Here is a 60,948-nt window from a genome sequence, read left to right on the forward strand (position 1 = left end):
CGTTCTCTGACACTACATGCCCCAAGAATGAAATGCTCCTCAGCCAGAACTCACACTTGGAGAACTTGGCATACAAGCCATGTTCCCTCAAGGTCTGCAGAACCAACCTCAGATGATGGGCATGCTCCTCTGCATTCCTGGAATACACCAAGATATCATCTATGAAGACAATAACAAAGTGATCCAGGTACTGACTAAACACTCTGTTCATGAGATCCATGAATGCTGCAGGGGCGTTGGTTAACCCGAACGACATTACAAGGAACTCAAAATGCCCATATCTGGTCTTGAAAGCTGTCTTCGGCACATCCTCTTCCCTTATCCTTAGCTGATGGTACCCCGATCTCAGATCTATTTTGGAGAAACAACCTGCTCCGGCTAGCTGGTCGAATAGATCGTCGATCCTAGGCAACGGGTACTTATTCTTGGTAGTGACTTTGTTCAACTGCCTGTAGTCGATACAAAGCCTAAGGGATCCATCCTTCTTTCTGACAAACAAGACTGGTGCACCCCAAGGTGAGGTGCTCGGTCGGATGAAGCCCCTTTCTACCAGCTCTTGCAACTGTTCTTTCAATTCTTTCAACTCAGCTGGAGCCATCCTGTAGGGAGGGATAGAGATCGGTCGGGTTCCAGGCATCAATTCTATCTCGAACTCTATCTCCCTAGCAGGTGGTAAACCTGGCAGCTCGTCTAGGAAGATGTCTAGAAACTCTCTAACCACTGGCACCGAGGCGGGCTCTCTAACCTGACTGCTAAGCTCTCTCACATGAGCCAAATACCCCTGACATCCCTTCCTAAGCAACCTACGAGCCTGTAGAGCTGATATCAGACCTCTAGGTGTACCCCTCCTGTCTCCCCTGAAGACAACCTCTGACCCATCCTGACCTCTGAACCTGACCACCTTGTCCCTGCAGTCCAAGGTAGCACCATGGGTAGATAACCAGTCCATCCCTAGAATGACGTCAAAATCTGTCAAGTCTAGAACCACAAGGTCGGCGGACAAGCATCTTCCCTCAACAAACACAGGACTACACTGGCAGACTAACTCTGCCACTGATGGTTTACACTTGGTTCCACTGACCCAGAGAGGACACTCTAACTCAGAGATCATCAACCCCAACCTCTGGACGGCTCTCGGAGCAATAAAAGAATGAGATGCACCAGGGTCCATCAAGGCATACACATCTGAACAACCAATGACTAAGTTACATGCCACCACGGTGTTAGATGCATCTGCCTCCTGCTGAGTCATTGTGAAGATCCGTGCTGGAGCTGATGGACCTTCACCTCTGAAACCCGCTGAAGAAGAGGCTGCCCCTCTCCCTCTGCCTCTGCCACTGGCCTGAGTCATGGCTGGAGCTACTGGCTGAGCCACACTACCAGAAGCTGTCTGCTGAGACTGTGCTCCAAAAGCTGCCCTAGGACACTCCCGAGCCATGTGTCCCTCTTGCCCGCATCTGAAGCAGGCTGCTGTCCTAGCCCGGCAAACTCCCCTGTGTAGCCTACCACACTTTGCACAAACTGCATTATCCGCGCCAGAGCTTGAGCCACTCCCTAGTCCCAGACTAGACTTGACCTTGTTCCAAAACTTGTTCTTCTTGGGCTTCCTAGTGGTGTTACTCCACTTTTTGCTACCTGAAGCTGCTGCACTAAAAGAAGAAGAGCCTGGGGTCTTAGAACCAGAACGCTGTGCCACTGACTGCTTAACTGTCCCCTGAACGATGGCACTGGCCTCCATTTTCCGGGCCATATCCACTATGGCATGGAAGCTCTCCCTATCTGCTGACTGGATCAAGGAGGAATATCTGGAGTGGAGTTTCATGATATACCTCCTTGACCTTTTCTGGTCCGAGTTAAGATTTTGCCCTGCAAATGGCAACAGCTCCAAGAATCTGTCTGTGAACTCCTCTACACCCATCTCATCAGTCTGCCTCAATTCCTCAAACTCTATCATCTTCAGCTCCCTTGAACTATCTGGGAAAGCCCATCCTGCAAACTCGTTTGCAAACTCCTCCCATGACATGCTGTCTACTTTCGGGTTCACATAATTCTTGAACCACTCTCGTGCCTTCTTCCACTTAAGAGTGAACCCAGCCATCTGAATGGCTCTACTGTCATCAGCCCCAATCTCATCTGTGATCACCTTAACCCTTTCAAGGTACACAAATGGGTCATCCCCTTTTTCATACTGAGGAGCACCAAATTTCATGTAGTCGGTCATCTTGACCTTGCTCCCACTAGCTGAGCTAGGTCTAGGAGGTTGAGTAACTGGGGCTGCTGGTTCTGTAGGTGGTGGAGGTGGTGCGACATTTTCTGAGGTAGGGTTTGCTGGATTTGGATAGTAAGGTGGGGGTGGATACATTGGGTATTGTGAATATGATGGGTAGTAGGGTGGGTATGGCATCTGTGTGGGATAAGGGGTGAAACTAGGGTAATCCGATGTACCTCCCATCGAATACCAGGGATTTTGTGAGAAGTGTGGGTAGTGGGGTGGCTGAACAAATCCCGAGGCCTGAGTGCCTCCTTGGGACTCTCCCATTCCCTCTTCTGACATGCTAACTCCCAGACTGCCATCCCTCCTCTGCTCTACATCCATATCATCCCCCATGTCTTCTGACATTCCTTCCTGAACTGTTCCCCTCACTGATCTGCTCCTACCCAGATCCAGAGACCTTCTAGGGTCTCTTACTGCTCTTTCTCTGTTAGACGTACTAGACATTGCCCTAGGCAATGTAGGAGGACGGGCGCTCATGCCCTCATCCTCAGGTGGCACTCCAGTCAATCTTGCAGATCGACGAGTTCCTCTCATCCTGTTTTCTGAAAGGCAGCGCATAACAAGCAAACATTAGCATCATATGGTTCATGTGGGCACACATGAACCCTCATCACATACATCACATATCATTAATGCACATGCATATAATCATGGCATTTCACATCATCATGCAAGACAGGACTCCACATCCTATCCTAGTGGACATGATTTTCCTATTGTGCTTGACCTTCTATAACATCTATGAGCCCGACACTCTAGGTCCGACCATATGAACCTAGGGCTCTAATACCATTCTGTAACGACCCGAAAATCGGACCGCTACCGGCGCTAGGATCCAGGTCGACTTAAGGCCGCCGGGACCCGTAGCAAGCCTAACATGCATCCTCTTAACCTGTTTAATCCCATACATGATCAACAACATACATAATAATTAAAACTTTTCTTTCATACATTCTATCATACGCCAAACTCAATCTGTGCATGCACTGAACATAAATATCATCATAAATTTGACCCCTCTATGGGATCTCATCAATGCCCCCAATGGGTGGCATAACATGTGTTGAGTTGGCTAACATAGTCATCAATAAACATTAAGATCATGTAACAAAAAGGGATTACAACATCTATAGGGTCAAGCACAACTTCTAATCCTCAATATCATTATACATAACATAACTATTCAGTTATACATCATCTTACAATTTATCATGTCCACTTTCTAACTATTACAATTACAAGACTTTACTCTTCTTGACTTCTCTGTCTAGCCCGTACCTGCAATCCTGGGGGATTAGGGAAAAGGGGTGAGCTACTAGAGCCCAGTGAGCAGAATAATAGAAAACATCATTTAAATCTCATGCCATCATGTAATGCAACACATCACAACAAATCACATCTCGGATGGTATTGTCACCAATAGTCCTCTACATTCCAAAGTGTCAGGACGTAGAATGGGTACAACCGGTCTTTCTCTTAACATAACATATCATAAACTCAAAAACCTAACTATGAGCTAAACATGCATTCTACCCCATATATCTTGCATAAAACTTACTTTAAACATGAAATGAGCTTAAGATCGGCTCTTACCTCTTGAAGATCGAGAGAGAGACGTCCTAAACTCGGAGGTGGGAGATTTTTGAGTTCTTGAACCTCAAAGCTCCAAAACTTGCTTTAAACTCGAAAATATTCAAAACAAAGCAAAAACTTGTGAAAATCTTGAAAGATTTGAAGGAAAGAACTCAAGGATGGTGAGGAACGGCGGAGAGCTCACCTTGGCCGACAGTGGGGAGAAAAACTCACCCGTTTTCGTCTAAGGGACCCTTTTATAGTGGCTGGCCAGGCCACGTTCGGGGGCAGAACGTGCCTCCGCATGCATGCCATGTTCGGCGGCCGAACTTGAGGTTCGGCGGCCGAACCTGGACTTTCCTCAACCTATGCCTTCGGGGGCCTAAGGCACACCCGAAATGCCTGCATGTTCGGCGGCCGAACTTGAGTTTCGGCGGCCGAACCTGAGTTTTCCTCCAAGGGTGTTTTTATTCAAAAACTCATTTCCTCTTTACTTAATATCATCAAAAACATTAAAACATTTTAAGAAAGCATGGTTTTACCCTTCTAGAGGTCTCCGACATCCGAGATTCCACCGGACGGTAGGAATTCCGATACCGGAGTCTAGCCGGGTATTACATTCTCCCCCCCTTAAGAACATTCGTCCCCGAATGTTCCTCAACTAGCACATAGCATGGCATATACATAACATACATACAAAGCACATAAAACACATGGAACATATAAGAAACTAACCTTACAAAGCACATAAAACACATGGAACATATAAGAAACTAACCTTAGAAAAGATAAGGATATTGCTGGAGCATGGACTCCCGTGTCTCCCAAGTGCACTCTTCCATATTGTGGTGGTTCCACAGGACTTTCACCATCGGGATTTCCTTGTTCCTTAGCTTTCTGATCTGGGTGTCTATGATCCGTACTGGCTGCTCAACATAGGTGAGATCTTCTTGGATCTCCACATCAGGCTCACTAAGAACCTTGCCCGGATCTGACACGAACTTTCTCAACATGGAAACATGGAAAACCATATGGATTCTTTCCATTGAAGCAGGTAAATCTAGCTTGTACGACACATTCCCAATCTTTTGCAAGACTTCAAAGGGTCCAACGTACCGTGGAGCCTGTTTACCTTTCCTTCCGAACCGAACCACTCCTTTCATTGGAGACACCTTGAGCAATACCAGATCCCCCTCCTGAAACTCTACTTACCGCCTGCGGATGTCTGCATAACTCTTCTGTCTGCTTGCAGCAGTCTTGATTCTCTCTCTGATTATGGGTACCACCCTGCTGGTGATCTCTACTAGCTCAGGCCCTGCCAAGGCCTTTTCTCCAACGTCTTCCCAGCAAACAGGTGATCTGCACTTCCTCCCATACAAAGCTTCATATGGAGCCATCCCGATGCTAGCATGATGGCTGTTATTGTAGGCAAACTCCACCAAAGGTAGATGTTGCCTCCAAGAATCGCCAAAGTCCAGCACACACATTCTGAGCATATCCTCTATTGTCTGGATGGTCCTTTCTGATTGTCCGTCCGTCTGTGGATGGAAAGCAGTGCTAAAATCCAACCTGGTACCCATGGCATTCTGCAGACTCCGCCAAAACATGGAGGTGAACTGGAGTCCTCTATCGGACACTATTGAAACAGGAACCCCATGCAGCCTGACGATCTCATCAACATACACCTGCGCCAACTTGTCCACAGAGTAGCCACTCCTGACAGGGATGAAGTGAGCAGATTTGGTGAGTCTGTCTACAATCACCCATATGGAGTCCAATCTGTTGGACGTCGCCGGTAACCCCACCACAAAGTCCATAGCTATATTCTCCCATTTCCACTCTGGAATAGGTAGTGGGTTAAGCATTCCAGCCGGCTTCTGATGTTCCAGCTTCACCCTCTGACACACTTCGCAGGCTGACACAAACTGTGCCACTTCTCTCTTCATAGCTGGCCACCAATAAACCTTCTTCAGATCTTGATACATCTTGGTGGCTCCAGGGTGAACACTGTATCTGGCATTATGAGCCTCTCTCATAATGTCTCCTTTCAACCCTACGTCATTTGGTACACACAATCTGTTCCCATAGCGGAGGATCCCCTTGCTGTCGAATCTGAACTCACTATCCTTGCCTGACCGAACAGTCCTGGCAATCTTCACTAACTCTGGGTCCTCATGCTGTTTCTGAGCCACCTGCTCCAGAAACACGGGTGTTACTCTCATCTGGGCAATCAAAGCACCTGTACACAACTCCAACTGTAGACCTTCATTCATGAGCTCGAAGAACTCCCTCACTACTGGCCTCCTCTCTGCCGAAATATGGGACAAACTGCCAAGTGATTTCCGGCTTAAGGCGTCTGCCACAACATTCGCCTTACCCGGATGGTACTGGATCTTGCAATCATAATCACTAAGCAGCTCTACCCATCTTCTCTGCCTCAGATTTAGCTCTCTCTGACTCAGGATGTACTGCAGGCGCTTATGATCTGTGAAGATCTCACATTTTACCCCATAAAGGTAATGCCTCCACATCTTGAGTGCAAAGATCACCGCTGCCATCTCTAGGTCATGTGTAGGGTAATTCAACTCGTGCTTCTTTAGCTGCCTAGAAGCATAAGCAATCACCCTTTCATTTTGCATTAGCACACAACCCAGTCCCACACGGGACGCATCACAATACACAGAGAAGTCTTCATTACTAGATGGCAGAGCTAACACTGGTGCTGAAGTCAACCTCTTCTTTAGCTCCTCAAAGCTCTCCTCACACTGGTCGGTCCACACAAATCTCTGGTTCTTCTTAGTCAGTCTGGTCATGGGAGCTGGAATATTAGAGAAGTCATGAACGAACCTCTTGTAGTAACCTGCTAAACCCAAGAAGCTCTTGATCTCAGTCACAGTAGTGGGTCTAGGCCAGTTTGCTACAGCTTCCACTTTCTTGGGGTCTACCTCGATTCCATTTTCTGACACCACATGCCCCAAGAATGAAATGCTCCTCAGCCAGAACTCACATTTGGAGAACTTGGCATACAAGCCATGTTCCCTCAAGGTCTGCAGAACTAACCTCAGATGATGGGCATGCTCCTCTGCATTCCTGGAATACACTAAGATATCATCTATGAAGACAATAACAAAGTGATCCAGGTACTGGCTAAACACTCTGTTCATGAGATCCATGAATGCTGCAGGGGCATTAGTTAACCCGAACGGCATCACAAGGAACTCATAATGCCCATATCTGGTCCTGAATGCTGTCTTCGGCACATCCTCTTCTCTTATCCTTAGCTGATGGTACCCCTATCTCAAATCTATTTTGGAGAAACAACCTGCTCCTGCTAGCTGGTCGAATAGATCGTCGATCCTTGGCAACGGGTACTTATTCTTGGTAGTGACCTTGTTCAACTGCTTGTAGTCGATACAAAGCCTGAGGGATCCATCCTTTTTTCTCACAAACAAAACCGAAGCACCCCAAGGTGAGGTACTCGGTCGGATGAAGCCCTTGTCTACTAGTTCTTGCAACTGCTCTTTCAACTCTTTCAACTCAGCTGGTGCCATCCTATAGGGAGGGATAGAGATCGGTCGGGTTCCAGGCATCAGTTCTATCTCGAACTCTATCTCCCTAGCAGGTGGTAAACCTGGCAGCTCGTCTGGAAAGACATCTAAAAACTCTCTGACCACTGGCACTGAGGCGGGCTCTCTAACCTGACTGCTATGCTCTCTCACATGAGCCAAATACCCTGACATCCCCTCCTAAGCAACCTACGAGCCTGAAGAGCTGATATCAGACCTCTAGATGTACCCCTCCTGTCTCCCCTGAAGACGACCTCTGACCCATCCTGACCTCTGAACCTGACTACCTTGTCCCTGCAGTCCAAGGTAGCACTATGGGTAGATAACCAATCCATCCCTAGAATAACGTCAAAATCTGTCAAATCTAGAACCACCAGGTCGGCGGACAAGCATCTTCCCTCAACAAACACTAGACTACACTGACAGACTGACTCTGCCACTGATGGATCACACTTGGGTCCACTGACCCAGAGAGGACACTCTAACCCAGAGATCATCAACCCCAACCTCTCGACGGCTCTCGGAGCAATAAAAGAATGAGATGCACCAGGGTCCATCAAGGCATACACATCTGAACAACCAATGACTAAGTTACCTGCCACCACGGTGTTAGATGCATCTACCTCCTGCTGTGTCATTGTGAAGATCCGTGCTGGTGCTGATGGACTTTTACCTCTGAAACCTGCTGAAGAAGAGGCTGCCCCTCTCCCTCTACCTCTGCCGCTGGCCTGAGTCGTGGCTGGAGCTGCTGGCTGCGCTACACTACCTGAAGCTGTCTGTTGGGACTGAGCCATAGGTACTGTTCTTGGACACTCCCGAGCCATGTGTCCCTCTTGCCCGCATCTGAAGCAGGCTGTTGTCCCAGCCCGGCAAACTCCCTTGTGTGGCTTACCACACCTTACACATACTGCATTATCTGCACCAGAGCTTGAGCCACTCCCTAATCCCAGACTGGACTTGATCTTTTTCCAAAACTTGTTCTTCTTAGACTTTCTAAAACCTCTGTCCCACTTTTTACTACCTGAAGCTGCTGCACTCAGAGAAGAAGAGCCTGGGGTCTTAGAACCAGAAGGTTGTGCCACTGACTGTTTGACCTTCCCCTCGATGATAGCACTAGCCTCCATCCTCCTAGCCATATCCACTATGGCATGGAAGCTCTCCCTATCTGCGGACTGAATCAAGGAGGAATACCGGGAATGAAGTTTCATGATATACCTCCTTGACTTCTTCTGATCTGTGTCAAGATTTTGCCTTGCAAACGGCAATAACTCCAAGAATCTGTCGGTGAACTCATCTACACTCATTTCCTCTGTCTGCCTTAACTGTTCAAACTCAATCATCTTCAATTCTCTTGAACTGTCAGGAAAAGCCCATCCTACAAACTCATTTGCAAACTCCTCTCATGATAGGCTGTCCAACCTCGGGCTCACATAGTTCTTAAACCACTCGCGGGCCTTTTTGCATTTGAGTGTGAACCCCGCCATCTGAATGGCTCTGCTGTCATCAGCTCCTATCTCATCTGTAATTGTTTTGACCCTCTCAAGGTACACAAACGGGTCATCACCGGTTTCAAACTGGGGAGCACCCAGCTTCATGTAATCGGTCATCTTGACTTTACTCCCACCAGATGAGCTAGGCTTAGGTATATGGGTTGCTGGAACTGTGGGTTCTGCTGATGGTGGAGGAGGTGCAACATTCTCTGAGGTAGGGTTTGCTGGATTTGGATAGTAGGGTGGGGGTGGATACATTGGGTACTGTGGGTATGGTGGGTAGTAAGGTGGGCATGGCATGTGTGTGGGATATGGGGTAAAGCTAGGGTAATCCGATGTACCTCCCATCGAATACCCGGGATTTTGTGAGAAGGGTGGGTAGTGGGGTGGTTGGACAAATCCCGAGGCCTGAGTGCCTCCTTGGGACTCTCCTATTCCCTCTTCCGACATGCTTACTCCGAGACTGCCATCCCTCCTCTGATCCACATCCATCTGATCCTCCCCATCCTCTGACATATCCTCTTGCACTGTTCCCCTCACTGATCTGCTTCTACCCAGATCCAAAGACCTTCTAGGGTCTCTTACTGCTCTTTCTCTGCTGGACCTATTAGACATTGCCCTAGGCAATGCAGGAGGACGGGCACTCATGCCCTCATCCTCAGGTGGTACTCCAGTCAATCGTGCAGATCGACGAGTTCCTCTCATCCTGTTTTCTGAAAAACAGCACAAAACACATAAACATTAGCATCAAATGGTTCATGTGTCAACACATGAACCCGCATCCCACACATCACATATCATAGCATATCATTAATGCACATGCATATAATCATGGCATTTCACATCATCATTCAAGACAGGACTCCTTATCCTATCCTAGTGGACATGATTTTCCTATTGTGCTTGACCTTCTATAACATCTATGAGCCCGACACTCTAGGTTCGACCATATGAACCTAGGGCTCTGATACCACTCTGTAACGACCCGAAAATCCGGACCGCTATATCGGCTTAAGGCCGCCGGGACCCGTAGCAAGCCTGACATAAAACCTGTGAACCTGTCAAATCCCATACATGATCATACATACTCATAAACCTGGAAACTTTTTCTTTTCAAAAACCAAGCTCAACCTGTATATACTCATAACATAACATAAACCACACACTGGAGCCCTCATCAAATGCTCCAATGGGGTAACATAACATACATACATTAAGCTCGGTTGAACATAAACATCATAAAAGCATAGATCATGTTTACAAAAGGGATTACTATACAAACTCGGTCAAGCACAAATTTCTAAACCTTAATAACATCATTGTTACATATCTTAACTATATAAAACATTACATTACAATATTATCATGTCCACAACCTCTAACTATTACATAAAAACAGACTTTACTCCTGCTGACCTCCTGGTCTATCCTGTACCTGCAAACCTGGGGGATAAGGGAAAGGGGTGAGCTACTAGAGCCCAGTGAGCAGAATAATAAAAGCATTTAAAACACATGCTATCATGTAATGCATCACATCACAAACATTTCACATCTCGGATGGACATGACCACCAAAATTCCCTCCAGTGTCAGTATGCCTGGCCCGGCCAGGTCTTACAACTTCTCTAGGGCTATTGGGGTTGCCTTGGTCCATCCACATCATCATAGTCATCATATTATGCAATGCAACATATTCGTGAATTCTAATGCAAACAACCTAAAATATCACATGGCATTTATGATGGATGATTTATGCTAAAACTTTCATAATTTAAACTTAGGAGTTTATTCTACTCACCTCTGGCTGAAGCTCTAAAGACTCTGAAGCAGCTATCTCACTGCTGGGGGCCTCGGTTCCTCAGGTCCGAACCTACACAGGTGGACTCAAATGAGGGACCTAACATACTTAAACATGACTCTAAAATACTCCCCAAAAACCCCCTTAAAACACCTCAAAACATCCATGGAAAACATGCAAAGGAAGGCTGAACAGGGCACTTTCGGCGGCAGGTTCGGCGGCCGAAAGTCCCTCCAGAGCCGAAAGTCAGGCAGGTTCGGCGGCACCTTCGGCGGCAGAAAGTGCCCTCCAGAGACGAAAGTCCATTTTCGGGGGCAGGCTTCGGCAGCCGAAAGGCTTGCCTCCCAGGCAGGTTCGGCGGCCGAAAGTCCTTCGGCTGCCGAACCTGGTTTCTGCCAAAAGGGCAGAAACTCGGCTCTTCATGCACAATAGCCTCCCATTCCATTCAATCAAGCATACAACTCATCCAAAACATGCATAGATACATACATCAGCTCCTAGGGGCTTCAACTATCCTAAACCCCAACTACAACACATCACAAGCATCTCAGCAACCTACATTGTCCAAAAAACACATAAAACCTAACAAAGCTCAACTAACTTAAACATACATTTCTACCCCATGAATCAACTTAAAACTTGTTTAAAACATATAGTGAGCTCAAGATCGGCCCTTACCTCTTGAAGATCGAGAGGAAAACGACCCTAGCTTGGAGATGGGAGAGATTGAGTTTCTTGAACCTCCAAGCTCCAAAACTTGCTATTTGCTCAAAGATCTTCAAAACAAAGTGAAAACTCATGAAAATCAAGAAATATTTGAAGGAAGAAACTCAAAATCGGTGAGGGGCGGCGGAGAGCTCACCTTGGCCGAAAATGGGGAGAAAAGCTCGCCCATTTCGGCTAAGGGACCCCTTTATAGGTGGCTGGCCAGGCCACTTTCGGGGGCCTAACGTGCCTCCGCATACATGCCATGTTCGGCGGCCGAACATAAGGTTCGGCGGCCGAACCTGGTTTCCCTCACTTATGCCTTCGGGGGCCTAAGGCACACCCGAAACGCATGCATGTTCGGCGGCCGAACCTGCATCTTCCTCCAAGACTATTTTCATTCAAAACTCAATTTCCTTTTTACTCAAAATCATACAACACATTAAAACAATTTATGAAAATATGCTTTTACCCTTCTAGATGTTTTCGACATCCGAGATCCCACCGGACGGTAGGAATTCCGATACCGGAGTCTAGCCGGGTATTACAGTTTCGATCACACCAGCCTTTGTTCTTTAAGAGGTAAGTGTAGATCCTTAGTTTTTATGATGTTTTACATGAGTTTTATGAAGGGAAAAGGGAGTTTATGCATGAGTTTGCATGGTTGTGCATATTAGGGTTATGGACCCTTTATGCTCTATGTTTGCTTGATGAGTTTGTTTGTTGGAGTTTAAGTTGTCTTAAGCTCCTATATGCTTGTGGTAGGAGTTATGCATATTTTAGAGAGGTTGGCTGCATGTGTTGAGGGTTTGGAAGGTTTGGGAGGCATGTTTGTGCACGAAGCTGAGTTCTGAATGAACTCAGGTTCGGCAGCCGAAGGAAGATTCGGCCGCCGAACATGCTGAGGAGGTGGCTTCGGCTGCCTAAGCTTGCTTAAGCTTGCCCCTGAAAGTTTGGACTTTCGGCTCTGGAGGAGAGGTTCGGCCGCCGAACATGCCTGAGGTTCGGCTCTGGAGGGAGCATTCGGCCGCCGAATGTGCCGCCGAAGGTGCTCTGTTCAGCCTTCCTTTGCATGATTTCTATGATTGTTCTAGGATGTTTTAGAGGGTTTTTGGGAAAGTGTTTAAGAGTTGTTTATGAATTGTATAGAGTATGTTTGGTACCTCATTTGAGTCCTCCATTGTAGGATTGGACCCGAGGAACCGAGGTGTTTAGCAGTAGTAGCTGCTTCAGAGTTAGAGTTGGCCCAGAGCTAGCCACTGCTTAGTTACAGGTCAGCGGAACTAAACTTAAGGTTTTATATTGAGAAATGAAATGCTTGTAGAATGATCCATGCATCATAAAATGCCATGTTATGTATTAGGTTGTGTTGCATTAGAATCCACGAATATGATGCATTGCATAAGATGTTGTTCATGTGGATGAATGTTGGATGATCCTTAGCCCTTGATATGAGATGAGATACTATGAGATGAGATATGGCATGAGATAGCCATACCAGGTCGCTCCTGGCACAGTTGGACATGTATGCTATGAGTCAGTTAAGAGAAGTCCCGGTGAGGCCTAATCGCCCCGGGCACAGTTGGACATATTACTATATGTATATGTAGAGGGCTATTGGTGACAAGTTCATCCTTAAGATGATATGTTTATGATGTGATGCATTTTATGAAAGCATGTAATTAATGAACTGTTTTATTGTTCCTCCTCACTGGGCTGTAGTAGCTCATCCCACTCCCTTAACCCTAGTTTTGCAGGTTCCGAGAGAGCTATGGGAAGTCAGAGTCAGCAAGAGTAGAGAGGAAAGATATACATGAATGTATGTATGTAATAGAGTAGTGGACATGATGTAATTAAAGATTAGTTTGTAATGTAGTGGATAAATATATACTATCGGATCATGGATAGAATTGTGCTTTACCCTAGTGTCTTTGCCTTAGTGTGGTGTATGATTAATCCTTTTGTACATGGATCCTGTTTTGCGTTTCTTGATGAGAAATGTGTGAAACCAGGCTTAATGTATGGCTTTGATGAGACGCCAGTGTGTTGTGTTGGGAAGAAAGGGTATCAAGTCCCTTGACCCAAGAGCATAACAGTGAGGGAAGAAAGGGTCTCAATCCCTTGACCCACAGCAGTCAGTAGTCACTGGTATAGGCCCTGAGGGCCATTTCAGATTTATATATCTGAGTAACAGTAGTTAAGCCTGGTAGTTTTACAGGATTGTTGAGTATCTTTGATCATGTATGGGATTTATCAGGTACACAGAGAGTATAGTCGGCTTGCTACGGGTCCCGGCGGCCTTAAACTGATCTGGATCCTAGTGCCAGTGATGGTTCGGGCCGTTACAGAGGGGTACCGATTTCCAGGCTGTTACAAGATTGGTATCAGAGCCCTAGGTTCATATGGTCGGACCTAGAGAGTGCCGGGCTCATAGATGTTATAGAAGGGCAAGCACAATAGGAAAATCATGTCCACTAGGATAGGATGTGGAGTCCTGTCTTGAATAATGATGTGAAATGCCATGATTTTATGCATGTGCATTAATGTTATACTATGAATGGGCTGCGGATTCATGTGTTTCCACATGGACCATTTGATGCTAATGTTCTATGTGATGTGTTGTTTTTCAGTAAGCAGAATGAGAGGTACTCGTCGATCAGTGAGATTGACTGGAGTCCCACCAGAGAATGAGGGTATGGATGCCCGTCCCCCTGTATTGCTAAGGGCAATGTCATGTAGATTAAGCAGAGAGAGAGTGTCAAGGGACCCTAGAAGGTCTTTTGATACTAGCAGAAGGGGAACAGATCTAGGAGGAGGGTTTTCTGATGTGAAGGAAGTGATGGATGAGGATCAGAGAAGGGATGGAAATCTGGATGTGAGCATGTCTGAGGAGGATACAGGGGAGTCTCAGGGAGGCGCTCAGGCCTCGGGGTTTGGTTATCCACCTCAGTATCCACCCTTTCCATAGGGCGCAGGGTATCCGATGGGGGGTATATCGGATTACTCCAGCTTTAACCCCTACCCTATCTTCATGCCTTATCCACCTTGCTATCCACCATACCCCCAATACCCAATGTATCCACCCTCACCTTTCTGCCCAAATGTAACGAACCCTAATCAAGGGGATATTGTACCTCCTCCTCCACCCCCTGAACCTGTAGCTCCTGAAGTCCAAATACCCAAGCCTAGCTCATCTAGGGGGAGCAAGGTCAAGATGACTGATTACTTAAAGTTGGATGCTCCCAAGTTCAAGGCGGGAGATGATCCTTTTGAGTATCTGAAGACAATGAAGATGATTACAGATGAGTTAGGAGCAGTTGCTAGAGTTGGTAGACAAGGGTTTCATCCGACCGAGTACCTCACCTTGGGGTGCTCCAGTGCTGTTTGTAAGGAAGAAGGATGGATCCTTGAGACTGTGTATCGACTACAGGCAGTTGAACAAAGTCACTACCAAGAATAAGTATCTGTTACCTAGGATCGACGATCTATTTGATCAGCTAGCTGGAGCAGGTTGTTTCTCCAAGATAGATCTGAGATCCGGGTATCACCAGTTGAGAATAAGAGAAGAAGATGTGCCGAAGACGGCGTTCAGGACCAGATATGGGCATTATGAGTTCCTAGTAATGCCGTTTGGGCTAACCAATGCCCCTACAGCATTTATGGACCTCATGAACAGAGTGTTTAGCCAGTACCTAGATTACTTTGTTATTGTCTTCATTGATGATATCTTAGTGTATTCCAGGAATGCAGAGGAGCATGCCCATCATCTGAGGATAGTTCTGCAGACCCTGAGAGAGCATGGCTTGTATGCCAAGTTCTCCAAGTGTGAATTCTGGTTGAGGAGCATCTCATTCTTGGGGCATGTTGTGTCAGAAAGGAATTGAAGTGGACCCCAAGAAGGTAGAGGCCGTAGCTAACTGGCCCAGACCCACTACAGTAACAGAGATCAAGAGTTTCTTGGGTTTGGCAGGTTACTACAGGAGGTTTGTTCAAGACTTCTCAAAAATTGCCGCTCCTATGACCAGATTGACCAAGAAGAATCAGAAGTTTGTATGGTCTGACCAGTGCGAGGAAAGCTTTGAAGAGCTGAAGAGAAGGTTGACGTCAGCACCGGTGTTAGCTCTGCCTACCAGCAATGAAGATTTCACAGTATTTTGTGATGCGTCCCGTGTGGGACTGGGTTGTGTGTTAATGCAAAATGAGAGGGTAATTGCTTATGCTTCTAGACAGCTGAAGAAGCATGAGTTGAATTATCCCACACACGATTTAGAAATGATAGTTGTAATCTTCGCACTCAAGATGTGGAGGCATTACCTTTATGAGGTTAAATGTGAGATCTTCACAGATCATAAGAGCCTGCAGTACATCTTGAGTCAGAGGGAGTTGAATCTGAGGCAGAGGAGATGGGTAGAACTGCTTAGTGACTATGATTGCAAGATTCAGTATCATCCGGGTAAGGCAAATGTGGTGGCTGATGCCCTAAGCCGGAAATCACTTGGCAGTCTATCCCATATTACAGCAGAGAGAAGACCGGTGGTGAGGGAGTTCTACAAGCTCATTAATGAAGGGCTGCAATTGGAGTTGTCTGGTACAAGTGCTTTGATAGCCCAGATGAGAGTGGCACCCGTGTTTCTGGAGCAGGTGGCTCAGAAACAGCATGAGGACCTAGAGTTAGTGAAAATTTCCAGGACTGTTCAGTCAGGCAAGAATGAGGAGTTCAGATTTGACAGCAAGGGGATCCTCCACTATGGGAGTAGATTATGTGTACCAGATGACGTGAGTCTGAAAGGTGACATTATGAGGGAAGCTCATAATGCCAGATACAGTGTTCACCGTGGAGCCACCAAAATGTATCAAGATCTGAAGAGAGTTTATTGGTGGCCAGCTATGAAGAGAGAAGTGGCACAGTTCGTGTCCGCCTGCGAAGTATGTCAGAGGGTGAAGCTAGAACATCAGAAGCCGGCTGGCATGCTTAACCCACTGCCGATTCCAGAGTGAAAATGGGAGAATATAGCTATGGATTTCATGGTGGGGTTACCGGCAGCATCCAATCGATTAGACTCCATATGGGTGATTGTGGACAGACTGACCAAATCTGCTCACTTCATCCCTGTTAGGAGTGGCTACTCTGTGGATAAATTGGCGCAGGTGTTTGTTGATGAAGTGGTCAGGTTGCATGGGGCTCCTGTTTCAATAGTGTCTGATAGAGGACCCCAGTTCACCTCTAGATTTTGGCGGAGTCTGCAGAGTGCTATGGGCACCAGGCTAGACTTCAGCACTGCTTTCCATCCTCAGATGGACGGACAATTAGAGAGGACCATCCAGACAATTAAAGATATGCTCAGGATGTGTGTGCTAGATTTTGGCTGTTCTTGGAGGCAGCATCTACCTTTGGTGGAGTTTGCCTACAATAACAGCTATCATGCTAGCATCGGGATGGCTCCATATGAAGCTTTGTATGGAAGGAAGTGCAGGTCACCTGTCTGCTGGGAAGAGGTTGGAGAAAGGGCCTTGGCAGGGCCTGAGCTAGTAGAGATCACCAACAGAGTAGTATCAATTATCAGAGAAAGAATCAAGGCTGCTGTGAGTCGGCAGAAAAGTTATGCAGATATCCACAGAAGACAATTAGAGTTTCAGGAGGGAGATTTGGTATTACTGAAGGTGTCTCCTATGAAAGGGGTGATTCGCTTTGGGAAGAAAGGTAAGCTAGCTCCACGGTACATTGGACCCTTTGAGATCTTGCAAAAGATCCGGAATGTATCGTACAAGTTGGACTTGCCTGCTTTCATGGAGAGAATCCATCCAGTTTTCCATGTTTCTATGATGTGAAAGTTCGTGTCAGATCCGGGCAAGGTTCTTAGTGAGCCTGATGTGGAGATCCTAGGAGATCTCACCTATGTTGAGCAGCCAGTGCGGATCCTTAACACGCAGATCAGAAAGTTGAGGAACAAGGAAATCCCGATGGTGAAAGTCCTTTGGAATCACCACATCATAGAAGAATGTACCTGGAAGACACGGGATTCTATGTTCTAGCAATACCCTCATCTCTTTTAAGGTTAGTATCTGTGTGTAGTTATGTGTTTATGTATGCTATGCCATGTTTTGCTTGTTTGGTGAACATTCGGGGACGAATGTTCTTAAGGGGATGAGAATGTAATACCCGGCTAGACTCCGGCATCGGAATCCCTATCGTCCGGCGGAATCTCGGATGTCGGAAGCCTCTAGAAAGGGTAAAATATGTTTTTCTAAAATGTTTTCAAGTGTTTTAAGGTTTTAAGTAAGAAAGAAATTGAGTTTTTGAAAGAAAACACCATGGAGGAAAATCCAGGTTTGGCCGCCGAACCTCATGTTCGGCCGTCGAACTTGGTAGAGTTTTGGAGTCACCTTTGGCTTCCGAAGGTGGTCTGGCCAGCCACCTATAAAAGGCCCCATGTCTGAAAATGGGCGAGTTTCTCCTCCATTTTCGGGCAAAGGTGAGTTCATGCCCTTCCATGGTCAGTTTTGAGGTTTTCCTTCAAATCCTACAAGTTTCTAACAAGTTTTAACTTGGTTTTGAAGTTTTCAAGCAAAGAGCGAAGTTTGGAAGCTTGGAGACCTCCGGGACCCATTTTCCCCAAATCTCCAAGTTGGGTCACGTTTTCTCTCGATCTTCAAGAGGTAAGCGTCGATCCTTGCCTCCTTCGATGATTTAAACAAGTTTTATGAAGGTTTATGGGGTAGAAATGCATGTTTAGACTAGTTGTTAAATGTTAGGGTTTGATGGGTTAAGTATGAAATGCTTGATTATTGAGTTGCCATATTGATGTTTGTTGGGGTATAGGATAGTTTGAGACCCCTATATGCCTATGAATGTGTTTATGCATGTTTAGGAGTGTTGTGTTTGAGTTTGGAAGGTTTGGGAGGCAAGAATGTGCATAAGGGCTGAGTTCTGCCACTTCTGGAAGAACTCAGGTTCGGCAGCCGAAGGCACTTTCGGCCGCTAAACCTGCCTGTGGAGGTAAGCTTTTGGCTGCCGAACCTCGCCCCCGAAAGTTGGACTTTCGGCTCTGGAGGGGAGTTTCGGCCACCGAAGGTGCCGCCGAAGGTGCATGAGTTTTGTATCTGGAAGCGACTTTCGGCCGCCGAACCTGCCGCCGAAAGTGCCCTGTCCAGCCTTCCTTTGCATGCTTTCTATGATTGTTTTGTGATGTTTTAGGGGGGGTTTTTGGGGAGTATTTTAGAGTTATGATTAGCGTATGTTTGGTCCCTCATTTTGAGTCCACCTGTGTAGGTTCGGACCCGAGGAACCGAGAACCCCAGCAGTGAGCTAGCTGCTTCAGAGTCAGCCTGAGGTGAGTAGAATGGATCTTTATGTTTCAAAGCAAACTAAATTTGAGCATGTTCATGCATCACGAATGCCATGAGATATATTAGGGTGTTGGATTAGAATTCACGAATATGTTGCATTGCATACTTTGATGATGTTGTGGATGGATGTTGGATGACCCATTAGTCCTGGATATAATGTGATGATGATATAATGTGGAAGTCCGGTTGACCCATTCTACGTCCCGACATAATGTAAGAGAAAGTCCGATTGACCCATTCTACGTCCCAGCACATTGGAATATAGAGGGCTATTGGTGATAAATCCATCCTTGATGTGATTTGTTTGTGATGTGATGCATTTCATGAAATCATGGATTTTAATATAATGTTTTACTATTCTGCTCACTGGGCTCTAGTAGCTCACCCCTTTCCCTTAACCCCCAGGTTTGCAGGTACAGGGTAGACCGGAGAGTCTTCCAAGTTGAAGTTGCGTATGTAATAGTTAGATGTGGACATGTATTGTAAAATGTTATATGTGATATAATGTAAAGAATTGTATTGAGGATAGAATTGTGCTTGGCCCTAGTGTATGTAAATCCCCTTTTGGTACATGATCTTTTTAATGTAATGCTTTAATGATGTTTTATGTTAAACCAAGCTTAATGTATGATATGTTACCCCATTGGAGCATTTGATGAGGGCTCCAGTGTGGGGTTTTACGTTTAGGGTTATGTGCATGCACAGATTAAGCGTGGTGATGAAAGAAAAAGTTTAAAGTTTTTATGTATATGTATGATCATATATGGGATTTAACATGCTTACAGAAAGTATGTTAGGCTTGCTACGGGTCCCGGCGACCTTAAGTCGATCTGGATCCTAGCGCCGATAGCGGTCCGATTTCGGGTCGTTACAATCAGATTCTTGTCACGTAGCCTTATAAGTCTTATCTTATAATGACAGCTCATAACTTGCTTTAAGCGATTGTTATCTACCCAATCCCCTATTCATTTTTTTGAGGATGGGGAGGATCAAATCCCTATAAAGGAGCTCGAGAATTCTTTCTTGACAAGGTCTTTGACCTTTCCTCCTTAGACAATGGGTCGGAAGGAGCCACCCAAATAAGAGGATCCTCGATAGCAATAGGAGGATTCTAAGGATCGCTCCTTCCTTGAATCGGGCTAGGGAGATCTTGATTACCACTTCTCTCCTTGGAATCACTCCTTGTCATGACCTCATGAGGGTTCTCTAATTCCAGAGATTGCTCCTCATCACCTCAGGACTTCAGTCCCAACATTTTGTGCACGACCTCCATTGTCTTCTGAGTGATGCATTGCTCAATAGCCTGTTTAATGAAATCTCTAGATAAGGTGAAATTCTTGAGATCGTGATCTTCTCCATTGGGATGATCAAAACTACAAACCACGAAAATAAGTTTAATCAAGAAGGGAGAAAAGTAAGAAATATAGAAAATTGAAGGATATATACCAACAACATAATAATTGTTGTAATACCCGGCTAGACTCCGGTATCAGAATTCCAACTTTTTGATGGAATCTCCGTTGGAATCTAGAATCTTAGGTACCGGAACCTCTAGAAGGATAAAATATGTTTTTACAAAATGATTTTCATGATTTTATGGTTTGGTTTTGAGTTAAAATTTTAAAAAATAAAAGGAAAGGAGTTTGAGGGAAAATACCAGGTTCGGCCGCCGAACTTCAAGTTCGGCCGCCGAAAGTGATGCTGCCGCGGGAGCTCTTCGGCCCCTGAAGGTGGTCTGGCCAGTCACCTATAAGAGGCCCTCAGTCCGAAAACGGGCGAGTTTTTCTCTCCATTTTCGGGCAAATGTGAGTTCTTGCCCTCCCTTTGTGGATTTTATGATTTTTCTTTCAAATCCTTCAATGTTTTCACGAGTTTTCTCTTGTCTTTGAAGATCTAAGCTTAAACCTGAGTTTTGAAGTCTTGGAGACCGTTTGACTCATCTCCAAGTTGGGGTTGCTGTCACTCCTAGATCTCCAAGAGGTAAGCCTAGATCATTGCCTCTCTTATGTTTTTAATTAAGTTTTATGAAGGATTAAGAGGAAAAGATGCATGTTGAGGTTAGATCTAGAGCTATAGGGTTTGAGTTGGGTCTTTGATGAATGTATGCTCCCTCTTATGTTTTGTTATTATTTGTTAGGGTTTAGGCTAGTTTTTATACCCCTTATGCATGTTGGAGTGAGTATGCATGTTTGAGGAAAGGATGTGAGAGTTTGAGAAGTTTTAGAGGCTAAAATGCATAGGGCAGAATCAGGTTCTGCCATTCTGGAGAACCCAGGTTTGGCTGCCGAAGCAAGGTTCGGCCGCCGAAGCAAGGTTCGACCGCCAAACCTGCCTGTGGAGGCAGTCTTTGGCCGCCTAACCTGCCCCCGAAAGAATGGAATTTCAGATCTGGAAGGGAGTTTCGGCCGCTGAACCTGCCCTCTAAGGTTGGTGACTTTCGGATCTGTGGAGACTTTCGGCCGCCGAACCTGCCTCCGAAAGTGCCTGACTTTCGGATCTGTAGGGACCTTCGGCCGCCGAACCTGCCGCCGAAAGTTCCCTGTGCAGCCTTCTTTTGCTTGTTTCCTATGCATGTTTTATGATGTTTTTGGGGGGTTTTTGGGGGGTTTTTGGGGAGTTATTTAGAGTCTTGATAGAGATATGTTTGGTCCCTCATTTGAGTCCATCTGTGTAGGATCGGACCTGGGAGACCGTAGAGGCCAGCAGTGAGGTAACTGCTCCAGAGTTAGTAAAGCGTCAGCCAGAGGTGAGTAGAACTAAACTAATCTACTGTTTTTAAGTAATCAAACTTTTGAGCATGTTCATGCATCACGATTGCCATATTTATAGGGTGTTTGCATTAGAATTCACGAATATGACGCATTATATAATTTACTGCTGTTGTGGATGGATATTGGATGACCCACTAGCCCTCGATATGATATGATACGATATGATATGATATGATATGGAAGTCTAGGGCTTGCCCATTCTACGCTCCTGGCACGATGTAAGGGAAAGACCAGTGCTTGCCCATTCTACGCCCCTGGCATAGTTGGATATGATATGATATGTTTAAGAGGAAGTCCTGAGGAACTCCGTCGAGGGCCGGGCATTATTTGGATATATAGAGGGTTACTGGTGACAAGTCCATCCTTGATGTGTATTGTTTGTATTGTGATGCATTTCATGAGAGCATATGTTTATTAAATTGTTTTATGGTTCTACTCACTAGGCTCTTGTAGGTTATCCCTTTCCCCTAACCCCAGGTTTGCAGGGTCAAGAATAGCTTGGGAAGTCGGCTTGAGGCTGGTATAGTTCATGTAATAGAATAGTAGTGGACATGTAATGTGAAATGGATAGATTTGTGCTTTGCCCTAGTTTATGTTTCTGTAAATCCCTTTGAACATGATTATTATGTAAAAGTAAAATGATGAGTTATGTTAATCCAAACTTGATGTATATGATGTTGACCATGCTAGAACATTTGATGAGGGCTCTAGTGTGGGTTTTATGTTTACAGTTCATGATGAATGTACATGTAACGACCCCAAAAAGGACCGTCACCGGCGCTAGGATTCAGGTCGGCTTAAGGCCGCCAGAACCCGTAGCAAGCCTGCTATACTCTCTGTGTACCTGTAAACCTCATACATGATCATACATTTTCAGTGAAAATAAAACTCTTTTCTGAACCAAGGCTTAACCTGTGCATGCACTATCTCTGTACTCTGTACTCATGTACTCTGTACTCTGTATCCCTGACTAGAGCTTGCTCTAGATGGGTAACTCATACCTGTTAAGCCTGGTTTTCACATACAGGAAAACATATATACATATACAGATCATGTACAACACATACATCACTAGGTCAAGCAATCACTATTACATTTCTTTCATATTACATGTCCACTCTAAGCTATTACAGATCTCTTTACTCTTCCTGTACTCTGCTGAACTGTCCCTGTACACTGTACACTGAACCTGCAAAACTGGGGTTAAGGGAGTGGGATGAGCTCTATAGCCCAGTGAGTAGAACAGTAAAATAGCCCAGTAAAATATGATCTCATGAAATGCATCATATCACAGACAAGCCACATCAAGAGTAAACCTGTCACCACATAGTCCCAGTAACTCTGTGCCAGGGCGTAGAAGCGAGCACCTGGTCTTCCTGTCATATATGTATATGTGTATATAACACCTGTGAACTTACCATTGCCAGGGCGTAGTCAAAGGCTCCTGGACTTTGCTATATACCTGCCAGGGCGTAGTCAAAGGCTCCTGGTCTTTGCTATACGTGCCAGGGCGTAGTCAAAGGCTCCTGGTCTTCCTGTCTGTGACTATTGGATCATTCAGCATTTACTCACATCATCAAATAACAATGCAATGCAACATATTCGTGAATACTAATGCAATCAACCTATGGCATAAACATGATGCATGAGATATGCTAAAAGCAGTTTGTGATTCAATTAAAAGTCATAAGTTTAGTTCCACTCACCTCTGGCTCTGGACTGACTGACTCTGCAGGTTCTGAATCTCTGGAGCAGTACTCACTGCTGCTCTCTCTGGTTCCTCTGGTCTGTACCTATACAGATGGACTCAAATGAGGGACCAAACTAACTTATCAATACTTCTATTAAACTCCCCAAGAATCCCCTGAAACTCACTTAACTAGCCATGCAAAGCATGCAAAAGAAAAGCTGGACAGAACACTTTCGGCGGCAGGTTCGGCGGCCGAATGTCCTCTCCAGAGACGAAACTCAAGCACCTTCGGCGGCCGAATCTCTATGTTCGGCGGCCGAACCCTTTCGGGGGCAAGTTTCGGAGGCCACAAGGCACTCCAGAGACGAAAGTCTCTACCCTTCGGCGGCACCTTCGGCGGCCGAATCCCCCAAACAGAGCCGAACATGCACAACTCGCGAGGGCAAGCTATGGCAGCCTAAGCCACCATGCAAGAGGTTCGGCGGCCGAATGAACTTTCGGCTGCCGAACCTGAGTTCCTCCAGAACTCAGTTTCAACGACAAACCATCTCCTTCTTTCCTTCAACTTCTCAAACCATGCAAACTTCACCTCCTCAACATACATATACTCATGTATATGATCACAGGGGTCCAAGACTAGCTAATAACCCCAAACAACAAAACAAACATAACATATACACATGTATACATGCATAACTCATCAAAACTATCATTAAGAACCTAAACATGCATCTCCTTCCACAAATCCCCCTAAAACCTTCAGAAAACATATTCAAGAACATCACTTACCTCCTGTCGTAAGAAGCTACACACTCTAAACAAGGGAAAACGGATCACCTCCTCTCACACTCTCAAACTCTCTCAAACTCACGTTTGTTTCTCTCAACTCTCAATACCTTTGCAAGCACCTCAAACTGCTGTGAGAACAACCAAAAACATGTACAGATGAGTCATAAGAGACGTGGTCATTCCATGGCAAGAATCTGAGGCCAACACTTGTCAACACAAACATGACTCAGCTGGCTGGCCGACTCAGCTGGCTGGCCAACTCATCGTCGGCTGCCCAATCGCATGTAACACCATGCAACATTCGGGGGCCGAACTTCCCTTCGGAAGCCAAACACTTTCGGCGGCCGAACTTACTTTCGGCGGCCGAACTTGGCTCAACTGCCTTAGGTCATTTCAACTCAAAACTCACTTCCCTTAACCTTAAAACATCTCATAACCCTTAGAAAACACAACTCCTACCCTTATATAGAATCCCAACACCCCGGATTCCACCAGACATTAGGAAGTCCGGTGCCGGATTCTAGCCGGGTGTTACAGTACATGTCAAGGTTGGTATATAAAAAGTTTAAAACTTTTTTATGAAAATGTATGTTCATGTATGGAATTTTATCAGGTACACAGGATGCTTAGTAGGCTTGCTACGGATTCCGGCGACCTTAAGTCGATCTGAATCCAAGCATCGGTAGCGGTCCGGTTTCCGGATCATTACAATTGTCCTCGAGAAAGAGTTGCAAACAGTTGAAAACATTATACTTATAGGGGAGAGAGATCAGCCGAGCAAAATATAATTGCAACCACTCTGACACGCGAGGAAAATACCACACTCAGTGTTAATATCACTCTAGGTTGTATCAAAGCCCCAATTTTCTTTCCCCCTCCCCCCCAAGCGTACTATGGTAAAGCTCTAGATCCACTTGCGAATAGAATCCTTATAGGCTGTAAAAATGGATAGATCTATACAACCACTAAAATTCTAGAACCCATTATGCGATCGGAGATTCTAAAATACGACCTAAAAAGATTTACTGACGGTTTGAAACCCCATCCCTAACACACTGCTTGGAAAGCATACATAAATAAAATGGAGTTGAGAGTTAGCATTCTAGGTGACACCCGGTTGAACCATAATTCTTCAATAAAGAAACTAGAAAGAGGAAGAGATATACCGTAATCAGACTGCTTCAAAAAGAAAACTATTTTTTTCCCATACCGTAATCAAACTGCTTCAAAGAGATCTTCTCAATTGGCTCATTAATTGCTACATGATAACCGGATCATGTATAGTTTGAAATTTGAATATATTAGTTAATTCACCCTTAAACTATCATAAATAACTGCTGGAGAAGTGAAATGACATCTGATGACACATAAAATGCGAGCCTTTTTGAGATCAGAACACATGTATTGGAGCTATTAATCATAAGTTAAATAACTCACTAATATCAATCGTTCTTGCAAGGGGCACGACCTATCGAGGTCTTAGACCTGATACTACCACCTTGGACTTCAGAACTCATGTTTGAGAAATGCCCGACCTTAATCTCCAACATCTGTACAATGTCTCAAATACACGTGCTATGATATAACATGTATATTAGAGATGGTATGGTCTAAGCTGACTAAGCATTAATGAGCCAACTGCCTACCATTAATGAGACGACTAAAAAGCTCTACCATTAATGAGACGACTAAAAAGCTCTACCAAAAGTACTATCGTCCCATCAAAAAGGACATATAACAAGTGTACCGTATACAACCACATATATATACCTTTGCTACCTGTAAGAAAAGATCATCTTTTTTGTTTTTTGAAACTACTCGTTATTTGTGTGCAACTTCAGAACCTTAACCTCTTCGAAATATATCTCCTAACTCCATTACTATCTCCAATTACAAACCTATAAACTAAGTTACATAAAATGCTTATGACATGTTTTAGTTGTTGCATGCTCTTACTTTTCTTTTAAAATAATATTCCATCCTTCTCTCTTTCATTCTCTTTTTTCTCTTTTTTTCTTTTCTTTTCTTTTTCTTTTTATCTTTTTTTTAACTTTTTTTCCTTTTTAGATATTCTTCAGGTGATTATTCATCTCTTCTCCTTTTGTTTTAGTTAATTTTCATTGTTTTTAACAATATAAATATATCTTTCCTTTTGAAATAAATTTGTATGTATTTAATTTCTATGTTTACTGATAACTTTTAGATAGTATAGATAGTATAACAATACGGGTGAATATTCGGTCGGTTCGATTTAAAATTAAATCAAATTAAATAAATTAAAAATTAAAATTTAGTATTTATGAAAATCAAATCGAACTGATTTTAATTAGAAATCGAATCGAACTGAATCGGTCTGATTTAGTTTGATTCGATTCGATTTGATCGGTTTCGATTTTTAATAAATTTTTTATTTTTTACACTTTATTTTTAATATTTTAAAATTTAATTAAAATATTTTAATTTAATATGATTTAATTTCTCTATATTATTAAAAATAACTTATTATTATCACTAATTAATTCGATTTGATTTTTTCTGATTAAAATCGAACTTACTGAAATAACTGAAATTTTTAAAATAAAAAATTGAACTAAATCGAAGTAAAATGAAGAAAAAATCGAATTAATGGAATATAGTTAACTTACTACTCATGATTAAATTATTTGTAATTTCTAAAATTGGAGGTAAATAGAATGAATTTAAAATTAAGCAAGTAAATTGAATTTAAAAAAAAATATACTATTTAAGGCTGAGCAACTATGGATTTAAGAAGGGAAAAGAAAAAAAAAAAAAAACTTCGTTAGTAAGGAAAGCACCAAATAAACAGAGAAAGGAATAGTAAAATTGCAATCTCATACAAAGCTACGGAGAGGGAAGAAAGAAAAAGAAATAGAAAATCGAAACACACTCTCAAATGGCGTTGCAGTGGATGATACTCACTTACGTCGTTGCTGTGGAGGCGGTTCTAGCGGCGGTCTTAACCATTCCATCGCCGAAGCTTTTGAAGTATCGATTGGTGTCTCTTGTCTCTCTCCTTCTCCAACCTGCCCTCTTCATCGTTCCTTTCGCCGGCTTCCAGCTCCTGGGTTTTACTCTTTCCTTCTTTTGGATTCTTTCCCTTTCTTTTCTTTTAACAAAATTTCATCCAATGAAGCATTTCGCCTCTATTGAGTTTTAACTGATGATCATGATCGCCATTGGTGAATTCTAATGTGGGATTTTTTTTTATGAACATGGAATATGGAACCTGGGGTTCTCATGATTTGGGGTTTTTGTTTTCGCTGTTGTGGTCAGATATATATTGGAAGAATGAGCATCGCTTGATGTGCACTTCTGAGATCTGTACTGCTGCTGAGAGGGACCGCTACGAGAAATCGGTAATTATTTTCGCTTTTAACTGCTAGAAGATTTTGATGAGGAATATGAAGGTTGATTTTGCTTTCGATTAAGCTTTAAATTCTGTGATTGATAATTAATGATTTCCTGATTGGTGGTCACTTCTATGTTCTTTGATACACTGTTCGATGCTAATGACACTTTCCCGATGATTAGACTAACTAATTGCGATTATAGGCAAAGATCTTCTGTTTAAGCTTACTGCTGCTGCATCTTAGCAAAGACAATAGAACAGTATATTTACTGTTTATGGAACTTCCGCGTTTATTGCATGAAAAAAGAGACATGTCCCAAGGAAGTAGAAAATGAATGTGTTCTGTAATTTCAAATTTTGGATCTTCAGTTTCTTTGACAATATTACAGAAAGGAGGGTACTAATAGAATTACATACTCTATAAAAGAATGAAATGACACAATTTCTTATTCTTTTATGTTTAACCCAATTTTTGTTATTTTGTGGTATCAACTGCAATACTTTCTAGGAAATTGATCCTTAATTCCTAGGAAGAACCTTAAAAGTATTAGCAGCTGTTTGTTTATTCTTTGCATCAATCAAAGACAAAGGACCATGATTTAGAAATTTGTGTGTAATATTACAGCAATGAAACTTCTTGTATATGTGTTAGGGGGTGGGGAGTCTATTGGAGTTTTTTTTATATAATTTTAAATTGGATAGGGAAAGCATAGTCCTTTGAGGTTTTATTGCATTATGATATGGATACAATTATAAAGGCTAAAGGATGCTTAGCAATAAACTATTCCATAATCCAGCTCCAGGTTAATTATGTTATTTTCTGTTGGATGGTTTGCAGAGGGAGGGTAAGGATTCATCGTTGCCTCCCAAATTGTGTATTTGAAGGAGCAAAAATGAGTATGATGCATCCACTGACCCACCCATCTAAATCCATTACAAATGTTTATGAAATCATTAATATAATATAGATAATTTAATTTGTCATAAATGAACTAATATAGTTTGACCTATGTTTGAATACATTGGCTATTGGGTAGGTTATATGTGGCTGTCCGTTTACACCTTTTAATATGGATGTTTTGTGCATTTTGCCCAATTCAGCTCTAACTCAATTAAGCATTAATGTCAAATTATTTAGAGTTAGATATTTTAGATCCTTTTTCTCCTTTCCACCCAGTTTAATACTACCTCTTCAAAAGATTTAGGTCCACTAACCTTTTTCATTACTTAACCCATGTCATTCTAGTTCTGTTCTGTTCTCTTTTGTCTCCAGCAACTTCAATGTGCTCAGTGCATCAAATTTGCTACCTTGGCTATTCTATATTGTACATGTTGACTTCATCTGAAGTTTTCATCACTTTCCAGATAGCTATATATTCACTATTAAATTCTAAGGGGTTGAGATTAATCTAAATCGTTTTGGTGCTGCCCTTTACCAATATCCACCCATTTTACCAACCCAATTTTATATCCATTTTTTCTCCTGCCAATCTATTACTCCCTTGCCTTATTATATTTGTCTTCTGTTTCTTTTTGACCCTGGCTTTAACTTGTCATCACAAGAAATTCGTGAGAATAATTTTTAAGGATTCCTTTCGATCTTCATTTATATTACTAAATAAATTTTAATGACATTTAGTATAGCATATTCTAAATATTTTTTCATTAATTAGCAGTGGGAAACTGATAGGATAAAGGTGAATGTAACAGAAACTATGATTACTTGGAATGATGTTTCCTTTGGATCTAGGTGTATGGAAGTGAATGATAAAACCAAACTAACCACGCTAGTGGAGGGGTTGCTTGTTGCTACTCTGATTGAGCTTAAAAATGTACGAGTGCATGTTTGAGTCCTCATCTCTGTGCATTTGACTTGTGGAACTTCTGCACTCCAGGGCTTTGTTAATCACAATGAATGCAATTAAATGTAATTTTAACTATCATGTAAAGCTTGTCGTAGTTGATGCTACTATTGGTTTCATCAGAAATGAATTAGTTACTATTCAGTGCCTTCATAATTCACACATCTTTTAACTTAATGAAGTTTCTTCAATGTCAATAGTTTTTTGTCTTGTAAATTTGTTTTTTTTTTCAATGAGATAATGTCTGAAGACTTATTCAAGTTTTAAAGTGCTACATAGTCATAGCGAAGGACACCCACACACACAAAAGAGCACTGGCTTTATTTAATTGGATATATTCTGGGGCAGGCACAATAAATAACACACTCGTGAAAATACATGGACAATAGCAATTGCTTAGATTAGATGCATATTACACGGAAACTGAATAAGATTTCTGATTTAGCATTGTGCAGGATACATGTTTTTCAGGTAATGTATGTGATTCCTAATTTTTCTTGGAAGAATAGTTTAGCTGGTTTCATAACTCTTATTAGATATTATAAATGTGCTTTATACTATTTGCATGTTTGAGGTGGCTGTTTTGTGATTGTTCTGATAGTTCCTGTAGAAAGATAATATTTGTTATGTTTCACAATAGAGATTACAACTTATTTATACTTGAGTGACAGTATCTAAACAGGAAGGAGAATCAAGTCTATGATTATACACTCCCTAAGATTAAGCAATTTACCCATCTATCAATATTTACTTCCTATATTAACATATTTACTTCCTATAACCTATAACACTCCCCTCAAGTTGGAGCATAAATGTTAATCATGTCCAACTTGTTACATATATAATCAACTTGTCCCATACAACTTAGCAGATACCGAATTTGTGAACCCAACTTCTTCCAATAATTGATGTACCCACAAAATTTCACAAACGGTTTTTGCCATGACTCGACATTCAGGTTCAGCACTAGAATGGGAGACCACATTTTCTCAGCTTGGTAAAATGCCTTATACACATCATAAATACGAGAAATATTCCCTTTGCCAGAATATAGAAATTCCAAATACTCCATTAATTTTTTAACAAATTCAAAATGATTAATAAGACTAAGCACCTTACTGTGAATAAAATTTCGAATCCGTGAACAATACTCGATGACTCATGAACAGTACCCGATGAATAATTCCCGTGAACAATACCTGATGAACAGAGCCCTAAGTCTCCAAATGTTACCCTTTTATGAGTAATCCAAATGAACAGAGCCCTAAGTCTCCAAATGTTACCCTTTATGAGTAACCCTAATGAATAGAGTCCTAGGTCTCCAAATGTTACCCTTTATGAGTAACCCAAGTGAACAGAGCCCTAAGTCTCCAAATGTTACTATAAGTCTCCAAATGTTACCCTTTATGGGTAACCCAAAATAACGTTTTACCTGTCTCAACCGCAGATCTAACAAGCGGGTTGCAAGGCAACTAAACGCCTCCACCCAACATCCAAACGGCAAATGAATCACAAATCTGATAAGCGGGTTGCAAGGCAACTTCGGCGTCCTCTCTAGGTGGACGATGGGAAACAAATATTACCCTAGATGGGTAACACAAAAGAACAGGAGCCCTAAGTCTCCAAAAATTTTAAAACTTGACGAGAGAGAGAAATTAAATCTCTACGAGAATAACTCTGATACCATGTAGAAAGATAATATTTGTTATGTTTCACAATAGAGATTACAACCTATTTATACTTGAGTGACGGTATCTAAACAGGAAGGAGAATCAAGTCTATGATTATACAATCCCTAAGATTAAGCAATTTACTCATCTATCAATATTTACTTCCTATATTAACATATTTACTTCCTATAACTTATAACAGTTCCCTTTGTTATGAGTGGAACTTTCTGAAATTGGAGACTTAAAGCTGTAACATTTAGTTTTGTTTTATTCATTTTCTCCATTCATTCTCTGGTTCCCTCACCTGACGATCCCTTTGTAGAACTTCCTCATATATGAAGTTTCTTGTAAACTATGAAGTGCTAAGTTTACTAAATAATAGATTATTAATAGCATGTTCCATAGTCTAAATATCCACCATGGGACCAATCATGAACCTAATATAAATCATGGCATTCATGTGTGTTTGTGGATCATGACCATGGGAGATTGAATTTCATCCATTTTGGTTCTATCTTGTGAGATTGTGTGATAATGGAGAATGCATCGTGGGATATTGAATTTCAGCCATTTTAGCTCCATCTTGTGAGATCGCTTGATATAATTTTATTTGCGAGCTACTAAATTATTATGTTATCTTGATTATTTGGGGTTGCTGTGCAGATCTACAAAGCTCAAAGGAATGTGATTTTATGTGTTTCAGCTTGTTTGCTCTACTGGTATGTGACTAGCAGGCTTGCAATCTTGGAAATATAAACTTGCTTTTTCTGCATTGTATAATGTGCCATTGTACATGGATGCAGGTGTGTCTATCGCATATGCAAATATTACAAGGAGGTGCAAAATTTGGAGGAGGTGGAGAAGAGATACAAGAAAGAGTAGTTAGTTCATTCACGTTAATCACTACCTCAGCATAGGTGAACAAAAAAGTAATGTTTTACTTTGTGTCAAAAACCTTGTAGTACGTTGAGAGACCATCTTGTTTTGACTTGTGAATTTCATGCATTTGCAAGTGCATCACATGTGTTGCATATTTTCTGTAGCTCTGTTAAATATGGAAATACGGAGTGATGGGTTTCTTTGATAACTTCAGAATAACTTGAAAGAAATCCACCGTTACTTTTTTGTCATCATAATTTGAATGATATTTGTTGGGTATTAGAGGGTAAGACAGCAACCTGCAAGTGGGAAATTGAATAAGAAAATAGTGAAAATGTACAATTACATACTTCAGTGTTGGTCTTCATAATCAAATTTGTAGCTTCACTCTTGAAGGTTCTCCTGCAACAAGAAAAAGTGAGCTACTAAAATAATGTATAAGCATACAATACAATAGTTTTCTTTTTTAAGCGCTTATTCAATTATCAGACAATTCTATAGTCCCAATGGATTGAGATTGAGAGGACTTAGCACTCTGCACATTTTCGACATCGAACAAATTAAGTTTCTTCATAATATTTTGTTTTTCTCTTTTTGAAAGAGGGTTTTACACAAACACTAGACTTCAAGATTGAGACGGAGTTGCATCAACTGAGAACTTATGACAATATTTTCATCAGGAAAAATCTAAATCACTCAAAATGAGATATCGTATGCATTTTCAATTTTTGAGCTTAAAACAATTTGAAACATTTTTTTCCAATTACAAATCTTTGTCACCAAAAAAGGAATTGAGGCTTTATCCTTGAATCATGCACTAATATTGATGCTGGAACACTCATCAATCAGCAGCAACCTACCAAAAATAACAAACGTTGCAACTCCTGTAATATCCTCAACGATGACACTTAATTTGTACCTATAAAATAATTATACAATGTCCTTAGCAAGAAATTGTCTTATTTTTAATATAAACATACTTTAAAGTCTGCCCTTAACTTTTATTAATAGTTATATAATAATAAATTTTAATAGAAAATTATCTTCTCTTTAATATAAATGGCCGCTTTTTATCCGTTATTGTAAAAATAATTCTAGGGATTAAACTTTGTTTTCTATAAAACTACATGTAATAATCACAGGAATCTGTTATTATTAATCTACTTTCATTACAAAGATTTAAACTTGAATTTAAATTTTGTAATAACATTATTAGAGTATTTATTTTTAAATTCAATTCATGTTGAGGAAAGCAATTAAATTTCAGTGTATTTAAAAATTCAAGTGGATATAAAATTTTTAATTCATCGATATTTGTTGAAGTTTTATAGATAGAATCAAAATTATAACAAGTTTTGTTGTGTAGGCACTATTTCTAATAATTTCTTATTTATTTCATTCCAAATTCTCTCTTTAAGGTAGATAGAGTCACTGTACTTTTCTTAAAAGTTTTCATATATAATCGAAATCAAACTTAGAAAAAAAATCATCATTATTTGGGACTATTAATTCATTAGGTATCTCAATCTAATTTTTTACTTTGTCAATATAAGAAATTTTATCAATGAGTTTTGGAATGAGTGGTCAACGCTCGCTCTTCTCTTTTAAGTGAAATTGAGGGTTTGATCTTAATAAATGAAACAAATACTCGTTGAGTTATTAAATTTATCGTTTCATATAAATAAAATTTTCCTATTCCATCATAACCGTAAATAAAAAATAACTAACTATTGTTATTTTATATAAATGCTAAAATATAATCATATGTAGTTCTAAATACAATGTACTCGGCCTACAATCATGATCATTTTTTAATTGATTTGCATCATAGTTCAATTCTTCAAGTAATAACTTATTATTAATATCAGGCATTCAAGATCTATCTAGAAGTGGTAAATTGTAATTAGCTAATGTGGTTGAATTTTTATTGAAGCATTTTTTCAATTCAAGTAGTACATGATTTTCCAAATATTTTTCTGTAATGCAAACTATGTGTAAAACAAATTAAGGTGCGAATGTGACAGAAGAATTCACACGTGATAATTGGAAAGAAGAGAAAGCAGCCACAAACTGACAAATTAAAAAATACCCAAAATCACCCAGAATTCGTGTGGGCCCCATTCAAATAAACTGCAGAAAAAAATAGTCACACACTCACACTCTCCATAGGGTGCAAGTGTCTTGATATGATGTGTATAAACTTTTCACGTGTAAAATGCAAAGCACATGCTCACCTATCATGCTTTCTACATTTGATGAATAATAATAATAATAGAAAATAAATCTATATTATTTCATATTCAGAATTAAAATTAGAATTATTAATTAATAGAAAGTAAATCTATATTATTTCATCTCAGCTCTTAAAATATAAATTTATTATTATATAATTAATATATTTATTTGCTTAAAATATGATTTTAGTTTTAAATCCTTTTTTTTCTAAACTAAAAATATTCTAAATTTAGATTTATAAACGAATCAAATTATTCATGAGTTATTCGAGACTCGATTCAATAAAAATTTGATCGAATTCGATTTGATTTTTAAATAAGTTAAGTTGAAGCTTAATTTTTAAATTTATTTATTAAATAAATTAAATTTAAATTTCATAGTATTCGATTCGTTAAAATTAATTAACTGACGTGTTTAAGTGTTTTCAAACTATATGAATTAATTTTTAATTTTAAATGAATTAATTTTTTCTATTATGGCCATTGGTTAGTGTTTCCAAACTATATAGGGAAATACTTGTCTGCATCCTGTAATAATAGGATAAGATACTTTTAAAAGATAAATAAATTGCCTCTTCATGAATGAAAAAGGTATTCATTTTAATATTTATTGAATCCATAATAGATAGGGTAATTTAAGAAAAGAAAATTATTATTTAATTTTTATAATATGGAGAAGTATATTAATTAATCTTTTAATTTTAAAAAATATATTAAAATATTTTTAATATTTTAAAAAATTTATTAATTAATTTTTTTATTAATTTTAATCATTAAATATTATAAAAAAAATTTAAGATATTCATGATTCAGACTCGTGAGTAAAATTTTTAAAAATTTAAAAAATTAATTAATAATTTTTTAAAAATTACATAGATTAAATAATAAAATATTTAATAGTAAAATTAATGAAAAATTAATTAATAAATTTTTTAAATCATCTTAAATATTTTAATATACTTTTTAAAATAAAAAATTTAATTAATAAATTTCTTTCTAAATTTTATTTTATTTAAATTCTTTATTTTTTAAAAAGTAATTTTTAAAAAAATAACTTATTTATCTCTAAATGAATAAATTACTTCTTTCACTTCAAAAAAATAATTTTTTTTAAAATTTAAAAAAATTATAAAAAAAAACAACGCAACAAACTGAATACGTCAATTTTTAAAAAAAATTAATTTAACTCTAATCAAACAAGAGCTATCAAGGCCTATATTGTAATTTTTCATATATATGTATATCCTTTTCTAATAACTACTAAATCAATAATAGATTGGTGGAGATTCTATGCATTATCAAATATTGTGCGAATAAATCTTTAAATCTGTCTTTATCGATAAATTTAGAGTACATGTGTTAGTGGGCTCCATTTTGTGTGTTCCTCTCCTTCACGTGCTTTTTTTTAATTTTAATATTTTAATATCGTTTCTAGTAAAATTTATATTTTAATATTAAATAATTTAATTTATAAAATTTCATCATATTAATAAAATAACTTTTTTTTTTTTTTAAATTCAATATAAAACTATAATAATTTATTCTTTTAGGTCTCCTCTGCCTCTTCTAAGGGATGCCACTTCCCTCTTGTTCGATTTGCGAATTTCTTTTTTTCTTTGAATAAAAAGTGTAAATATTTATTTTTTTTAATTTTATTTTTTATTTATAGGTTGAGTTGCATGATATTGAAGATTTAAATCTGTTAAAGAGAATATTTCGATGAGAATGATTATTTTTCGAGGTGGATACAAGAGTTAACTCTTAATACATATGAGCTGACCACCACCCTCTTACAGCAGCTGATCTATAGTGGCTCACGGGTTTTGGAGGAGGCTTGGATTCTCTATCTCTGTTTGGCTCTATTGCTCTGTTTGGATTCTCAATATGTTTGGTAACCTTTCCAGGTTTTATTAGCAAAGCTTCCTCTTCTAAACCAAGTTTGTTGGGTGGTTAGGGGTATTTAGGCTGGATAGTTCTTGTATTTTTTTACCCTTTTCATCTATTGTATTAATTTCCTCTTTTGTAATCGGCTTACCTTCAATGATATTTTTATTTTTATTTTATTAAAAAAATAAGGACTGAATTGTAAATTTGAGTAAACTTCAAGGACTATATTGTAAATTTTATATTATTTTTAATTTCTATAAATTAATGGTATGTTGATTTTTCTACATAGTTTTAATAAAAAAGAAATGGATAGTAATTCTTCTATTTCGAAAACAATAAACCAGTTAATGAATTGACTTCTCCAAATTAAACATTAATTTTGAGAAAAAAAATAATTCAAAACAAAGATTTTTGACTATTCTAATATTTTGAAGAAGTGATGAAAGCAAAGAATGGAGTCATCAGTCAAATCATATAAATTAATTTTATAAGCTTGCATATGAGACCAGTTCCTGATTTCCAGCACCAGGAACTTGAATTGGTAAAACTAACATTTTTCTATTTCTTTCTTGCTTAATTTTATTCTTTTTATATCAAAAATTTATTATTTGCTGCATGTCTTATATTTTACGGTAAATTTATACTAAATTTAATTTTTAGTATTAATATCCAATAAAAATTCACGATAATTTTTTAAATAATAATTTTGAGACGCACGCCTTTCAAAATATACGATGAGAGCGACAGATCCATGAAAACATATAAATTTTATATTTTAATTATTTTTTTAAATATTTTAAATAATTTCATAATTTTATATTTTATTTTTATTATAAATAATTTTTCAGAAACTCACTTTTTAATTTTTTTTAAATTTTAATAAGATTTTTCATTTTTTAACTTATTTTTATTTTTATTTCATATTAACAAAATAATATTAATTAAAATTCTTAACCGAGTCTAAATAGTTATTTATCAATTCAATTTTTGGAGAAAATTTATTAATTAATATCTCAATTTTAAAAATATATTAAATTCTAAAAAGAAAAAAAAGAAAAAAATGATAGAACTCCCTAAAAATATAAGTAGATTTAAATCTATACACGACTACAATGAAGGATTAAATACAAGGGGAAAAAATAAAGAATTCAATTAAAAAAAAATTGAAAAATCTTCAAAATGATCGTTTGAGGTTCTTGAAATCAGCAGACTCAATGCATTCAAATCCATTCCTGTAAGGATTCATTTGTTTCAAAAGCTCAGTAGTTTTCTCCTTAGTCTCATCACCACACCCAAGCTGCAACAGTAGCACCAGCTTCTGAAATCCACCAGCTTGAAGAATCTCAACCATGGCTTCCTCTTTTCTTCCATATTTGTTAAGCTTCCAAATTGCTGAAACTGAATATTCTGTTGCCAATTCTGATACTCTCAACAGTTTCTTCACCAGCACTGGCCATGTTAGAGAATTATTGTAGGCCTCTTCTCTTCCTTCTTGACAATCACAAAGCTTATCAAATACACCTAAAGCTCTCTCACATGTGCTTCTTTCTGAGTCTACAATGATTTCTATCAGTAAAGAAACTAAACCCATCTTCACAAATGCTGATTTCATCTTCTCACTGGAAGAAGGAGATGAAAGCAGATGAAATATCACCATTAGAGAAGCTTTGGTGATTGTAGGGCAAATTGGGTCTTTAATGAATCTGAATAGAACTTCGTTTACTCCTTCAATGTTTGCAAGTGTTTCTGAATGGCGTTGATCTGAAGAAAGAAGCTCTTTTAATGCAATAATGGAGTTCTTCTTCGATGAAAGATCTCTGCATTCTAAGAACCATAACATGCAACGTAGAGAAGCTTGTGATCCTAAATATATTTGAGATTCAACATCGAGTGGAAACATCCAATCGAAAGTTGACAATATTTCCTCCAAAAGTTTGGCATTTTTTTCGTAAGAATCTGAGGCAAAGGCATCGAATGTTGAAGCTAACACAGAGCTTGCTCCATTGTCCACAATGCAACGCCTGTTACGCTGGCTCTCACTGCCCCATTTCTTGATTTTCTGAACCAAGTCAAGGCACTCGTATTGATCCAAACTCCTGGTTGAAGCACCGAGACTTGAAAGAACGTCAGAGATCTGAGTAGGGGAGACAGGAATTTTAGGTGTTGGGATACGTTGGATACCAAAGTTGCGATTCTCCACACACCAATCTTGGATCATTTTCCTGAGATTATGATTTGGGATGAGATCAAAAGTAGTAAGTATTTGATTAGTAACAGGGCAAGTGAAATTGCCAGCCTGAAGCCAGGCCTCAATGTTGGATCGATCATAAGAGAAGCCAGAAGACAAGGTGACAGGATCTTTCATGAGATCAAGAGAGATTGGGCAAAGAAAATGGTTGGGAATGTGAAGATCAATATTAGAATTTTGTTGCTGCTTCTTGCGAGCATTATTGGAAGGGGTTCGTTTTCTTCTCCAACCAAAAACCATGGTGCACAAGAAATGATAAAAGGAGAGAAATTAAGCAGAAAGATTATTGAATTTTCAGAAAGAATGAATATTTTGTTGTTGTTTGTAGTGAAGTATGAAGAAAATGATGATCATATATATATATGTATATGGTGGAAACGGGGGATTTGAGGGGTTCCCACTTGAGACACGGCGTTCAAATTTAAAGAAGCAGAAAGAAAAGATGGAGAATTTTGAATGAAGGGAAGAGAAACGTTCAAATTGAAAATTGAATGTTGAATGTTTGACAGGTTTTTGCGTCAAATCAGTGTTTTAGGAGTTTTGGCGCGTTGACCTCTTCAATACTAATACTAAAATTAAAACTGAGGGAACTTACAACTTAAAATACACCAATTTTATTTATTTATTTATTATTTTAAATAGAATAAATTACTTTTACACTTTTAAATTATATTAAAATTATATTTACAGATTTAATTTAATAGCAAATGTATCTGAATAAATCTGAAAGATTTTAAATTCTATTCTCTTAATTCTCAATTTCCATTTAAAAAAAATTATATTTAAATTAACACTACTCTTATAATAATTTAATTCTTTTGTTTTGATTTCAGTAGTAAGTATTTATTTTTTTATGAAAATTAAATACTCATTTCACTTGAGAAAAAGTAGTGGGAACAGAATTTAGTCCAATAACTTTAAATATATCTATAGTTAAATATAAAAATATATTTTAAATAATAATAAATTGAAAGCTATATTAATGAAAAATAAAAAATATAAAAAGAAAGTTTGGCGTCTTATGAAAAATGGAATTACATCTGATTATCAAAAGTCTCTATGCAATGGCTATAATAATCCGGTGTGGTTTCACCATGGGCCAAGTGTACTGTATTAAAACCCTTTTAGAATAAATTTTAAATAACACTAATTTACAACTTATTCAGATCTATATTAAAATATAATGCTCTTCATATTTGTGAGTCTAATATTATATTCATCACCCTCATAAAAAAAAACATACAATTTTATTAAATTCAAATTTCATATTTTAAATTCTTCCATCAAACATAAGCATAGATAAATTATACAAAAATAATAGGTTGTGTTTCTATGAAAAACATTTTTCATTTCTAATTTTCTATTTCTTAATAAGCTCTCATTTTTATTTTATATTAAGTAAAATAATATGAAAAAAATGTGCAAACTTTTCAATAACAAAAAAATTATCTTTTAATTAAAAAATATTCATAATAAAAGAATAAATCATAAAAAATATATTTAAATTTAATTATTTTACTTTTAAATTTTCATTTTTATAATTCATTTATTTTACAACAATATAATTATAAATAAATACTTCAAACTAATTATTAAATTTTAGTTATGAAAACAGTATAACTTAATTTTGTTAAATTAAAGTGATTGTTTAGTGTTTACCGCTTAAATTCTTATTACAAAGGAAAACATCAAAAAAAGAAAAAAAAAATGCTTTCAAATTTTAACTAAGACTTGAAAAACTAGTTTTCAGTTTTCCATTCAGAAAACTAATCCATGGAAACGTAGGTCTGTTTTTTCTATAAAAGTTCAATTTATAATTTAATATTTATGAAAATTTATTTGTTGTGAGGGTTTTAAGTTGTGGAAAGCAAGGTAGACGTTGCTTGCAGAAATTGCTGAAGTTTGGACTTATCCCAATTCGCACTTGGAAACAAGAATAAGCGAAGAGGAGAAATAAGATGCTTACAGAGTGCGGCGAGAGAGATACGTTTAAGATTTTGGGAGAGAGAAATAAACAAATAAAGGGCGAAAGATCATACGATAGGGCTCTCTTACTATTTCAACTTTCTAAAATGAATGAATGAAAATAAACGGAATGAACAGTTAGACTATTCAAAGTAATTGTCAAAGTTCATGGTAGAAATGATGAATAATGTATTTATAATATCTCCAACTCCAAACGTCATTCCGTGCAGATTCTGAAGAGCTGGCAAGCCAACCAACAGCAATGTCCTGTCTACTTGCAACAAATCTGAATGATAAAATGATTGCATAAACTTCAGTTATTTATGGTGCATAGATAAAGCTATACAGGCGAATAAATTCCCTCAACCCTCTAAAAAAAAAAAAAAAAAAAAAAAAGAAAGAACAAAAGACCATTAGCTTATTTATAAATCAATACCTACTCTACCCAACAAGAACATGCAGCAGAATGATCCTTGTCAAAAGCTATATCAATCTCTCAATTTCGACCATTATATTTACCCAAAATCCATTAAAAAAAAAAAAATTATCAATCTCCCAGCTCAAAAATCAAAATGATGGCTTGCCAGTTTAAAGAAAAGGGATTAGCTACTCCGGCCCCATGTAAGGAGAGGAGCTCATTTCTGTACTGTAAAATGAATCATCCCCAGTGATTCCATACATGTCATCATCCTTTTCTTCATCCCACTTGAGGACCTCCCTTATGTATTTGAATGCCTCATCAACCGATGTACGCTCCCGGGCTCTGGCCTGCCACACAAACAACTTACGCCCAGTAATAGAAGAATACAACTCCTTGAATTTCACTGCCACATAGTAGTAAGCTTGGTGAGCCAGTGTCTGATTATTGTTATGGGTCCTCACAGGGCAGAACTCTTTAAACCACTCGCAGGTGGACAAAGGAACCTGGTTGATCTTGTCCTCAAATGCGTCATACTTGTTCAGCAACAGCACAAAAGGGGTGTCCAGAAAACAGGGGTGCCTCATCAAACTCTCAAATATGTCTCTGCTAGCCAACATTTTATTACAACTAGGACCTGAACCATAGGCCCAGGTTTGATCATAGTCACTCAATGCAACACAGAAGATAACAGCTCTCACATCTTCAAACATTTCCAGCCATTTGCAACCATCATGCAATCCTTTGGAATTTATGCGAATTAATTGGTACCTGAGGCAATAGGAAATTCCACAAAAACACAAGACTGAAAATCTACTACCAGCATCATTTAGATAAAAATATTAAGACCTTACTTGTCCAAGGGAGGCAGACATTCAGACTCTTCATTATATATCTCAGACATAGGGCTTCTATCATCAAATGAGAATTCCATGAACGCAAGGCCATTACTCTTGGTGACTCCTTCAGCGTATAAAATGTCCTTTTCTGAAGGTTCATATTCGTTGCTTGATATTTCAACAGCCTGCATGAAATAATAACCAACATCAATTAAAATATGGGAGTTCAAATTATATGAATAATGCAGCAGTTGAACAAAAGCATTCAACTACTCCCCTTAAACAAAAATTTCCCCCATCTATTTGCAAGAGAGATTGCATTTTGTGCTAACATAATTTATTAGAAATTACTGAGAGTTTCCTCGAGCAGAAATCCTGGTAAATAGTAGGACAAATACTGTTGCTATACCACACCATTAAAATAAATGGGGATTGTATTCTAGAACTTATATTTTGTTTATTATAGAGAACCACAATTCTAACTTCTTAACATGCCCAGGTTTACGTCATTGTCTAGGGAAAACAGCGTACAGGCACATTGTTGGTGTTGAAATCCCTAAATTGAAAGCCTTTGATATGTGGACATGTAACAAAAACCTTTTAGTTGTATTTCTCATCACTAGCCTCTTAAACTCCTATAAGAAAAATCCTAGCAATTTCATAGTCTATGGAAAGTGGTGCTTTCTCTAGTTTTCTAGAGAGAAATTTCTGTCCCCCTATGCTTCAGGTTCCATACCTCACTTTCTCATCTTTGCCGATATGCGGCTGTCCTCTACCCCATGGGCAGGGAATGCCTTATCCTCTTCCCTGCCTAGATGTAGGTTGCCCTCCTCCACCAGGATAGATCCTGTACATTCTTTTGGTGTCGTTTTGTGGTTTTACAGGTGTAAGCTCCTCAGAGACAGTCCTCTTCTTACCTGCTACACAATTAAGCATTGATTTACTATTGGGATTCTGCGAATGGGAAGGTAACTCAAAGGACATTCATGAAGCCGACCTATAGCTCCCAATCCCTCAAAGCCAAGATGAGATTGAGATGGTCAGAGCTCCACCTCTACCTCCTCCTCTGCTTCTGGTGATCATAGCTTTCTTGCATGCAATTTCAACACAAAGTTAGTAGATAGCTTTCATCTCTATTGATGGATACTGTTTGCTTGGATCTATTCTCTTTCAAGCTTTTCCCTAGGGAAGGACAACCCAACCTTTTGATTCTGTTTACATGACTTGCCCAGTGCCCAATGTTTAGTTCTTTTGTGATTTAGGCCATTCCCTTTTTTTTTTCTGTCGATGTGAATCTCTTCAGGCTCCAAGCTGTTCTTACCCATCAGTACTTCATTGGTTAAGCTCCCTCTGATATCTCTCTCTGGCTTCATGTGGCGGTCCTTCTTGGCTATGTTGTTGCTTTGTGCAGCGTCCTTTACTTGGCTACATTGCTACCTTCAGGGTTGTGGCTTTGGGTCCGAACTGCCCCTTTGCTAGGGTTTTGTCTGTGGTCCTGGTTCCTTATTGGGCTAGGTTTATGTTGTATTTGGTTGAGCTGCTTTGGGCCATCAGCCTTTTTGTATTAGGATTTAGGCTTTTAATTTCTATGAATCTTTTATGAATATCATTTGCTTTACTTGCACAAAAGGCAGCCTTCATTGTCAATGTTCAGTGACCAACAATTTATATCTCATCAACTGGCCTCTTAAATTCAATAACAAATCCAAGCAATCTAAGTTGGGAGTTTTATTTGCTGCACAAGAGGTAACGTCTGTTGTCAATGTTCAAAGGCAAAAAGGATAGATTTATACGCCTAAAAACCAAACACTCAAGATCAAGCGTATTAGTTTTTCTATATTGCAGCTTAAAAAGGCAAACAAGCAAGTTATCCACATGGACATTAATAATCTTAGTTACTTGGCTTTTGCAAGATTGACTTGTCAGCTTGCCGCAGTCTCCATGCTGAATTCAAGCTCATGTACATGTGCTCCTATAATTTGCCACATACTACAAATACCTAGACTACGAAATTATGTACGCTTGTTCGAATGAAAGTCATTCCTGTAGATCCTTCCAACCTCGTGTCACATACAGAAGGAATAAATAGAAGTAAGATAGGCTTTTGGAGGGAAATAACTAAATGTTGCAATTAGAGGGAAAAAAAAGAGTTAGTTCAATTATCCTAGTATAAATGTTGATGTTGACTCTGCATATCGGTGCATTTAATAATCAATAACAAGACTACCTTTCTCTCACCCAATTCTTTTTTTTTTCCTCACCTAAATCTGTCTATTCTCTTCTGAGCTGAATCTATTCATCTTATCATCTCTGTTTCTTCTTTTTTTCTCATCCCTATTTATAGTCTCAGTTCCTGTTCTTAACACCTTGTTAAACATATGCAGACCTATTAGCCTTCTCATGCTGGATATTGTGAGGCCTAACGTCTTCAAAACCACGCACTAGGCAGTTGGTCTAAGTCACAACATCAAATTCCTACGGCAATAAAAAGTAGTATAGGGATATGCTAAAAGTTTCTAGCATAAAGGTCCAGTTATACACATCACCACTGTTAAATATTTGAGTCAGGCCTAACTCACGGGAGGAGTGCCTAAGATCCGAACACATTACTCTTATCCCAAACCGACTTCTTGGGATTCAACACACTTCTTGTACTCGGGACTATGCTGGAGCGTGACTTATTTATGCGTGACATATTTATGAGAGGCCAATATCAATGAGAGGCTCTAACACCATATTAAATTTGGATTAGCTAGCTCAACGGGGAAGGAGTGCGTAAGATCCTTATAAGAGTCTTGTAAGGAGCACATTATCCTTATCCCAAATCGATGTGGAATTCAACAAAGACCGGTAATACTAATTTCTTTACAAAGCATCTATGAGACTATTCTTGATGGCATATAATCCCAGCTCTGTTGCTCACTTGGTTTATTTCATTCCACCCATTTATTTATTTTATTTTCTATTTTGGAGTCTCTTTAGGAAAATCAGAACATTCTTTAGAAGGTAAAAGATAATAAATCTTCATTCCACTTGCTTTACTACCAGGATATGTACCCATGAGATTCCCAATATGGGAATACCATATACAGGACGAGAAAATATAGATATCATGAAATAATGTTTTGAAGATATAGACTCTAAACCTCAAACATTCATAGAAAATGTCCTATCATCTACTCACAACTATTATATCAACATTTCAAAATTCCAGGAATATGACAAAGAGGCCAGAAAATGAAACTGTACATCAAGCTATATAAATAATTGATTAACTAAAAATGAGAATCACCATAGAGATGGTATTATAACCACTTTACAGTAAGACGGGGTACAAGTAAGACTATGCATTGTGTACCTGATCTAGAAAATATTTGGCAACATCAGCAAGATGCAGTTCCTCCCTTCTCTTGTATGTCTCCTGTATGGCAGGATCTTTCCAGACCTCATCAACAATAGGAGCATACTCTCTTGTTGCAGCAGGAAAAAAAGCATCCAGGTCTCCTGTAGCCATGATGTCCAGTAACCAGTCGGAAAAATGCTTGGACCTTTGGTTGATTGAGTATATGCATTGTTGATTTCCTTCAAATTCTGTTTCAAAAGAAATTATTGCCCACAAACAATTATTAAGGGTTGCTCAAAGCTCAAGCCCACAGGAAAATGCTTCTACTGACATGTTATGTATATTTATATGTTTGTTGAAATTATGTCTCTCCCTATCATATGGGACTAAAATGGAAAGTGAAACAGTTAAAACCCAACTAATCAAATTAAGAATATAGTACATCAATTATGTCTCAGAAACCATCAATACAAAGAACTGATTCTGCTCCTCGAGTTATAGAATTATTTAAATATCATACCCTTCAAGAGGAAAATTGTTGGAAAATTAGTGCTCAGGGAAAATAAGTCAGACGACAAGAATAAGAAGCAAACTAGAGAAGGTTCTTTGAATCATTGTCAGTCATAGAATTACAAATGAAAAAAAATTGACTAAGCAATTCTATCTATATTCTATACTGAATCATTCAAAGAAATCAAACAAACATCAACTAAATGCCAGGTAGGCATTTACATCTATATAGGCTTTTCACAACTAAAGCAAACTAGCACTACTATGAAATGAACATGCAATTTAGGAAGAGATGATGAAGCTGAATTAAGAGGATGCTCATCAAGATGACGTCAAATACAGGTGACTTTGCCTCTTATTCTAGCACATTCTTCAACTTAGAGTTGCATAATAAAATTATCGTTGTGCTATGCTGAATGCTGATTGGCATGAAGGAAAGGGAAAGATGAAAAGACAGACATGCTGAATAAAAATTTGATGGTTTCTTTGCAAAAAAAGATTGGCAGCTGATGAATATTCTTCTCAATTCTAAATGGGTATTTCCTTTGTTACTCTTGGTCCTTGTTGAGACAGCATGGAGAAATGAGAGATGAAGCTTATGTTAGGGAATAGGAACCCGACGGCAGGATATCAAGTAACAGAAAGAATATTAGGCTAAAAAACAAAAATAGTTTTAGGGAGAGAGAAGAGCAAGAATGAGAGAGAAATTGATTAAATTCTTGGTATTTCTCAGTTGCAATAGCTGTTATCTACACAGCTACCGGCCCTTCCCATAACTGTTCAACCCATCCAGTTCTTCAGCTAACTATCTAGACCACCCTGACTATTCTATTAATTTCACATACAACCACAATCCCTTATTCTCCTTATTAGTCATAGCAGCTTAATGCATAAGAACTCTTGAATGGAAATGGAAAAGGGATTACTAAGCCCCTGTTTACTTGCAGAAAACTGAAGCAGTTTTAGAAAAGAAAACCGAAAATTGAAAAACAGAATTTTGTGTTTACATGTACCAGTTTTTCAAATGAAAAACTGGAAAACCAGTTTTCTAGTTTTAGAACATTTAACTAATATTGGAAATTAGCTTTAAGATGTTTTCCATTGTTTTCCTTTATGATAAAAATTTTGTTTTCTAACTGTTTTCCAAATAAAAAATAAATAAATAAATTTTTTAACAAAAAAAAATATCATAACGTTTTTATAACTAAAACTAAATAATTATTTTAAAAAATATTTAAAATTGATTAACTATTACAAAATAAATTACTAATACATGGTAAAAAAAATTTAAAAGTAAAACTAATTTAATTTTAAATGATTTTTTCAATTATGAAAGTTATGAGTATTTTTTATTATTTAAATTTGAAAACAATTTTTTGTTATTGATAGGTGAAGACATTTTCCTTGTTTTTACTTATTTTCCTTAGAAAATGAAAACTATAATTTTCTTAGAAAATGGAAAATAGAAAACAGTTTTTGAAAACCATAATTTTCTTAGAAAATGGAAAATAGAAAACAAAAAACTGTTTTCCAAAAGTAAAGGCATCCTAAATCTTTAGATATCTTATTATCCACATAGCATACTCTTTCTCTACCTCAATGTCTTTTTCAAAAAAAAAAAAAAAGCAAAAGAAAATAAAAAGGAAAACAGTACAATGAGAAAGAAAATAAGATTAAACAAATAAATATTGTTGAAACCTGAAGCAGATTCTTCAGCATTCACTGGGGTAGTTGTCTTTTCCATCAAAGCTTCCTCTTCAAATCTCTCTCGTCCTTCAACTAACATGCTAAGATATTTGTACATGTTACTTTGAATCATAACCTTAATATTCTGCAACTCTTCTGGAGTGAACTTGTTCCCATATAAAAACTTTGCCTGTTCGTTATGATGAAGAAAATGTACTAATCACTACAGCAACATTACACGAATAGACAATAAAGTATAATGATTGTTGTCATGCAAACAAGGAAAAGAAAAAGAAAAAGAAAAAATAATGCTCAATGCACTATTTCCCTCAATATAAAGATTATTAAATTAAGCCTATTTTCATTTGCTAAAGACCATTAAGGGCATCAATCTAGCAAACAGCTATCCACCAAGAGATCAATGTTTACTAAAGAAGCAAACTGAAACATAGAATAGACAATCAATGGAAAAACATATTCCACATGTTAATTGAAGGATATGTCATTAGGAGTAATGCAATTAAGTGTTAACCAAAGCACTTTGTAGCATCAATAAATTGTTCAAATCAGTGTTTTAAACAACAGAACAAGGCTCAGTTTCTTAATTTCTAATGGAGACATGGAATTGGACTGAATCGACTACTGCTAATGAGAATCTTTTCAAACCATTAGTAAAATGCCATAAATTAGTAGTAAACCAAGAACATAAATAAGGCAGATATTAAATCCATAAACACCTAAAGAGACATTGTATTCATAATATAACATGATTTGTATAAAAGCGCTGATGGTAAACACTAAAGTGATTATTGCAGGTACAGGAAAATTAAAATACTCCAATAAAATAGCAATTATTTTACAATACCTATTAAAAAAAAAAACGCATACACACACTTAGTACTAAAACACTCATTTCCAACTCGTAGAAGTGTACCAGTAACTATCAGATCCTATCCCTAAATTTCATGTGCAAATCAGCCAAAGTAATTAAGTGTCAGGCCATAATTAACACCTGGTTCAAAATTTACCAATAGCCACCCAACGCCAACATATGCTAAGCAAATTACAATCAAACTTGCCTGAAACCTCAAGCAAGCCAAAGAAAGCAAAAGACTCAACATTGTCAACAAGAAGAGAAAATTTTCAGACATTCAGTTTACCATATTTACCATTACAAGAACAGAAAATTAAAAAAAAATAATAATGAAATTGAATAAATGCTTCTGACATCAGTGATATGAAGTCAGGGAAAAAAAGGCTGCAAAATGAGCATACCTGCTTGAAGATGGTACTGGTTCCAGATCCTTCCAACCCCAATAACAGCAGTTTCTGGACCCCTCCTTGTTCCCAATACTTGGGAACGGATTTACCTGAAAAGGTTGTTGGATCTTCTTTTGGCACAAAAGGATTTCCATGCAGCACAGGCAGTGAAAATAATGAGCAGATGAAACGAGTTGATGCCTGCCTACCAAAAGTCAAATGCCAACAATATAAAATTCAATTTCATACCTAAAATTAATAAAGAAAAATATTATCCAAAGAATACGAGAGAACCTTTCCCCATATTTTCCCTTTTATCTTATTTTGCCCTTCTTCTTCATAAGATCCATCATCATACACCCAAAAATGTGTATCCCGAGGGCATTGTACCTTGGCCAGCTGAAATAAAAGCCAATATGAAAATAATAATAACAGTAATAATAATAATAATAATAATAACAATAACAATAATAATCCTGAGGCCTCGAGCTCAACCAAACAAATGAAGTAACAAGCAACCAACAAAATAAAAGCTATCATCATTCACAGAGTAACCACCAAAAATACAAAACTATCATTCACAGGAGAAGGCAAGGATATTTCATTTAAAACATTAAACAATCAGTTTCAGTAAGACTATTATTTGACAAAACAAATCAAGATAAGAACATCCTAAAATTCCATTGGCAATGTCATATATTATTGATGGATAATCATGACTAATAAAATGCTTGGACAGAGACACAAGAATACCTTCAACACTCTGAGTTCAACCTTGGTTATTTCACGTCCATTTATGTAAACCTTTGTGTTTCCATTGCTAGCATCTGACCGAAGCTTACCACCAACATTAAGCTTGGAACTAATTATCCTATCGGGCTTTTCTCCCTCCTGAAACCAACACATAAGTTGTTAAACATGTACAACAAAATAATTACTGACTCAATATATTTTTCGCTTTCTTTAAAAAAAAAAAGAAATCACCTTTCCCCATAGTCCTGAATCCTTATCGTACCAATACTTTCCAGGCTTCAAATTCTGAGGTGGGATAGGACACCCTAAAACCTCAGCCAATTCCTCTTGCCTGAGTGATCTCCCATTCACAATCAATTGTTCGGGCCTCAACTGATTGGCTGCACACTCCTTTTCTGCCCTCATAATCTGCCTAACCTCCAATGGACTGCACACTTTGGACAAGATCCTTGAACATTTACCCAAACTAGACCTTTTCAATTCATCTATGGGATGCCCAATGCAACTAACACACTTCCTCCCTTCAGGCATCGATCCCATGGCCTTAAGCATGCAATTGCTACAATACCTGGCATCACACACCAAACACGCCTCTCTCTCCTTCAACCTATTCTTTTTCCCACATCTACTGCACACTCCTCTCTTCCTAGACCCTTTCCGAACCGCCGAGGTTGGCCTCAAAGCATCAGCCGCAGCACTAGATTGCGTGGATGAATATCCATCATCCTCGGTTTCCGAATCCCTGGGAGTATTAAATTTCACTACATTTACACGCTTTCCCTCATTTTCCTCTCCCTTTCTTCCATTAACAACTTGTGCCGATTCTCCTTCTTCCTCATTTTCTCCATTTACTGCCTTTTCAATTTGCGGCACGGAACTGGTCGATTCTTTAACTAAAACATTAGCAGTTCCATTCCTAAAACGACTGAACTTGGAAATCTTTGAAGCAGTGATCGGAGCAGCAACGGGAACAGAAACATCCGTGTCGTCGGCAACGGATACCAGAGAAGAAGAACGAATGGAGAGTGAATCAAGATTGAGTGGATCAACACGAGGGACTTGGTAAGGAACAGGAGGGCCTTGATATTCGACAGCGATGGAATAATCGAGATGGTCTTCATCTGGCAATGGTGCACCTGCAGGTAACATCTTTCTCAAGACTTGTTCCCATGTGCTTTCTTCTTCTGCCTCAGTAGCAGTTGACATTGGCAGTTTTCTAGGAGTCGTTTGGTTAGTGAGAAAACCAGGGAAAACTTGCAGGGAAATAAATAATATTAAAATAAATAGTCAAGAATGGGAGCTGGCTGATCAAGCTGGAATTAAACGGTGTTTATTGTCGCCGGCAGAACGGACTCATGATGCGATTCCGCCGTTAGATTTGACGTCAGATTAGAGGGAATTGTTAAAAGTTGGCCCATGAGTTTGCTTGGAATCTATTGGTCTAAAAGGTAACATAGGAAAAAACCAATTTTAAGCCTCCAAAGATTTGCCTTTTTCCTATCAAGAATAACCTCTCCTATAATTATTACTCAAAAATATTTGATCAGTTAATCTGTCCATTTAAAAAATACATTAAAATATTTTAAAAATTATTAATTAATTTATCCATTTTATAAATTAAATAAATGGAATTTCTATTGTTTTATTTAAACAATGAAAAAATTAAAATATAAATTATCAAATCACATTATGTAAAATCAAACAGATTTAATGATTTTAAATAATAATAATTATTATTATTATATTAAAATAAATTAAAATAATTTAAAATAAATTCCAATCTAATTTAAAACGAGCATAAATACAGCATATACATTAAACTGTTCGAATTCAATAAAATAATCTTTACAAACGTCCTATTCTTGAAATAATAAGAACGTTCTATCACTAGTTGCTCAGTTCTGTAAAAAATAAAAAGTTGCCATACGAAAACTTTTTAAAAGGTCAACCATCCCAGTACTGCTTTCGTTCAAACACATTTAACTTTGGAATTTTAATGAAATTCAGTGCATTTGTGTTGATATGATCGCAATATAGCATTTGGCCTGACGGAAGAACCTTACTTTTCAGATAAAAAAAAGGGTCTGTAAAAATATTATATATATATATAAAAGATTCCAAGGACAGCCAAAGGAGGTATACGTCAAGTTAGATGAGTGACTCTTTGCAATACCAATCGACAACTAGGCCAATTAAGCTTTGAACTGAATCCACTTTCACTCGAGAGTATCACTGCTTAAACAAAGACCCGCATTTGGTAAACCAAAACTAAAATAGTTAAGGATGGATGTCGGCCAGTTTGATTATCGACCCTCTTGGGCCCATATCCTTAAAGGATGAAGTACTACAAATTATGCAACATTGAGCAACTTTACATTAAAAAAGCAAGAAAAAAAAAAAAGTAATGTAGTTAATCATTGATTAGTAGAAGGAGATGCTATATAAAAGCTTCCGCCTGTGCTTTGTCTCAAATGCAGTTATAATCTCATCAATAGAATCCTCCCATGATTCAGCTGCTTCAATCTGTAAATACAAATTATAAAATATAAAATCAACAAAGTAATAACAATTTGGGGGGACCAGATATCACTACTATGAAGCAAGTAATCTTACATCTTGGCACAGATCTAGAGCAAGTCGAGCTCCAATTGCTGCCTCCTCGTGGCTATCTTTTACTTCTAAGTTGATCACCAGCACTGCTTTCATAAGAACTTGATCCCTGTTATAGAGATCTGCACATTTCACAGCAATGAAGACATGATCATGTGTAGAAAAGAACCAGGTCCAATTAGTTTACCCAATTCAGCTATGATAATTTGATTGGTCCATTCAAAAATTCTGAAGCTATAATAAGTTAATAAGCAAATTGAACCAGGTTAATCAAACCAAACTAACAGTTAGATTGATCTATTCATCTTTAGGCCTTTTACATTGGATTTTTACTTTCAGCTCAAAAGAAATCAACAAAGGAGGATCACATCAACAATTTCTATGCAATAATGTTTTCCACCAAGGAAATATAAATTACTAGCAGACAACGTCACCCATATCTGTAGGGCTTGATGTTCACAGGTTGAGCATTTGGCAGCAAGGGAATAGAATGGTTGTGGTTTCTGAATGGGGGCACTCCTTTACTTCTTCAAATATGCAGGCATAATAATACAGAAGAGCTTGAAGATCGGCCTGGTAATTGCCCAAGGCAATCTCAGTAACACTGGCAACCAACTCTCCTTCTCCAGTTGGCATATGTATGCAAAATAGAGGTGTCTAGAAGTCTTCCCCTTGCTTATGCAGTAATTCTTGAGGGATCTGCATTGGAGAAGCTTAGCTGTGGTTGCCTGCTTCTTAACTCCTTGCAGAACCACACTTCTCCTTTGCTGGTTGATACTGATAGTGGAGTTGTGAAAATCTAGCAGAATTGGATTGAAGGAATGCATCCAATCTACTCTAAGTATCATGTCAAAGCTTCCAAGATCCAATAATCTAAAGTTATACTGAAATGCATACTGATTAGCTTTCCAGCCAAATAGAGGTGTGATGCATGCAGCTGCTCACTATTTTCCTTCCATCTGCTACAGATACAGACATTGCAGTTGTTTCCACTATAGGTGCTTTTAGTTCCTTTGCTATCCTTGCATCCAAGAAACTGTGTGTTGCCACTGTCTACAAGAGTTAATAATTCTCTATCATTATGCCTCCCCAACATTTTAATTGTTTTTACTCTCAGCTTCCCTTCGAGAGCATGGACTGACAGAGTCATCTCTTCCTGAGATCCTTGTATCTCCTTGTTACGTATCTTAAAAGAAAGAAGAAAAAGGGAGTTCAGTGATAGCTCGAGTTTTGAAGGGAAAAATGGTTATAACAGAATTAGTTAGAGAGCAGTTAATATTCTTGTATAAATAAGAGGCAACAATTTCTGTATGGCATTGAAGAATTATCAATAACACACTCTATTTCTCCCTTGCTCTTAATTCTCTTCTCATCTCTTCCTTCTAATCATCCTCAATCTCACCTTTTAGTTCTTCTTCTCTTCTCATCCATTATATTGCTCAGTTACATTAAGGAAAATTAATCCTAGATTCTTACAAATTTAGTATCAGACCGGTTCAAGAATGTGGGAATTTGAAGTGGTTAGCTGAAAGATGACTGGATCCAGAGCAGTGAATCAAGAAACGAGAATTGTAGAGATGGAAGATCACATCAGAAATTTGCAGGAAAATGCAAAGAAAGATAAAGAGAAGCTGAGAGAAGAAATCAGATAGAATGCTATTGAAACCCAAAACACCATCTGTTTAGGGTTGGAGTCCCTGATTAAGCCAAGGGAGCCTCAGAAGGAAGTAGCAAAGGTGTTGGAGGTCCTATCGGAACACTGAGTAATCATGCAGTGGGCCTCGAAGGTAAGGGAATTCTTCCAAGTCCACCTGGAGGGGCACTGCCACACTGAGGGATCACCACAGCAGTGGATCTGTAGCTGAAAATGGAGGTGTGCCTAAATTTTTGCCCAAAATCAAATTAGTGACCATCGATGGAAAGGAACTTAGAGCTTGGTTAAGGTAATGTATTAAAAACTTCGAGATTAATAGAGTTATTAGAGCACAAAGAGTGGCCATGGCTAGTCTATTTTTTATGGATAGGGCTGACGCATTGTACCACAATTAGGTTAAGGGGGCTAGGGGTCACTCTTGGGAAGAATTTGAGAGAGATATTTGTATGAGGTTTGGGGAAGAGACCTTAGAAGATGGGGTGGAGGAGCTGATGAAGATTAGGCAAGAGAGAACCATAGAAGACTACCAAGTCAGATTTGAGAATGTGAGAATTAGGGTAGAAAGGCTTAGGCCTAGCCTGGATGAGGCATATTTTCTGTCTGTATTTGTGGGAGGATTAAAGGATGACATTAGGCCTGTTATTAGAATGTTAAGGCCTACCACTCTAGCACATGCTTTCCAGATTGCAAAATTTCAGGAACAATTTCTGAATTCTAGCAGAAAAACCAGTACTATTCCAAATTTCCATTAGCCAACAGTTCCAAAGCTATAGCCCCAATCTTCACCTATAAAACAAACACACCACTCAGAAAATTATCCTTATCCACCAAAACCTCCTAACTCTGAAGTAAATTTCAACCAGAAACTACCCCTAAGTGCACATAAGCCTACATATAGCCTTGGAAGCCAAATTTCAGTAAAGCAACCCTCCAATAAAAACCCTACTATCTCGGGTAATAACCAAAGTGCCATTAGACAGCATAGACCCTGTTTCAAATGTGGAAAAAAGTACTTTCCAGGTCATCAATGTAATCATAAAAACATTAATGGCCTTGTGAAGAGAGAAAAAAGACAGCACTGTTCAGGCTACTGAAGGGCAGTTAGGAGAGGAAGGGAAGAAGTTTGGCATGATTTATTGGAAGGAGAAGTATCTGAAAAGCTAGAAGCAGCCACCCTGTCTGTACATGCTATGGAAGGAATTCAAGGTACAAACACAATTAGACTGACTGGCAAGCAACAGAACAGGAAGCTACTGATATTGGTAGACAGTGGAAGTACTCACAGCTTCTTGGATGCAAGGGTAGCTAAGGAGTTGAAGGTTCTCATAGTAACGGTTTTTGCCATGTTTGTGACAGTAGCAATGAAAGGAAAATGGAAAGTTATAAGGTGTGTCCTGGATTTAATTGGAAAGTGCAGCAACATTCTTTTAAATTTAACCTTGGAGTTTTCGAGATGGGAAGTTATGATCCTGTGCTCTTTGATTTTGAAAAATTATGTGATGAAACTCAGCAGCTGTTGCACAGAGGAGGTAGAGATTTCATGAGCCCTTTGATTTACATTCAAGTTCTTTGCTGTGCTGAACCTACTCTCCATGTGTTGACAACTAGCAACTATCTTGAGGAGTTGCTAACTCTACTGGAAAAATATGAGAGCATTTTTACAGAACCAATAGCTCCACCCCCTTTCAGAAGCCATAATCACTCAATTGCCTTGGTACCTACAGCTGCCCCTGTTAATATCAGATCATATGGGTATCCACACTTTCAAAAGGTTGAGATAGAGAAATTGGTGGATGAGATTGTAAGGATAAGGTCATTCAACCAAATACCAGCCCATATGCCTCTCCAGTACTTTTAGTGAGGAAAAGGGATGGGAATTGGAGATTTTGTAAGCCTTTCTTATTCAAGGCAACTTATTATAATAAATAAAGGAAGCAAAACTTTGTCCAAATTAACTTTATAAGATTAGAAAAATCTCTCCAACAAGTCCTCAACCAATTTTTTCATGGGGTCTTCAAGAAAAAGCAAGAATGTGAACAAAGACAAATACATTCCTTTGGAGGAAGATTTCCATGTTCATCGACCTACGATGACATCTTATTTGAGGGAACTTGACAACTTGATGTCAAAGCAAGTTGTCATGGGTAACTAGCAAATTTAGAAGAAAAACTGAATTTTTCATGCAACAATCCAAAGACATGTTTCAATGACTTAGCTCGGCAACTTTCTTAGCTATTTTGGACCTTCAATAGGGGAGAGGGAGGGGCGAACCAGACCAAAATTGAATGGCTCCAATTCGCTTGGATGGCTTAATCGTTATGAACAACTCTTTCACAATCAATGAAAAACTGAAGCAAATAAAGTCATTCTAGTTGCCTTACACCTTACTGACATAGCAGGTGTTCAAGGAGGACTACAACTTGCGAGTTGGCCGTTCTTCACGCGACAATCCATTGGGGGAGTTGGTGAACCTAAAGCAAGCTGGATTGATAGAAGATTACGAGCATCAATTTCAGTCCATATTCCAGACAACTGTTCGAACCAACCAACAAGTACCTTAACTTCATTTGTCAAATGTCCTAGTAGGGCATAAATGATTGAAGTGATGAGCCATATTCCTTCAACTATCAGTGTAAAAAAATTATTATGAGTGGAATTGGAGGACAACTAAAAAACTTGAAAAATTTAAGTGTATCGCATGGGGTTATCTCCCAGTGATGCCATATGGAGGATTATCTTATTTTCTTGTTGAGCTATGGAACAAGCTCTTTGTCTTTTGACAAATGGTGGAGCTTGTTTAGTAGATCATCTTGCTAACTTATTGAAAGATTCAAGGTCCTTTGCTTCCAATTTAGTTAAGGATACTTCACAAATCAAGAAAAAAATTAGTTCAGAATCTTCAATTCAAATTTAAATGGTTTTTAGTAGGAAGAATGTGATATCCTTATATGTTGGAGTTCTATTTCTTATACGTTGTAACCCTTTCATATTTAAGGCAATTGATTATTATGAATAATATAAGCAGAGTTTTATCTATATTAGTTTCATGAGATTAGAGGGCTCTCTCTAACGAGTCCTCAACCAATTTTCACAACAGGATATTCAAGAAAAAGCACAAATTCGCTTCTTTGGAGGAAGATTTCCATGTTCATCGACCTATAACGAGGTCTTATTTGAGAGAACTTAACAACAAGCAATCTAGACTTGCAACAATTCCTTGATTCCATTTTTCAAGTTTCGGATTAAGTTGTATAAGGGTAAGATATTGGTTTGGGTAAGCTCAACATACAACAACTAAGCCTAATCCCAAAATGGTTGGATCTGCTATATGGATTCTTTTACATCATTGTACTCTATTTGAAATCAATTGCCCATCAATATTCAAAAACTAAGCTCAACAGAGATTATTAAAAGAAAAAGTGATTGGATATGGGACCCAAACCTGCAAGAACATATTGACAAATGACAACAAAGAATGTCCACTTGAAGACTTGGACATAATTATCTCATCAAGGAGTGGTGCTCATTACATTTTTCCACCATTAACTAAGAGAGTATGGGATGCAAGATTGGAGGCTTTTCCAAAGTTCAAATTTAAAGAAAAAGGAATCACACTTCCACTTAACAGAATACTACCTAGACACCTTGACCTTGGTCTGTTCAACTACCTGATTTCATTGGCAAAATTAGAAGAAAGAGACCTTGTTCAACAAAAATGGAGCCCATCACTCCTTGACTTGAATGATTTGCTACAGGATGATCATAGGAGGTTGGACAAAGAGAGAAAGCTGACTAGAGTTCCTCTGCTCATAACAATCTCCTAGAGGCTCTCCACCAATACCCCAGCAGCCTACTAAGGCAAACTTGCTAAATTACTACCATTTTTTTTTTATTTCCATGACTTTATTTTCTCTTACCCTAGGGCCAGCCTGTAAGACAGCTGAAAGTAATTCCAGTGTCACACTTAACTGTGTAAAGGACATTCCATGACTCATCCAACAGAATTTGCATCCGAGCTAAAATCAGATATTTCATATGAGCATAGCCTACTAGAATTGACAAAGCATAGAAACAATAAAAATAAAATAAAATAGCCTACTAGAATTGACAAAGCATAGAGTCGATAAAAAAAATAAAATGAAAATGAGTAGATGTGATTACCTTCAATAACCATATCGAAAACCTTCTCTTCAAATGAGAACACCACGTCAAATGAACCATCAGCTGCATTCTCTTGCCAACGTTGAGGTGCCAATTTGACAGATGAATTCCTTTTAAGCATCGGCAATATGCCATTACGCTTGTAACTGCACTTTTGCAATCATAATGAATTATAAACATCATAACATGAGTTATTCAATTGCGGGTCACATGCCAGTTCAGCTAACTTCAATTTTATATAAAAAAATAAGAAAGTCCAACTCCACGTTCAACTTTCTTTTCAATTTCCCCAACCAAATGGAGAATAAAAGTTTAAATTACTTTCATTTTATTGCACAAATTTATTTTAGAATTATATATTTCTTTCAAATACTATGAAGATTGAAGTATTAAACTGTTTGCCTAAAAATCTTCTATAATTCAGATTTTGGCAGGGGAAAAGGTGATCCTACATCCTAGTAACTTATTTATCAAAAAGCAAATTTAAAAAATTCTAGCTTTGCTTGCCAAGAAAGTGTAGTTCAAAAAAAAACGAGCAAATAAGAAGAAAGAGAATACAGGTCATTATATTTATATCTTTATGGAAATAATAAAAGTGAAAACTCCAAATCTAGTTTCAACTTTCTTTTTCAATTCCCCCAACTAAACACAGAAGAAAAAAAAAATCAAATTACTTGGATTTTTATAACATAAGTTACTTCAAAATTATATTTTTCTTTCAAATGTAGTGAGGCATTGAACTGTTTACCTGAAAAGGTTCTATAAATTAAACCTAGAAAGGGAAAAGGAAAAAAAGTGAAACTTATTTATGAAACAGCACACAAAAATAAATTCTAGCTTTATTTGCCAAGAAAGTGTAGTAAAGGAAACATAAGAAAATTTCAGTTATGATATTTCGCATGTCCCAAATATTTTTATCAGATGCACAAAGGCGAAAAAAAGAGCAAATAATAAGAGAATACAGGTCAGGGTCTTTGCGCCTGAGATCATCGAACATTTGTTTGTAAGGGGTTCCAAAATCATAGACATTTGGCTCTCTAAGGGATGGTCCAGGAAGCTTAACATGAGACCCTGTTCCGTAGGAGGACACATCAAAGCCTTGCCTCTTGAGCAGAGAGTGAGCCTCCATGCTCCGATTTTGATTTGATGAACACACCATGGCATAGCGGAATTTCATGCTTTAGCACAAAAGAGATGAAACTTCAGTAGGGATGCATCAAAACCCGAACACGTTAATGCAACATTTCAACAAACAAAGAAATATGATAACCATTCTTCTAGCAGGTTCACAAGAAATTTGAAACCTAATTGGATGATACTTCTTATGAAGCCCAACCTCTTAGTATATTACCTCAAATCCCTACTTTAATCCAAGAAAAAGGGGGAAAACAAAAAAAAATAAATCCAAAAAGAAAAAGAAATACCCAGAGCTTACCTCACCGAAGGAGAAGGCTTTACTGTCTTGGGCAAAAGAAACAAAAGGTTCAACAGAAAGAGTGAAATTTGAATGTCAGATATGGCAATACTCGAGATCCTCCAGAATTGTTGCTGTACTTGTAGTAATCAGGTCCCTTCAAGACTGCCTTCACCACTTGACTAAGATTTAGATTGTCAATATGGGAATGAGCTATCTCACCATGAAAGCTAAGGGTGGAGAATGGTGAGAGTTTGTACCTAAGAAATAGAGTTGAGAATCAATATCAATATCAATACCAATATCAATACCAAGGTGTTTTTCATTCACAACCTTCTTTAAACAAAGAAACCATACTCTTGTCTTAAAACCCAATGGAAAATTGAAACATATAATGCTTCTCATTGCTAAAATTCTATGCAATAAAAGAAAATTGACATCTATATCTGAACACACATATAATGATGAGCATTGAATTAAATTAGATCAAGAACAGAGAAAACCAAGCAAACAAAATCAAGGGAAAATGATCCGAGTATTGAGAATAAGAACATACCCTTTACAATGAAATCAAGGGAAAATTCAATAGAGATTAGGAGAATGCAAGTGTAACAGAGAGAATCAAGGAAGCCAAATCTCAGTAATACAACACTCTCATAGATACTAAATTTTCGGAGATATTAAGTATATTAAGCAGGAGATAGTTGTCATCCCCTTTTTTTTTCTAATTTTTGTTTTCGTCTTTTACATTTCCCTGTCTGGTCCTCACATTTTTCTGGGCAACCAAACAAGCCAAGGACGCTTAGCAAAGTAATTAAAGCTTCTGAAAATTTAGCAACAATAATAGACAGTAAACGAGAACCATACCACTTGAAAGCGGGTGGCTATCACCTGAATCTTCATAGGCACCTGAATTTTTTAGTAAGAGGAATGGAGTTTCTGTAAGCGAAGAAGGAGATAGAGAAAGTGGATAGGTGTGGTAGGGCCTAAGGTGAGGGCTATAAGTGGTGGCAGATAGGTTCTGTCATCGGCGGCGGATGGCGGTGACCATGCAGCCTCGGAGGTTAAAGTCGTGTTCTCAGGCTCAGCTTGGGGTAATGGATGGGAACAGAGGTTAGAATGGACTAAATTGAATGAATAAAAAAATTACCGGAAAAAAATCTAAATATTTGGTAATTCACAGCTACAAAACTTTAAATAACTATAAATTTTCATTTGACTAATGAAACGTTCTTTCACCTACATATTTTTATTTTAATGATAGTTTCCTAATTAACCACGAGGGAATTAGTTTAATTGAATCCGATCAATTTGATTCAATTTAATTTGATTGATTTGAAAGTTTTAATAATTTGTTTTTAATTTTTATATTTTTTTTAATATTTTAAAATTTAATTAAAATATTTTAATTTTAATATATTTAATTTTTTTATATTATTAAAAATAATATTTTATTATTACTAATCGATTTGATTTAATTTTTTAATTTTTTTCTGATTAAAATCGAATCGAATTGAAATAATTAAAATTTTTAAAATTAAAAATTAAATCGAATCAAAATAAATAAAAAATTGAATTAAATTTTTAAATTAAATTAATTTAATTAATTTTTTTTGTTTGAATCAAATACTACTTTCCTGAACTACCATTAAATTTATATAATTATATGAAAGTATTAAGTCGTATTTTTTTAAATGAAAATTTTTTATTATTATACGATTTAAAAGAAGAATAAATAACTTTTGCTAAAATAAAAAATAATTTTAAATATTATTTAATGAAAATAATATGCAAAACATATTAGTTTTTAAATAATATTATTATTTTTAAATAATAAAAAAATAATATTTTTTAAATACGAATTTCTTAATTAGATATTTAAGAGAAAATAAACAATTTTTATTAAAATAAAAAAATTTTAAATATTATTTAATAGAAAGAATTTTCTATTACCATGCTAATTATTACTATAGAAAAATAGATTAATTAATTAATTAATTAATATAAATATTTTTTTTTGAAATGGATAAATATTTAAAATTATAAGAATTAAGTAATACATATATTTAAAATTACAAAAGTAAATAATATATGTAGTTAACAATTATAGGAACAAGAAATAAACTTTATCCCGTTGTGGTTGAAAATAAAACTAAATTATAATTTATCAAGAGAAGATATGG

At 38.0% G+C, this 60,948-nt stretch overlaps 4 protein-coding genes and 1 pseudogene across 9 annotated transcripts; 1 reads left to right on the forward strand and 4 right to left on the reverse strand.

The window, feature by feature from the left end:
- Positions 1-26,795: 26,795 nt before the first annotated feature.
- On the forward strand, positions 26,796-32,034 carry LOC110630727. Its single transcript, XM_021778279.2, has 4 exons — positions 26,796-27,088; positions 27,297-27,379; positions 31,568-31,623; positions 31,708-32,034. The coding sequence occupies exons 1-4, from the start codon at positions 26,917-26,919 to the stop codon at positions 31,784-31,786; spliced, it is 390 nt and encodes a 129-aa protein (XP_021633971.1). The 5' UTR covers positions 26,796-26,916; the 3' UTR covers positions 31,787-32,034.
- Positions 32,035-36,965: 4,931 nt separating this feature from the next.
- On the reverse strand, positions 36,966-38,729 carry LOC110631257 (U-box domain-containing protein 21). Its single transcript, XM_021779022.2, has one exon. It carries the CDS (start codon positions 38,390-38,392, stop codon positions 37,079-37,081), a length of 1,314 nt encoding a protein of 437 aa, XP_021634714.1. The 5' UTR covers positions 38,393-38,729; the 3' UTR covers positions 36,966-37,078.
- Positions 38,730-40,270: 1,541 nt separating this feature from the next.
- Positions 40,271-50,313, reverse strand: LOC110599830 (extra-large guanine nucleotide-binding protein 3). Its single transcript, XM_021736409.2, has 8 exons — positions 49,158-50,313; positions 48,927-49,064; positions 48,468-48,572; positions 48,189-48,374; positions 46,926-47,103; positions 44,733-44,965; positions 41,390-41,559; positions 40,271-41,306 (listed from the first exon to the last, which is right to left on the reverse strand). Exons 1-8 carry the CDS (start codon positions 50,130-50,132, stop codon positions 40,724-40,726), a joined length of 2,568 nt encoding a protein of 855 aa, XP_021592101.1. The 5' UTR covers positions 50,133-50,313; the 3' UTR covers positions 40,271-40,723.
- Positions 50,314-50,841: 528 nt separating this feature from the next.
- LOC122721826 lies at positions 50,842-50,960 on the reverse strand (annotated as a pseudogene).
- A 158-nt stretch (positions 50,961-51,118) lies between these two features.
- On the reverse strand, positions 51,119-59,918 carry LOC110600061 (RNA polymerase II subunit A C-terminal domain phosphatase SSU72). Of its 6 annotated transcripts, none has more exons than XM_021736762.2 (6): positions 59,633-59,903; positions 58,787-59,025; positions 58,314-58,529; positions 57,352-57,497; positions 51,540-51,658; positions 51,119-51,449 (listed from the first exon to the last, which is right to left on the reverse strand). In XM_021736762.2, the coding sequence occupies exons 3-6, from the start codon at positions 58,526-58,528 to the stop codon at positions 51,348-51,350; spliced, it is 582 nt and encodes a 193-aa protein (XP_021592454.1). In that variant the 5' UTR covers position 58,529; positions 58,787-59,025; positions 59,633-59,903; the 3' UTR covers positions 51,119-51,347. The 6 variants fall into 6 exon arrangements, with proteins under 6 accessions (XP_021592454.1, XP_043806411.1, XP_043806410.1 ...); XM_043950476.1 differs by lacking the exons at positions 51,119-51,449; positions 51,540-51,658 and adding exons at positions 51,971-52,337; positions 52,443-52,722 and having other exon boundaries at positions 57,352-57,502; positions 59,657-59,918; XM_043950475.1 differs by lacking the exons at positions 51,119-51,449; positions 51,540-51,658 and adding exons at positions 51,971-52,337; positions 52,443-52,722 and having other exon boundaries at positions 57,352-57,502; positions 59,633-59,914.
- Positions 59,919-60,948: the final 1,030 nt, after the last annotated feature.

The sequence above is a fragment of the Manihot esculenta genome, chromosome 14 (genome assembly GCF_001659605.2).
Source record: "Manihot esculenta cultivar AM560-2 chromosome 14, M.esculenta_v8, whole genome shotgun sequence".
Taxonomy (NCBI): Eukaryota; Viridiplantae; Streptophyta; class Magnoliopsida; order Malpighiales; family Euphorbiaceae; genus Manihot; species Manihot esculenta.

What these genes read in the sequence shown, in the direction of transcription:
- LOC110630727 (XM_021778279.2), top strand. Translation starts at nt 26,917, where the DNA reads ATGGCGTTGCAGTGGATGATACTCACTTACGTCGTTGCTGTGGAGGCG. An exon ending in GGGACCGCTACGAGAAATCG is followed by an intron (nt 27,380 to 31,567) that starts GTAATTATTTTC and finishes GTTGCTGTGCAG; the next exon opens with ATCTACAAAGCTCAAAGGAA. An exon ending in TCAGCTTGTTTGCTCTACTG is followed by an intron (nt 31,624 to 31,707) that starts GTATGTGACTAG and finishes ACATGGATGCAG; the next exon opens with GTGTGTCTATCGCATATGCA.
- LOC110631257 (XM_021779022.2), bottom strand. Translation starts at nt 38,392, where the DNA reads ATGGTTTTTGGTTGGAGAAGAAAACGAACCCCTTCCAATAATGCTCGC.
- LOC110599830 (XM_021736409.2), bottom strand. Translation starts at nt 50,132, where the DNA reads ATGTCAACTGCTACTGAGGCAGAAGAAGAAAGCACATGGGAACAAGTC. An exon ending in TTGAACTCAGAGTGTTGAAG is followed by an intron (nt 48,573 to 48,926) that starts GTATTCTTGTGT and finishes CTTTTATTTCAG; the next exon opens with CTGGCCAAGGTACAATGCCC. An exon ending in AAGGGAAAATATGGGGAAAG is followed by an intron (nt 48,375 to 48,467) that starts GTTCTCTCGTAT and finishes TTTGGTAGGCAG; the next exon opens with GCATCAACTCGTTTCATCTG.
- LOC110600061 (XM_043950476.1), bottom strand. Translation starts at nt 58,528, where the DNA reads ATGAAATTCCGCTATGCCATGGTGTGTTCATCAAATCAAAATCGGAGC. An exon ending in AGGCGCAAAGACCCTGACCT is followed by an intron (nt 57,503 to 58,313) that starts GTATTCTCTTAT and finishes TGATTGCAAAAG; the next exon opens with TGCAGTTACAAGCGTAATGG. An exon ending in TTTCGATATGGTTATTGAAG is followed by an intron (nt 52,723 to 57,351) that starts GTAATCACATCT and finishes CTTTCTTTTAAG; the next exon opens with ATACGTAACAAGGAGATACA.